The 72,089-nt window shown below is 25.8% G+C and overlaps 1 pseudogene; it reads left to right on the forward strand.

Moving 5' to 3' along the window:
- The first annotated feature begins 38,174 nt into the window (after positions 1-38,174).
- On the forward strand, positions 38,175-53,298 carry LOC146882333 (putative beta-1,4-xylosyltransferase IRX10L; annotated as a pseudogene).
- The last annotated feature ends 18,791 nt before the right edge of the window (positions 53,299-72,089 follow it).

Raw genomic sequence — 72,089 nt, forward strand, 5'->3', positions numbered from 1 at the left:
CAAACAGGTTGGCAGATACTCAAAGGGATTAGTTTCTGAAATTTATAAAATTCAATCTCTAGGTAACAAATTTTCAATTGTTTTTTATTACTTTCTACTATTTGCAATTTAAACAATTCATGTTTTCTACATAAAAATTACTCAAAATTTTATGCGAAACTTGTTGCAAATAGTCAAAGAGGATTATTGGGGTTTTGAAATTTGAAAATTTTCTTCTTGTTGTCACACTTTTTAAATTTTTTCCTAATTTTTAGTATTTACAATTTAAATAATTGATATTTTATAAATAAAAATTGCTAAAAATTTCACAAGTAACGAGTTGGCCAATACTAGGATAGGATTTGTGTTCTTAAATTTGACAAATTCCATCTCTTGGTAAAAAACTTTTAATTCTTTTTATGTACAAAAAGAACTCAAAGTTTCATAACAAAGATGTTGGCGGATACTCAAATGGAATTAGTTTCTGAAATTTATAAAATTCAATCTCTAGGTAACAAATTTTAAATTGTTTTTTACTACTTTCTTCTATTTACAATTTAAATAACTCATGTTTTCTACATAAATATTGCTCAAAGTTTCTTAAGAAACTTGTCGCAAATACTCAAAGGGGATTACTGGTGTTATGAAATTTGAAAAATTTCCTATTTTTCTACCGTTTATTTTAATTCTTTTACTAAGTTTTACTATTTACTAATTAAATAATTGATATTTTATATATAAAAATTGCAAAAAAATTAACAAGAAACAAGTTGGCCAATACCAGGATAGGATTTGTGTTCTTAAATTTGACAAGTTCCATCTCCTGGTAACACTTTTTCAATTCTTTTTACTATATTTAACTATTTACATTTCAAATAATTGAACTTTCATGTACAAAAAGATCTCAAAATTTCATAACAAACATGTTTGTGGATACTCAAATTGGATTAGTTTCTGAAATTTAAAAAATTAAATCTCTAGGCAACAAATTTTCAATTGTTTTTTACTACTTTCTACTATTTACAATTTAAATAACTCATGTTTTCTACATAAATATTGCTCAAAGTTTCTTAAGAAACTTGTCGCAAATACTCAAAGGGGATTACTAGTGTTATGAAATTTGAAATTTTTCTTGTTTTTCTATCGTTTATTTTAATTCTTTTACTAAGTTTTACTATTTACTAATTAGATAATTGATATTTTATATATAAAAATTTCAAAAAATTTACACAAGAAACAAGTTGGCCAATACCAGGATGGGATTTGTGTTCTTAAATTTGACAAGTTCCATCTCCTGGTAACACTTTTTTAATTCTTTTTACTAGTTTTAACTATTTACAATTGAAATAATTGAAATTTTATGTACAAAGATATCTCAAAATTTCATAACAAACAGGTTGACAGATACTCATATGCGATTTGTTTCTGAAATTTAAAAAATTAAATCTCTAGGTAACAATTTTTCAATTTTTTTTACTACTTTCTACCATATACAATTTAAATAATTCATGTTTTCTACATACAAATTGCTCAAATTTTCATGAGAAACTTGTTGCAAATACTCAAAGGGGATTAATGGTGTTACAAAATTTGAAATTTTTCTTATTTTCGTGACAGTTCCTTAATTTTTTACTAATTTTTACTATTTAAGATCTAAATAATCGAAATTTTATATATGAAAATGGGAAAAAAAGCACAAGAATGAAGTTCGCCAATACTAGGATAGGATTTGTGTTCTTAAATTTGACAAGTTCCATCTCCTGTAACACTTTTTCAATTCTTTTTACTATTTTTAACTATTTACATTTCAAATAATTGAACTTTCATGTACAAAAAGATCTCAAAATTTCATAACAAACATGTTGGCGGATACCCAAATTGGATTAGTTTTTGAAATTTAAAAAATTCAATCTCTAGGCAACAAATTTTCAATTTCTTTTACTACTTTCTACTATTTACAATTTAAATAACTCATGTTTTCTACATAAATATTGCTCAAAGTTTCTTAAGAAACTTGTCGCAAATACTCAAAGGGGATTACTGGTGTTATGAAATTTGAAAAATTTCCTATTTTTCTACCGTTTATTTTAATTCTTTTACTAAGTTTTACTATTTACTAATTAAATAATTGATATTTTATATATAAAAATTGCAAAAAAATTAACAAGAAACAAGTTGACCAATACCAGGATAGGATTTGTGTTCTTAAATTTGACAAGTTCCATCTCCTGGTAACACTTTTTCAATTCTTTTTACTATATTTAACTATTTACATTTCAAATAATTGAACTTTCATGTACAAAAAGATCTCAAAATTTCATAACAAACATGTTTGCGGATACTCAAATTGGATTAGTTTCTGAAATTTAAAAAATTAAATCTCTAGGCAACAAATTTTCAATTGTTTTTTACTACTTTCTACTATTTACAATTTAAATAACTCATGTTTTCTACATAAATATTGCTCAAAGTTTCTTAAGAAACTTGTCGCAAATACTCAAAGGGGATTACTGGTGTTATGAAATTTGAAATTTTTCTTGTTTTTCTACCGTTTATTTTAATTCTTTTACTAATTTTTACTCTTTACAATTTAAATAACTGATATTTTATATATAAAAGATGCTAAAAATTTCACAAGTAATGAGTTGGCCAAAACGAGGATAGGATTTGTGTTCTTCAATTTCAAAAATTCCATCTCCTGGTAACACTTTTTTAATTCGTTTTACTATTTTTAACTATTTACAATTCAAGTAATTAAAATTTTATGTACAAAAATATCTCAAAATTTCATAACAAACAGGTTCGCGGATACTCAATTGCAATTTGTTTCTAAATTTAAGAAATTCAATCTCTAGGTAACGATTTTTCAATTGTTTTTTACTACTTTCTACTATTTACAATTTAAATAAATCATGTTTTCTACATAAAAATTGCTCAAAATTTCAGGGGAAACATGTTGCAAATAGTCAAAGAGGATTATTGGTGTTATGAAATTTGAAAATTTTCTTCTTTTTGTCACACTTCTTTAATTTTTTACTAATTTTTACTATTTAAGATCTAAATAATCAAAATTTTATATATGAAAATGGGAAAAAAAATCACAAGAATTAAGTTCGCCAATACTAGGATAGGATTTGTGTTCTTAAATTTGACAAGTTTCATCTCCTGTAACACTTTTTCAATTCTTTTTACTATTTTTAACTATTTACAATCCAAATAATTGAACTTTTATATACAAAAAGATCTCAAAATTTCATAACAAACACGTTGGCAGATACTCAAAGGGATTAGTTTCTGAAATTTATAAAATTCAATCTCTAGGTAACAAATTTTCAATTGTTTTTTATTACTTTCTACTATTTGCAATTTAAACAATTCATGTTTTCTACATAAAAATTACTCAAAATTTTATGAGAAACTTGTTGCAAATAGTCAAAGAGGATTATTGGGGTTTTGAAATTTGAAAATTTTCTTCTTTTTGTCACGCTTTTTAAATTTTTTCCTAATTTTTAGTATTTACAATTTAAATAAATGATATTTTATAAATAAAAATTGCTAAAAATTTCACAAGTAACGAGTTGGCCAATACTAGGATAGGATTTGTGTTCTTAAATTTGACAAATTCCATCTCTTGGTAACAAATTTTTAATTCTTTTTATGTACAAAAAGAACTCAAAGTTTCATAACAAAGACGTTGGCGGATACTCAAATGGAATTAGTTTCTGAAATTTATAAAATTCAATCTCTAGGTAACAAATTTTCAATTGTTTTTTACTACTTTCTTCTATTTACAATTTAAATAATTCATGTTTTCTACATAAAAATTGCTCAAAATTTCTTAAGAAACTTGTCGCAAATACTCAAAGGGGATTACTGGTGTTATGAAATTTGAAATTTTTCTTGTTTTTCTACCGTTTATTTTAATTCTTTTACTAAGTTTTACTATTTACTAATTAGATAATTGATATTTTATATATAAAAATTTCAAAAAATTTACACAAGAAACAAGTTGGCCAATACCAGGATGGGATTTGTGTTCTTAAATTTGACAAGTTCCTTCTCCTGGTAACACTTTTTTAGTTCTTTTTACTAGTTTTAACTATTTACAATTGAAATAATTGAAATTTTGTGTACAAAGATATCTCAAAATTTCATAACAAACAGGTTGACAGATACTCATATGCGATTTGTTTCTGAAATTGAAAAAATTAAATCTCTAGGTAACAATTTTTCAATTTTTTTTACTACTTTCTACCATATACAATTTAAATAATTCATGTTTTCTACATACAAATTGCTCAAATTTTCATGAGAAACTTGTTGCAAATACTGAAAGGGGATTAATGGTGTTACGAAATTTGAAATTTTTCTTTTTTTTGTGACAGTTCCTTAATTTTTTACTAATTTTTACTATTTAAGATCTAAATAATCGAAATTTTATATATGAAAATGGGAAAAAAATCACAAGAATTAAGTTCGCCAATACTAGGATAGGATTTGTGTTCTTAAATTTGACAAGTTCCATCTCCTGTAACACTTTTTCAATTCTTTTTACTATTTTTAACTATTTACAATCCAACTAATTGAACTTTTATATACAAAAAGATCTCAAAATTTCATAACAAACAGGTTGGCAGATACTCAAAGGGATTAGTTTCTGAAATTTATAAAATTCAATCTCTAGGTAACAAATTTTCAATTGTTTTTTATTACTTTCTACTATTTGCAATTTAAACAATTCATGTTTTCTACATAAAAATTACTCAAAATTTTATGAGAAACTTGTTGCAAATAGTCAAAGAGGATTATTGGGGTTTTGAAATTTGAAAATTTTCTTCTTTTTGTCACACTTTTTAAATTTTTTCCTAATTTTTAGTATTTACAATTTAAATAAATGATATTTTATAAATAAAAATTGCTAAAAATTTCACAAGTAACGAGTTGGCCAATACTAGGATAGGATTTGTGTTCTTAAATTTGACAAATTCCATCTCTTGGTAACAAATTTTTAATTCTTTTTATGTACAAAAAGAACTCAAAGTTTCATAACAAAGATGTTGGCGGATACTCAAATGGAATTAGTTTCTGAAATTTATAAAATTCAATCTCTAGGTAACAAATTTTCAATTGTTTTTTACTACTTTCTTCTATTTACAATTTAAATAATTCATGTTTTCTACATAAAAATTGCTCAAAATTTCTTAAGAAACTTGTCGCAAATACTCAAAGGGGATTACTGGTGTTATGAAATTTGAAATTTTTCTTGTTTTTCTACCGTTTATTTTAATTCTTTTACTAAGTTTTACTATTTACTAATTAGATAATTGATATTTTATATATAAAAATTTCAAAAAATTTACACAAGAAACAAGTTGGCCAATACCAGGATGGGATTTGTGTTCTTAAATTTGACAAGTTCCTTCTCCTGGTAACACTTTTTTAGTTCTTTTTACTAGTTTTAACTATTTACAATTGAAATAATTGAAATTTTGTGTACAAAGATATCTCAAAATTTCATAACAAACAGGTTGACAGATACTCATATGCGATTTGTTTCTGAAATTGAAAAAATTAAATCTCTAGGTAACAATTTTTCAATTTTTTTTACTACTTTCTACCATATACAATTTAAATAACTCATGTTTTCTACATACAAATTGCTCAAATTTTCATGAGAAACTTGTTGCAAATACTGAAAGGGGATTAATGGTGTTATGAAATTTGAAATTTTTCTTGTTTTTCTACCGTTTATTTTAATTCTTTTACTAAGTTTTACTATTTACTAATTAGATAATTGATATTTTATATATAAAAATTTCAAAAAATTTACACAAGAAACAAGTTGGCCAATACCAGGATGGGATTTGTGTTCTTAAATTTGACAAGTTCCATCTCCTGGTAACACTTTTTTAATTCTTTTTACTAGTTTTAACTATTTACAATTGAAATAATTGAAATTTTATGTACAAAGATATCTCAAAATTTCATAACAAACAGGTTGACAGATACTCATATGCGATTTGTTTCTGAAATTTAAAAAATTAAATCTCTAGGTAACAATTTTTCAATTTTTTTTACTACTTTCTACCATATACAATTTAAATAATTCATGTTTTCTACATACAAATTGCTCAAATTTTCATGAGAAACTTGTTGCAAATACTCAAAGGGGATTAATGGTGTTACGAAATTTGAAATTTTTCTTGTTTTCGTGACAGTTCCTTAATTTTTTACTAATTTTTACTACTTAAGATCTAAATAATCGAAATTTTATATATGAAAATGGGAAAAAAATCACAAGAATTAAGTTCGCCAATACTAGGATAGGATTTGTGTTCTTAAATTTGACAAGTTCCATCTCCTGTAACACTTTTTCAATTCTTTTTACTATTTTTAACTATTTACATTTCAAATAATTGAACTTTCATGTACAAAAAGATCTCAAAATTTCATAACAAACATGTTGGCGGATACTCAAATTGGATTAGTTTCTGAAATTTATAAAATTCAATCTCTAGGTAACAAATTTTCAATTGTTTTTTACTACTTTCTACTATTTACAATTTAAATAAATCATGTTTTCTACATAAAAATTGCTCAAAATTTCAGGAGAAACATGTTGCAAATAGTCAAAGAGGATTATTGGTGTTATGAAATTTGAAAATTTTCTTCTTTTTGTCACACTTCTTTAATTTTTTACTAATTTTTACTATATACAAATTAAATAATTGATATTTTATATAAAAAAAATGCAAAAAGTTTAACAAGAAACAAGTTAACCAATACTAGGATAGGATTTGTGTTCTTGAATGTAACCAATTCCATCTCCTCGTAACACTTTTTTAATTCTTTTTACTATTTTTCACTATTTACAATTCAAATAATTAAAATTTTATTTTCAAAAATATCTCAAAATTTCATAACAAACACGTTCGCGAATATTTAAATAAAATTTGTTTCTAAATTTAAAAAATTCAATCTCTAGGTAACTATTTTTCAATTGTTTTTTACTACTTTCTACTATTTACAATTTAAATAATTCATTTTTTCTTCATGAACATTGCTCAAAATTTCATAAGAAACTTGTTGCAAATTGTCAAAGGGATTATTGGAGTTATGAAATTTGAAAATTTTCTTCTTTTTGTGACACTTTTTAATTTTTTTACTAATTTTTACTCTTTACAATTTAAATAATTGATATTTTATATATAAAAATTGTTAAAAATTTCACAAGTAACGAGTTGCTCAATACTAGGATAGGATTTGTGTTATTAAATTTGACAAATTCCATCTCCTAGTAACAACTTTTTAATTCTTTTTACTATTTTTAACTATTTACAATTCAAATATTTGACTTATATGTACAAAAAGATCTCAAATTTTCATAACAAACATGTTGGCAGATACTCAAATGGGATTAGTGTCTGAAATTTATAAAATTCAATCTCTAGGTAACAAATTTTCAATTGTTTTTTACTACTTTCTACTATTTACAATTTAAATAATTCATGTTTTCTACATAAAAATTGCTCAAAATTTCATGAGAAACTTGTCGCAAATAGTCAAAGAGGATTTTTGGTGTTATGAAATTTTAAAATTTTCTTCTTTTTGTCACACTTCTTTGATTTTTTACTAATTTTTACTATATACAAATTAAATAATTGATATTTTATATAAATAATTGCAAAAAGTTTAACAAGAAACAAGTTAACCAATACTAGGATAGGATTTGTGCTCATGAATTTGACAAATTCCATCTCCTGGTAACCCTTTTTCAAATTCTTTTTACTATTTTTAACTATTTACAATTCAAGTAATTAAAATTTTATGTACAAAAATATCTCAAAATTTCTGAACAAACAGGTTCGCGGATACTCAATTGCAATTTGTTTCGAAATTTAAAAAATTCAATCTCTAGGTAACAATTTTTTAATTTTTTTTACTACTTTCTACTATTTACAATTTAAATAATTCATGTTTTCTTCATAAAAATTGCTCGAAATTTCAAGAGAAACATGTTGCAAATAGTCAAAGAGGATTATTGTTGTTATGAAATTTGAAAATTTTCTTCTTTTTCACACTTCTTTAATTTTTTACTAATTTTTACTATATACAAATTAAATAATTGATATTTTATATAAAAAAATTGCAAAAAGTTTAACAAGAAACAAGTTAACTAATACTAGGATAGGATTTGTGTTCTTGAATGTAACCAATTCCAACTCCTCGTAACACTTTTTTAATTTTTTTTACTATTTTTCACTATTTACAATTCAAATAATTAAAATTTTATTTTCAAAAATATCTCAAAATTTCATAACAAACACGTTCGCGAATATTTAAATAAAATTTGTTTCTAAATTTAAAAAATTCAATCTCTAGGTAACTATTTTCAATTGTTTTTTACTACTTTCTACTATTTACAATTTAAATAATTCATTTTTTCTTCATAAACATTGCTCAAAATTTCATAAGAAACTTGTTGCAAATTGTCAAAGGGATTATTGGTGTCATGAAATTTGAAAATTTTCTTCTTTTTGTGACACTTTTTTAATTTTTTACTAATTTTTACTCTTTACAATTTAAATAACGGATATTTTATATATAAAAATTGCTAAAAATTTCACAAGTAACGAGTTGGCAATTACTAGGATAGGATTTTTGTTATTAAATTTGACAAATTTCATCTCCTGGTAACAATTTTTTAATTCTTTTTACTATTTTTAAGTATTTACAATTCAAATAATTGAACTTATATGTACAAAAAGATCTCAAATTTTCATAACAAACATGTTGGCAGATACTCAAATGGGATTAGTGTCTGAAATTTATAAAATTCAATCGCTAGGTAACAAATTTTCAATTGTTTTTTACTACTTTCTACTATTTACAATTTAAATAATTTATGTTTTCCACATAAAAATTGCTCAAAATTTCATGAGAAACTTGTTGCAAATAGTCAAAGAGGATTATTGGTGTTATGAAATTTGAAAATTTTCTTCTTTTTGTCACACTTCTTTGATTTTTTACTAATTTTTACTATATACAAATTAAATAATTGATATTTTATATAAATAATTGCAAAAAGTTTAACAAGAAACAAGTTAACCAATACTTGGATAGGATTTGTGTTCTTGAATTTGACAAATTCCATCTCCTGGTAACCCTTTTTCAAATTCTTTTTACTAATTTTAACTCTTTACAATTCAAGTAATTAAAATTTTATGTACAAAAATATCTCAAAATTTCAGAACAAACAGGTTCGCGAATACTCAATCGCAATTTGTTTCGAAATTTAAAAAATTCAATGTCTAGGTAACAATTTTTTAATTTTTTTTACTACTTTCTACTATTTACAATTTAAATAATTCATGTTTTCTTCAAAAAAATTGCTCAAAATTTCATACGAAACTTGTTGCAAATTGTCAAAGGGATTATTGGTGTCATGAAATTTGAAAATTTTCTTCTTTTTGTGACACTTTTTTAATTTTTTACTAATTTTTACTCTTTACAATTTAAATAACGGATATTTTATATATAAAAATTGCTAAAAATTTAACAAGTAACGAGTTGGCAATTACTAAGACAGGATTTTTGTTATTAAATTTGACAAATTTCATCTCCTGGTAACAATTTTTTAATTCTTTTTACTATTTGTAAGTATTTACAATTCAAATAATTGTACTTATATGTACAAAAAGATCTCAAATTTTCATAACAAACATGTTGGTAGATACTCAAATGGGATTAGTGTCTGAAATTTATAAAATTCAATCTCTAGGTAACAAATTTTTAATTGTTTTTTACTACTTTCTACTATTTACAATTTAAATAGTTCATGTTTTCTTCATAAAAATTCCTCAAAATTTCATGAGAAACTTGTTGCAAATAGTCAAAGAGGATTATTGGTGTTATGAAATTTGAAAATTTTCTTCTTTTTGTGACACTTTTTTAATTTTTTACTAATTTTTACTCTTTACAATTTAAATAACTGATATTTTATATATAAAAATTGCTAAAAATTTCACAAGTAACGAGTTGGCAATTACTAGGATAGGATTTTTGTTATTAAATTTGACAAATTTCATCTCCTGGTAACAATTTTTTAATTCTTTTTACTATTTTTAAGTATTTACAATTTAAATAATTGAACTTATATGTACAAAAAGATCTCAAATTTTCATAACAAACATGTTGGCAGATACTCAAATGGGATTAGTGTCTGAAATTTATAAAATTCAATCTCTAGGTAACAAATTTTCAATTATTTTTTACTACTTTCTACTATTTACAATTTAAATAGTTCATGTTTTCTTCATAAAAATTCCTCAAAATTTCATGAGAAACTTGTTGCAAATAGTCAAAGAGGATTATTGGAGTTATGAAATTTGAAAATTTTCTTCTTTTTGTGACACTTTTTTAATTTTTTACTAATTTTTACTCTTTACAATTTAAATAACTGATATTTTATATATAAAAATTGCTAAAAATTTCACAAGTAACGAGTTGGCAATTACAAGGATAGGATTTTTGTTATTAAATTTGACAAATTTCATCTCCTGGTAACAATTTTTTAATTCTTTTTACTATTTTTAAGTATTTACAATTCAAATAATTGAACTTATATGTACAAAAAGATCTCAAATTTTCATAACAAACATGTTGGCAGATACTCAAATGGGATTAGTGTCTGAAATTTATAAATATCAATCTCTAGGTAACAAATTTTCAATTGTTTTTTACTACTTTCTACTATTTACAATTTAAATAATTCATGTTTTCCACATAAAAGTTGCTCAAAATTTCATGAGAAACTTGTTGCAAATAGTCAAAGAGGATTATCGGTGTTATGAAATTTGAAAATTTTCTTCTTTTTGTCACACTTCTTTGATTTTTTACTAATTTTTACTATATACAAATTAAATAATTGATATTTTATATAAATAATTGCAAAAAGTTTAACAAGAAACAAGTCAACCAATACTTGGATAGGATTTGTGTTCTTGAATTTGACAAATTCCATCTCCTGGTAACCCTTTTTCAAATTCTTTTTACTAATTTTAACTATTTACAATTCAAGTAATTAAAATTTTATGTACAAAAATATCTCAAAATTTCAGAACAAACAGGTTCGCGAATACTCAATCGCAATTTGTTTCGAAATTTAAAAAATTCAATCTCTAGGTAACAATTTTTTAATTTTTTTTACTACTTTCTACTATTTACAATTTAAATAATTCATGTTTTCTTCAAAAAAATTGCTCAAAATTTCATACGAAACTTGTTGCAAATTGTCAAAGGGATTATTGGTGTCATGAAATTTGAAAATTTTCTTCTTTTTGTGACACTTTTTTAATTTTTTACTAATTTTTACTCTTTACAATTTAAATAACGGATATTTTATATATAAAAATTGCTAAAAATTTCACAAGTAACGAGTTGGCAATTACTAGGATAGGATTTTTGTTATTAAATTTGACAAATTTCATCTCCTGGTAACAATTTTTTAATTCTTTTTACTATTTTTAAGTATTTACAATTCAAATAATTGTACTTATATGTACAAAAAGATCTCAAATTTTCATAACAAACATATTGGCAGATACTCAAATGGGATTAGTGTCTGAAATTTATAAAATTCAATCTCTAGGTAACAAATTTTTAATTGTTTTTTACTACTTTCTACTATTTACAATTTAAATAGTTCATGTTTTCTTCGTAAAAATTCCTCAAAATTTCATGAGAAACTTGTTGCAAATAGTCAAAGAGGATTATTGGTGTTATGAAATTTCAAAATTTTCTTCTTTTTGTGACACTTTTTTAATTTTTTACTAATTTTTACTATATACAAATTAAATAATTGATATTTTATATAAATAATTGCAAAAAGTTTAACAAGAAACAAGTTAACCAATACTAGGATAGGATTTGTGCTCATGAATTTGACAAATTCCATCTCCTGGTAACCCTTTTTCAAATTCTTTTTACTATTTTTAACTATTTACAATTCAAGTAATTAAAATTTTATGTACAAAAATATCTCAAAATTTCTGAACAAACAGGTTGGCAGATACTCAAATGGGATTAGTGTCTGAAATTTATAAAATTCAATCGCTAGGTAACAAATTTTCAATTGTTTTTTACTACTTTCTACTATTTACAATTTAAATAATTTATGTTTTCCACATAAAAATTGCTCAAAATTTCATGAGAAACTTGTTGCAAATAGTCAAAGAGGATTATTGGTGTTATGAAATTTGAAAATTTTCTTCTTTTTGTGACACTTTTTTAATTTTTTACTAATTTTTACTCTTTACAATTTAAATAACTGATATTTTATATATAAAAATTGCTAAAAATTTCACAAGTAACGAGTTGGCAATTACAAGGATAGGATTTTTGTTATTAAATTTGACAAATTTCATCTCCTGGTAACAATTTTTTAATTCTTTTTACTATTTTTAAGTATTTACAATTCAAATAATTGAACTTATATGTACAAAAAGATCTCAAATTTTCATAACAAACATGTTGGCAGATACTCAAATGGGATTAGTGTCTGAAATTTATAAATATCAATCTCTAGGTAACAAATTTTCAATTGTTTTTTACTACTTTCTACTATTTACAATTTAAATAATTCATGTTTTCCACATAAAAGTTGCTCAAAATTTCATGAGAAACTTGTTGCAAATAGTCAAAGAGGATTATCGGTGTTATGAAATTTGAAAATTTTCTTCTTTTTGTCACACTTCTTTGATTTTTTACTAATTTTTACTATATACAAATTAAATAATTGATATTTTATATAAATAATTGCAAAAAGTTTAACAAGAAACAAGTCAACCAATACTTGGATAGGATTTGTGTTCTTGAATTTGACAAATTCCATCTCCTGGTAACCCTTTTTCAAATTCTTTTTACTAATTTTAACTATTTACAATTCAAGTAATTAAAATTTTATGTACAAAAATATCTCAAAATTTCAGAACAAACAGGTTCGCGAATACTCAATCGCAATTTGTTTCGAAATTTAAAAAATTCAATCTCTAGGTAACAATTTTTTAATTTTTTTTACTACTTTCTACTATTTACAATTTAAATAATTCATGTTTTCTTCAAAAAAATTGCTCAAAATTTCATACGAAACTTGTTGCAAATTGTCAAAGGGATTATTGGTGTCATGAAATTTGAAAATTTTCTTCTTTTTGTGACACTTTTTTAATTTTTTACTAATTTTTACTCTTTACAATTTAAATAACGGATATTTTATATATAAAAATTGCTAAAAATTTCACAAGTAACGAGTTGGCAATTACTAGGATAGGATTTTTGTTATTAAATTTGACAAATTTCATCTCCTGGTAACAATTTTTTAATTCTTTTTACTATTTTTAAGTATTTACAATTCAAATAATTGTACTTATATGTACAAAAAGATCTCAAATTTTCATAACAAACATATTGGCAGATACTCAAATGGGATTAGTGTCTGAAATTTATAAAATTCAATCTCTAGGTAACAAATTTTTAATTGTTTTTTACTACTTTCTACTATTTACAATTTAAATAGTTCATGTTTTCTTCGTAAAAATTCCTCAAAATTTCATGAGAAACTTGTTGCAAATAGTCAAAGAGGATTATTGGTGTTATGAAATTTCAAAATTTTCTTCTTTTTGTGACACTTTTTTAATTTTTTACTAATTTTTACTATATACAAATTAAATAATTGATATTTTATATAAATAATTGCAAAAAGTTTAACAAGAAACAAGTTAACCAATACTAGGATAGGATTTGTGCTCATGAATTTGACAAATTCCATCTCCTGGTAACCCTTTTTCAAATTCTTTTTACTATTTTTAACTATTTACAATTCAAGTAATTAAAATTTTATGTACAAAAATATCTCAAAATTTCTGAACAAACAGGTTGGCAGATACTCAAATGGGATTAGTGTCTGAAATTTATAAAATTCAATCGCTAGGTAACAAATTTTCAATTGTTTTTTACTACTTTCTACTATTTACAATTTAAATAATTTATGTTTTCCACATAAAAATTGCTCAAAATTTCATGAGAAACTTGTTGCAAATAGTCAAAGAGGATTATTGGTGTTATGAAATTTGAAAATTTTCTTCTTTTTGTGACACTTTTTTAATTTTTTACTAATTTTTACTCTTTACAATTTAAATAACTGATATTTTATATATAAAAATTGCTAAAAATTTCACAAGTAACGAGTTGGCAATTACAAGGATAGGATTTTTGTTATTAAATTTGACAAATTTCATCTCCTGGTAACAATTTTTTAATTCTTTTTACTATTTTTAAGTATTTACAATTCAAATAATTGAACTTATATGTACAAAAAGATCTCAAATTTTCATAACAAACATGTTGGCAGATACTCAAATGGGATTAGTGTCTGAAATTTATAAATATCAATCTCTAGGTAACAAATTTTCAATTGTTTTTTACTACTTTCTACTATTTACAATTTAAATAATTCATGTTTTCCACATAAAAGTTGCCCAAAATTTCATGAGAAACTTGTTGCAAATAGTCAAAGAGGATTATCGGTGTTATGAAATTTGAAAATTTTCTTCTTTTTGTCACACTTCTTTGATTTTTTACTAATTTTTACTATATACAAATTAAATAATTGATATTTTATATAAATAATTGCAAAAAGTTTAACAAGAAACAAGTCAACCAATACTTGGATAGGATTTGTGTTCTTGAATTTGACAAATTCCATCTCCTGGTAACCCTTTTTCAAATTCTTTTTACTAATTTTAACTATTTACAATTCAAGTAATTAAAATTTTATGTACAAAAATATCTCAAAATTTCAGAACAAACAGGTTCGCGAATACTCAATCGCAATTTGTTTCGAAATTTAAAAAATTCAATCTCTAGGTAACAATTTTTTAATTTTTTTTACTACTTTCTACTATTTACAATTTAAATAATTCATGTTTTCTTCAAAAAAATTGCTCAAAATTTCATACGAAACTTGTTGCAAATTGTCAAAGGGATTATTGGTGTCATGAAATTTGAAAATTTTCTTCTTTTTGTGACACTTTTTTAATTTTTTACTAATTTTTACTCTTTACAATTTAAATAACGGATATTTTATATATAAAAATTGCTAAAAATTTAACAAGTAATGAGTTGGCAATTACTAGGACAGGATTTTTGTTATTAAATTTGACAAATTTCATCTCCTGGTAACAATTTTTTAATTCTTTTTACTATTTGTAAGTATTTACAATTCAAATAATTGTACTTATATGTACAAAAAGATCTCAAATTTTCATAACAAACATGTTGGTAGATACTCAAATGGGATTAGTGTCTGAAATTTATAAAATTCAATCTCTAGGTAACAAATTTTTAATTGTTTTTTACTACTTTCTACTATTTACAATTTAAATAGTTCATGTTTTCTTCATAAAAATTCCTCAAAATTTCATGAGAAACTTGTTGCAAATAGTCAAAGAGGATTATTGGTGTTATGAAATTTGAAAATTTTCTTCTTTTTGTGACACTTTTTTAATTTTTTACTAATTTTTACTCTTTACAATTTAAATAACGGATATTTTATATATAAAAATTGCTAAAAATTTAACAAGTAATGAGTTGGCAATTACTAGGACAGGATTTTTGTTATTAAATTTGACAAATTTCATCTCCTGGTAACAATTTTTTAATTCTTTTTACTATTTGTAAGTATTTACAATTCAAATAATTGTACTTATATGTACAAAAAGATCTCAAATTTTCATAACAAACATGTTGGTAGATACTCAAATGGGATTAGTGTCTGAAATTTATAAAATTCAATCTCTAGGTAACAAATTTTTAATTGTTTTTTACTACTTTCTACTATTTACAATTTAAATAGTTCATGTTTTCTTCATAAAAATTCCTCAAAATTTCATGAGAAACTTGTTGCAAATAGTCAAAGAGGATTATTGGAGTTATGAAATTTGAAAATTTTCTTCTTTTTGTGACACTTTTTTAATTTTTTACTAATTTTTACTCTTTACAATTTAAATAACTGATATTTTATATATAAAAATTGCTAAAAATTTCACAAGTAACGAGTTGGCAATTACAAGGATAGGACTTTTGTTATTAAATTTGAAAATTTTCTCCTTTTTGTCACACTTCTTTGATTTTTTACTAATTTTTACTATATACAAATTAAATGATTGATATTTTATATAAATAATTGCAAAAAGTTTAACAAGAAACAAGTCAACCAATACTTGGATAGGATTTGTATTCTTGAATTTGACAAATTCCATCTCCTGGTAACCCTTTTTCAAATTCTTTTTACTAATTCTAACTATTTACAATTCAAGTAATTAAAATTTTATGTACAAAAATATCTCAAAATTTCATAACAAACAGGTTCGCGCATACTCAAATGGAATTTGTTTCTAAATTTAAAAAATTCAATCTCTAGGTAACAATTTTTCAATTGTTTTTTACAACTTTCTACTATTTACAATTTAAATAAATCATGTTTTTTTTCATAAAAATTGCTCAAAATGTCAGAAGAAACTTGTTGCAAATTGTCAAACGCATTATTGGTGTTATGAAATTTGAAAATTTTCTTCTTTTTGTGACATTTTTTTTAATTTTTTACTAATGTTTACTCTTTACAATTTAAATAATTGATATTTTATATATAAAAATTGCAAAAGATTTCACAAGTAACGAGTTGGCCAATACTAGGATAGGATTTGTGTTCTCAAATTTGACAAATTCCATCTCCTAGTAACAATTTTTTAATTCTTTTTACTATTTTTAACTATTTACAATTCAAATAATTAAACTTTTATGTACAAAAAGATCTCAAAATTTCATAACAAACAAGTTGGCAGATACTCAAATGGGATTAGTTTCTGAAATTTATAAAATTCAATCTCTAGGTAACAAATTTTCAATGGTTTTTTACTACTTTTTACTATTTACAATTTAAATAATTCAAGTTTTCTACATAAAAATTGCTCAAAATTTCATGAGAAACTTGTTGCAAATAGTGAACGAGGATAATTGGTGTTATGAAATTTGAAAATTTTCTTCTTTTTGTGACACTTCTTTAATTTTTTACTAATTTTTACTATGTACAAATTAAATAATTCATATTTTATATTAAAAAATTGGAAAAAGTTTAACAAGAAACAAGTTAACCAATACTAGGAAAGGATTTGTGTTCTTGAATTTGACAAATTCCATCTCCTGGTAACCCTTTTTTTAATTCTTTTTACTATTTTTAACTATTTACAATTCAAGTAATTAAAATTTTATGTACAAAAATATCTCAAAATTTCATAACAAACAGGTTCGCGGATACTCAAATGGAATTTGTTTCTAAATTTTAAAAATTCAATCTCTAGGTAACAATTTTTCAATTGTTTTTTACTACTTTCTACTATTTACAATTTCAATCAATCATGTTTTTTTGATAAAAATTGCTCAAAATTTGAGAAGAAACTTGTTGCAAATTGTCAAAGGGATTATTGGTGTTCTGAAATTTGAAAATTTTCTTCTTTTTGTGACTCTTTTTTTAATTTTTTACTAATTCTTACTCTTTACAATTTAAATAATTGATATTTTATATATAAAAATTGAAAAAAATTTCACAAGTAACGAGTTGGCCAATACTAGGATAGGATTTGTGTGTTCTTAAATTTGACAAATTTCATCTCCTGGTAACAATTTTTTAATTCTTTTTACTATTTTTAACTATTTGCAATTCAAGTAATTAAAATTTTATGTACAAAAATATCTCAAAATTTCATAACAAACAGGTTCGCGAATACTCAAATGCAATTTGTTTCTAAATTTAAAAAATTCAATCTCTAGGTAACAATTTTTCAATTGTTTTTTACAACTTTCTACTACTTACAATTTAAATAAATCATGTTTTTTTCATAAAAATTGCTCAAAATTTCATAAGAACTTGTTGCAAATTGTCAAAGAAGATTATTGGTGTTACGAAATTTGAAAATTTTCTTTTTTTGTCACACTTCTTTAATTTTTTACTAATTTCTACTATATACAAATTAAATAATTGATATTTTATATAAAATAATTGCAAAAAGTTTAACAAGAAACAAGTTAACCAATACTAGGATAGGATTTGTGTTCTTGAATTTGACAAATTCCATCTCCTGGTAACCCTTTTTTAATTCGTTTTACTATTTTTAACTATTTACAATTCAAGTAATTAAAATTTTATGTACAAAAAAATCTCAAAATTTCATAACAAACAGGCTCGCAGATACTCAAATGCAATTTGTTTCTAAATTTAAAAAATTCAATCTCTAGGTAACAATTTTTCAAGTTTTTTTTACTACTTTCAACTATTTACAATTTTAATAAATCATTTTTTTTCACAAAAATTGCTCAAAATTTGAGAAGAAACTTGTTGCAAATTGTCAAAGGGATTATTGGTGTTATGAAATTTGAAAATTTTCTTCTTTTTGTGACACTTTTTTCATTTTTTAATAATTTTTACTCTTTACAATTTAAATAATTGATATTTTATATATAAAAAATGCAAAAAAATTGACAAGTAACGAGTTGGCCAATACTGGGATAGGATTCGTGTTCTTAAATTTGAAAAATTCCATCTCCTTGTAACAATTTTTTAATTCTTTTTACTATTTTTAACTATTTACAATTCAAATAATTGAACTTATATGTACAAAAAGATCTAAAAATTTCATAACAAACAGGTTGGCAGATACTCAAATGGGATTAGTTTTTGAAATTTATAAAATTCAATCTCTAGTTAACAAATTTTCAATGGTTTTTTACTACTTTCTACCATTTACAATTCAAATAATTCATGTTTTCTACATAAAAATTGCTCAAAATTTCATGAGAAACTTGTTGCAAATAGTCAAAGAGGATTATTGGTGTTATGAAATTTGAAAATTTTCTTCTTTTTGTCACAGTTTTTTAATTTTTTACTAATTTCTACTATATACAAATTAAATAATTGATATTTTATATAAAATAATTGCAAAAAGTTTAACAAGAAACAAGTTAACCAATACTAGGATAGGATTTGTGTTCTTGAATTTGACAAATTCCATCTCCTGGTAACCCTTTTTTAATTCTTTTTACTATTTTTAACTATTTACAATTCAAGTAATTAAAATTTTATGTACAAAAAAATCTCAAAATTTCATAACAAACAGGCTCGCAGATACTCAAATGCAATTTGTTTCTAAATTTAAAAAATTCAATCTCTAGGTAACAATTTTTCAAGTTTTTTTTACTACTTTCAACTATTTACAATTTTAATAAATCATTTTTTTTTCACAAAAATTGCTCAAAATTTGAGAAGAAACTTGTTGCAAATTGTCAAAGGGATTATTGGTGTTATGAAATTTGAAAATTTTCTTCTTTTTGTGACATTTTTTAAATTTTTTAATAATTTTTACTCTTTACAATTTAAATAATTGATATTTTATATATAAAAAATGCAAAAAAATTGACAAGTAACGAGTTGGCCAATACTGGGATAGGATTCGTGTTCTTAAATTTGAAAAATTCCATCTCCTTGTAACAATTTTTTAATTCTTTTTACTATTTTTAACTATTTACAATTCAAATAATTGAACTTATATGTACAAAAAGATCTAAAAATTTCATAACAAACAGGTTGGCAGATACTCAAATGGGATTAGTTTTTGAAATTTATAAAATTCAATCTCTAGTTAACAAATTTTCAATGGTTTTTTACTACTTTCTACCATTTACAATTCAAATAATTCATGTTTTCTACATAAAAATTGCTCAAAATTTCATGAGAAACTTGTTGCAAATAGTCAAAGAGGATTATTGGTGTTATGAAATTTGAAAATTTTCTTCTTTTTGTCACAGTTTTTTAATTTTTTACTAATTTCTACTATATACAAATTAAATAATTGATATTTTATATAAAATAATTGCAAAAAGTTTAACAAGAAACAAGTTAACCAATACTAGGATAGGATTTGTGTTCTTGAATTTGACAAATTCCATCTCCTGGTAACCCTTTTTTAATTCTTTTTACTATTTTTAACTATTTACAATTCAAGTAATTAAAATTTTATGTACAAAAAAATCTCAAAATTTCATAACAAACAGGCTCGCAGATACTCAAATGCAATTTGTTTCTAAATTTAAAAAATTCAATCTCTAGGTAACAATTTTTCAAGTTTTTTTTACTACTTTCAACTATTTACAATTTTAATAAATCATTTTTTTTTCACAAAAATTGCTCAAAATTTGAGAAGAAACTTGTTGCAAATTGTCAAAGGGATTATTGGTGTTATGAAATTTGAAAATTTTCTTCTTTTTGTGACACTTTTTAAATTTTTTAATAATTTTTACTCTTTACAATTTAAATAATTGATATTTTATATATAAAAAATGCAAAAAAATTGACAAGTAACGAGTTGGCCAATACTGGGATAGGATTCGTGTTCTTAAATTTGAAAAATTCCATCTCCTTGTAACAATTTTTTAATTCTTTTTACTATTTTTAACTATTTACAATTCAAATAATTGAACTTATATGTACAAAAAGATCTAAAAATTTCATAACAAACAGGTTGGCAGATACTCAAATGGGATTAGTTTTTGAAATTTATAAAATTCAATCTCTAGTTAACAAATTTTCAATGGTTTTTTACTACTTTCTACCATTTACAATTCAAATAATTCATGTTTTCTACATAAAAATTGCTCAAAATTTCATGAGAAACTTGTTGCAAATAGTCAAAGAGGATTATTGGTGTTATGAAATTTGAAAATTTTCTTCTTTTTGTCACAGTTTTTTAATTTTTTACTAATTTCTACTATATACAAATTAAATAATTGATATTTTATATAAAATAATTGCAAAAAGTTTAACAAGAAACAAGTTAACCAATACTAGGATAGGATTTGTGTTCTTGAATTTGACAAATTCCATCTCCTGGTAACCCTTTTTTAATTCTTTTTACTATTTTTAACTATTTACAATTCAAGTAATTAAAATTTTATGTACAAAAAAATCTCAAAATTTCATAACAAACAGGCTCGCAGATACTCAAATGCAATTTGTTTCTAAATTTAAAAAATTCAATCTCTAGGTAACAATTTTTCAAGTTTTTTTTACTACTTTCAACTATTTACACTTTTAATAAATCATTTTTTTTCACAAAAATTGCTCAAAATTTGAGAAGAAACTTGTTGCAAATTGTCAAAGGGATTATTGGTGTTATGAAATTTGAAAATTTTCAAAGACACTTTTTTAATTTTTTACTAATTTTTAGTCTTTCCAATTTAAATAATTGATATTTTATATATAAAAATTCCAAAAAATTTCACAAGTAACGAGTTGGCCTATACTAGGACAGGATTTTTGTTCTTAAATTTTACAAATTCCATCTCCTGGTAACAATTTTTTAATTCTTTTTACTATTTTTAACTATTTGCAATTCAAATAATTGAACTTATATGTACAAAAAGATCTAAAAATTTCATAACAAACAGGTTGGCAGATACTCAAATGGGATTAGTTTCTGAAATTTATAAAATTCAATCTCTAGGTAACAAATTTTCAATGGTTTTTTACTACTTTCTACTATTTACAATTTAAATAATTTATGTTTTCACATAAAAATTGCTCAAAATTTCATGAGAAACTTGTTGCAAAAAGTCAAAGAGAATTATTGGTGTTATGAAATTTGAAAATTTTCTTCTTTTTGGCACACTTCTTTAATTTTTTTACTGATTTTTACTATATACAAATAAAATAATTGATATTTTATATAAAAAAATTGCAAAAAGTTTAACAAGAAACAAGTTAACCAATACTAGGATAGGATTTGTGTTCTTGAATTTGACAAATTCCATCTCCTAGTACCCCTTTTTAATTCTTTTTACTATTTTTAACTTTTTACAATTCAAGTAATTAAAATTTTATGTACAAAAAGTTCTCAAAATTTCATAACAAACAGGTTCGTGGATACTCAAATTCAATTTGTTTCTAAATTTAAAAAATTCAATTTGTAGGTAAAAAATTTTCAATTGTTTTTTACTACTTTCTACTATTTACAGTTTAAATAAATCATGTTTTTTTCATAAAAATTGCTCAAAATTTCAGAAGAAACTTGTTGCAAATTGTCAAAGGGATTATTGGTGTTATGAAATTTGAAAATTTTCTTCTTTTTTGTGACACTATTTTAATTTTTTACTAATTTTTACTCTTTACAATTTAAGTAATTTATATTTTATGTATAAAAATTGCAAAAATTTCACAAGTAACGAGTTGGCCAATACTAAGATAGGATTTGTGTTCTTAAATTTGACAAATTCCATCTCCTAGTAACAATTTTTTAATTCTTTTTACTATTTTTAACTATTTACAATTCAAATAATTGAACTTATATGTACAAAAAGATCTCAAAATTTCATAACAAACAGGTTGACAGATACTCAAATGGGATTAGTTTATGAAATTTATAAAATTCAATCTCTAGGTAACAAATTTTCAATGGTTTTTTACTACTTTCTACAATTTACAATTTAAATAATTCATGTTTTCTACATAAAAATTGCTTAAAAATTCATGAGAAACTTGTTGCAAATATTCAAACAGGATTATTGGTGTTATGAAATTTGAAAATTTTCTTCTTTTTGTCACACTTCTTTAATTTTTTACTAACTTTTACTATATACAAATTAAATAATTGATATTTCATATAAAAAAAATTGCAAAAAGTTTAACAAGAAACAAGTTAACCAATACTAGGATAGGATTTGTGTTCTTGAATTTGAAAATTCCATCTCTTGGTAACCCTTTTTTAATTCTTTTTACTATTTTTAACTATTTACAACTCAAATAATTGAACTTTTATGTACAAAAAGATCTAAAAATTTCATAACAAACAGGTTGGCAGATACTCAAATGGGATTAGTTTCTGAAATTTAAAAAATTAAATTTCTAGGTAAAAATTTTTCAGTTTATTTTACTACTTTCTACTATTTACAATTTAAATAATTCATGTTTTCTACATACAAATTGGTCAAAGTTTGATAAGAAACTTATTGGAACTAGTCAAAGGGGATTAATGTGTTGGTATCGCGCAGCGGAATGTTTGAGCGTACGGACAAACCCAAGAGGGCGGTGAATTGGTTTTTAAGTAATAAAATTAATACTTTAAAATTTTCCAAAATTTATCAATTAAATCAATAATTAATTTCTTTAAACACAATAATAGATGAAATAAAGAGATAGAGAAGAAGATTGAACACAAGTATTTGTACTGGTTCGGATAAAAAGACCCTACGTCTAGTTATTAATCTCTCAAAAACGAGATTAACTAAATTCCTAACAAGTAACAGATTTACAATCAGATATTAAGAGTGTAAGGAAAGAAAACACCTCTCTTGAATCACACAAGAGATGAACACCTTTCTCTGAATCACACAGAGAACCTTGACCTTAGCTTTCCTAGCAACAGCAGCAGCACTCAATCTCCTAGAACACCTCTCAGTAAAAGTTATCGCTCTACCCACACTAGGTTTTTCAAAGCTTCTATTGAGAACACTCAGAGAACTCTCTTGCAGTCACAACACTAGTACTCTAGCTTCTCAAAAAGCTAAGTGAGAAGTAACTCTGAGGTTCCTTTAAATAGGGGTTCCAGAAATTAGGTCAAAAAGTTGAACAGTCGTACCCAACTAACCAGTTATCACTAGTGATAATCGATTATTCCAGTGTGGTTTATGAAAAACAAATTTTTTGAGCAGATAATCGATTATCAGAGGTGATAATCGATTATTCCAATGCTTGCTTGAAAAGGAATTGGTTCAGCTCAGGATAATCAATTATTCTAAGTGATAATCGATTATCACTTTGATTTTTCGAGAAATACCAGAATTTTCTTTGTACAATACTGATTCTAACTAATCTAATTACATTTTACAAGATAGCTTTAAACATAACAACACATGGTCTTCATATTGACTTCCAGATGGCTTTCAGTCTTCTTTTATCATCATCAAAATCTTGCTTCAGCATTTAGACTTGTATTGCTTTTGCCAACAATCTCCCCTTTTTTGATGATGATCAAAACAATATGTTTAAAGTATCTGCAATCAAAATATCTTACAAGTAGATTTGTTAGTAGCACTGTTTGGTTTAAACGTTTAAACTTTTTCTCCCCCTGTTTTGATCATATGAAAAAAGTTTTAATGAGGAAGCTCCCCCTCAATTAAGCAATGGTAAAGAATAACAAGACAAATATACTTTTATTGAAAAAAAATAATAAAACTGGAAAACATATTACAATTGCAAAAAAATAGACTATGATGTAGACTTTTAAAAGTCTTGACTCATGTCATCATCTTCCTCATATTTATCAAATTTATGTTCTAAGTTAGAGATCCTAGAATCTAATCCTCTAATTAAGCCAGTGACTTCTTCATGTCTATGAGTGGAGAGAAGAAAGAATTCTTCAAGTCTCTGGTTGACATTTAAAATGTGATCCTCTAAAGAAGAAGATGAGCCACCAACACCACTGGATGATCCAATATTTGTGTCAACAGGATGAATAGGAGCAGTGGGAGGATTTTCTTCTTCTTCATTGTCCGAGGAAGGCATATCATCCTTGTGAATGTAGGTATTCCCAAAAGGAATAAACTTCATCTGCTTCAAGGAGTTTTCCACAATTTTGTTGGCTGTAGTTGTCTTATGAGACTGTTCATCAGAGACATTTACCCCTTTATACTCACAAATACGAGAGATGAGCAACGAATACGGGAGAGGATATTGAGGCAATCTCTTGGCTTTGAGCATGGTGTCAAGAATGATGCTTGGCCAATAGATAGGAATGTGGTTGAGCATGGCATAGATGATCATAAGATCTGCTTCACTGCACTGTGCGTGGTTTGTACCACGTGGCCATAGAATCCAAATAATGAGATAGTGAAGTAGACGCTCATCGATTTTGAGAGGTCCGACTAGCAATTGACGGCCTATTTCTTGATCTGGGCATCGCATAAAGGATCTATATGCAAAAATTTTGTTGAACCCTTCAATGCCAGCCGTGAGGATTGGGGATGTGCCATCATGAATGGGAAATTGTGCAACATTTTCCCAAATATCATCATCTAGAATAATGTTGACACCTTTCACCTTTGTGAACCCAACTCCATCTCTGAATTTTTAATTGAAGTAGAAGGCTCGTACCAAATCAGGGTAGTAGATGCCTTGCATCTCTGTGAAGAATTTCACACCTTGTTCACCCAGAAAATTTTGAATTGTGAAATGGCGATTTACAAACCATTGAGACTGGATGAATTTTGCAGTGATGAGGGGTTTGTCTTTCCACAATGTGATGAATTCAGATCTTCTTTCTTCATTCGAAATCCATCCTTCAATGGAAGTTATTCGAGGTGCAGTTGAGGGTTGAGAGGCACGAGATGCAGTCCTTCTGCGTGTAGGAATCTTTCTACGAGAGGATTCAGCCATGGTTGAGGTAAAGGAGAGGGAAGTTTTTGTGAGTTTTTTAGAAAATGAGAAAATGAGAAAACTTTGAGTGTTGATGGAGAGAAAAGAGTGTTCTGGTGAGAAAAATGGCTCATATTTATAGAGAAGAGTCTCCAACGGCCATATACACACGATTTGATGCAAATCTAGCCGTTGCAACGGCTAGTTTTTAAAATTATTTGGTCCAACAACGTGTAATAATCGATTATCCTAAGATGATAATCGATTATTGGTTCATGTTCTGGGCAAAATATGAATCCTGACGAGCTGATAATCGATTATCCTAAGTGATAATCGATTATTCCAATGAGTTTTTGATTTTTGGCTCAAAATTAAGGATAATCGATTATTGTCCCAAATAATCGATTATTACAGAACATTTTTGAATTTTAAGGCTGAGAAGTTTAAGGATAATCGATTTTGTCTCCAGATAATCGATTATTCCAGAATGTTTTGGGAATTTTTAAGAGTGTCTGATAATCGATTATTGACACTTATAATCGATTATTGACGCTATTTTTCGGATTTTTTAAGGATTTTAAGTTTTTGACAATTTAAGAGATCTCTAATATGCCTAAGTCTCTTCTTAGTTCATAAAATCTATCTTTAGCTAAAGGTTTGGTAAAGATATCAGCTAATTGATGCTTTGTATCTACGTATTTTATCTCACAATTTCCTTTATTAATGTGATCTCTTAGGAAATGATGCCTTATTTCAATGTGCTTTGTCCTAGAGTGCATTATGGGATTTTTGGTTAAATTAATAGCACTGGTATTATCACATTTCAAAGGTATGTGATTTAGAAAGATATTATAATCTTCTAGTTGTTGTTTCATCCAAAGAATTTGAGCACAACAGTTTCCAGCTGCTATGTATTCAGCCTCTGTAGTTGACAAAGCCACACAAGGTTGTTTCTTCGAGTGCCAAGAGACTAATGAACTACCTAGGAGGTGATAGGTACCACTGGTACTTTTTCTATCTATTTTACCGCCACCATAATCAGCATCTGAATAGCCTATCAAATTAGGAGATGCTCCTGAAGGATACCAAAGTCCAAAACATGCAGTTCCTTTAAAGTATTTTAAAATTCTTTTTACTGCTGTAAGATGTGATTCTTTTGGATTGGCTTGAAATCGAGCACACACACATACAGAATGCATAATATCAGGCCTACTTGCAGTAAGATACAACAAAGAACCTATCATGCCTCTAAACATAGTTTGATTTACCTCTATTCCTGATTCATCTTTGTCTAAGTAGCAGGAGGTTCCCATAGGAGTACGTGCTTCCTTAGCAGTATCCATTCCAAATTTCTTAAGTACTTCTTTACAGTACTTAGATTGAGAAATGAAAGTTCCATTTTCCATTTGCTTAATTTGAAGACCCAAAAAGAATGTCAATTCTCCCATCATTGACATTGTAAACTCTCCCTGCATTATGCTTGCAAAGCCTTTACATAGTGAACTATCAGTAGACCCAAATATTATGTCATCTACATAAATCTGAACTAGCAAAATATTCTCATTTACTAATAAACAGAGTTAAATCAATTTTACCTCTTTCAAAATCATTTTCTAGCAAAAATGTACTTAATCGTTCATACCAAGATCTAGGTGCTTGTTTTAATCCATACAATGCTTTTTTTAATTTATAAATGTGATTAGGAAACTTATAGTCTTCAAAGCCAGGTGGTTGTTCAACATACACATTTTCTTTTATAAATCCATTTAAAAAAGCACTTTTGACATCCATCTGATATAATTTAAATTTCATGAGAGAAGCATAGGCAAGAAGTAAACGTATAGCTTCTAACCTGGCAACTGGAGCATAAGTCTCATCATAGTCTATACCTTCTTCTTGTCTGTATCCCTTTGCTACAAGTCTGGCTTTGTTTTTAGTGATGTTTCCATCCTCATCCAGCTTGTTTCTGAACACCTATTTTGTTCCTATGACTTGGTGTGAATCATCCCTAGGAATGAGTTCCCAAACTTCATTCCTTTCAAATTGATTCAGCTCTTCTTGCATTGCTATGCACCATTGATCATCTTGAAGAGCTTTGTCTACACTTTTGGGTTCTATCTGTGAAACAAAGGCAACAGTCATACAAAAATTTGACATATTTCTAGTAACTACTCCCTTTGATATATCTCCAATGACATTTTCTAGAGATAATCCTCTAGGTGATTTCCAGCTTTTGGCAAGATCTTCAGGTTCAGTCAGTGGATTTTCATTTAGATATATCTCATCAAGGGCTTCTTTGAAATATTCTTCATCACCTGCATTTGTTTTATTTGACTCAAGAGGGTTCTCCTCAAGGTCCACAATTTCCTCAAAAACAACATGCACAGATTCTTCCATATTCAAGGTTCTTCTATTAAAAATCCTATAGGCTTTACTAGTTAATGAATATCCTAAGAAAATAGCTTCATCAGCTTTAGAATCAAATTTACCCAAATTTTATTTTTCGTTATTTAGAACAAAGCATTTGCATCCAAATATTTTTAAATGTGCTACATTAGGCTTTCTTCCTTTAAACAATTCATAGGGGGTAACTTTTAAAATTGGTCTAATGAGCATTCTATTTAATACATAACAAGCTATGCTCACAACATCAATGATGAGTCATTATTTTCTTCCATTTCACTAGCCTTTGTGTACCCATTAGACAGTTGATTAGTGCTTAATTGTTCATCATTAGAGTGCTTTTCATCTGTTGGGCTTTATTGGGCCACTGTTCCGAATTTGGACTAATTTCACATTATTTGGCCTAATTTTTGTTTTTAATTATTTTTAGGTATTTGGGTGAAGCAATTTTGGAGCTTGGACATTAATATTTAGTTGAAGAAACTTTCCACATCATTGCCACATCATTTCCATGTCATTTCCACGTCAGCAAAGTCAATGGGTCAACATTTGAGGCCCAGAGTGGCATTTTTGTAATTCTGCGGCTCATAATGGCAGTTTTGTAATTCTGAGTGGCAGGGGGTGATATGACCACGAATTAGGTCTGCATGGGAGAGTCCAGCCGCTCCATCATCTTCAACCTCTCTTCAAAACCTCCATTTTCGTTCTCCAAGCTTCCATGGACGCCCACCTTGCGGTTTTTCACGTTTTTGGCTCATTTTTACCGTTTTATGCATATTTGACAGCACCTATTGAGGGTTTTACGTTTTGAATTCGTTTTCTTGCTTGGGCAGTTCGTTTTGTGGGTTTTATTGACTTGGAACAGTACCCATTCATGGAGTTTTCGCATTTATATATGATAACACCGTTTTGCATTCCATTTAAGCTTTGAAATCTCTATTTTTGCTCTTAAATTGCGTTTTCAGATTTGATAAGTTAGGGTTCTTGGTTCTGATTTTTGTGATTTCAGTTTTGAAGTGTTTAATTACTCATTTCCATGTCTAGCTAAATTCGTGTATTGACTCCTTGATGAAAAATGCAATGAAGCTTTGAGGTTGTGCTTGTTTTGTGAAATCTGCCATGTTTTTGTTCTGAATTCGTGGAATGCGTGTGGTGAATCTGTCAATGCTTAATTTACAGAGTAATTGCATGTGTTTTGTTTAAGATACGTTCATGCTTAATGTATGTAGCTTGGCTGTCACGAATTTAAGGATGTGTGCATTGCTTAATTGCATAATGAAGCTAGATTGTAATTTTCGCTTAGTGAATTATTATCTAGTGGATTGAGACAAGGCAGGGTTGGTGTTAATTTGGTGGCCTATGATGAGTGAAATTGCGTTTGAATCAGGGATGTCAATACGGTTATAGTCACTGTAGCATTTAAATTAATCTATTGATTAGCATTCCGAATCTGTCTGCCAACCCCCCCCCCCCCCTTGTGTTTTATTGTTGTGTTCATCTGGAAAATTCGCTTTGAATGAAAATATTGGTCGTTGGGAGACGACTTGGTTCACTTTCATGTACTGCATTTAATATGTTTTAATTTGGTGGAGTACGACCTCTATCAATCAGCCCAAAAATATTTAGGCACATCATATTCGTTCAACATTGTGCGAGCTAATTCTTCTAAAGATCTATTTTTCCTTTCTACAACTCCATTTTGTTGAGGAGTTCTAGGTGCAGAAAAATTATGCATAATTCTGTTTTCTTCACAAAAGTTTTCAAATAATTCATTTTGAGATTCTCCACCATGATCACTTCTTAAAACTTTAATTTTCAAATCTTTTTCATTTTGAACTGCTTTTGCAAACTTTTTAAAAGCTTTAAATGCCTCACTTTTTAGTGTGAGAAAGAAAGTCCATGTATATCGTGAGTAATCATCAACAATAACAAAAGCATAATAATTTCCTCCAAAGCTTTTTGTCCTTGAAGGACCAAACAAATCCATATGCAAAAGTTCTAAAGGTTTTGATGTAGAAATCACATTTTTTGAATGAAATGAAGATTTTACTTGTTTTCCTTTTTGACATGCATCACATAGTTTATCTTTTTCAAACTTTATTTTAGGCAATCCAATTACTAATTCTTTAGAAATCAGTTTGTTTAATTGTTGCATGTTAATATAAGCAGCTCGTTTATGCCAATAACCAGGGATTTTCTTCTTTAACAACCAAACAAGTTATATCACTAGATGATGCATTATCAAGATCAATCAAGTAAATATTATTGTGTCTCATACCTTTTAAAACTATGATTATGAGCATGCTTGGTCTTATTTGGGTTTTTCTTGATTTTAAACTTTTCATAGTTTTTATTTTCTAAAGCATCTTCAAGATGTTTTTCCAAAATACATATATCAAACATGTAACTTTTACATGAAGCACATTCATCAGTTTCTTTATTTTCTAAATTTGAAATTTTGTTTTTCGAAAATTCTTCTTCTTCAAGAGATTTTTCGAATTTACTTTGTAAATCTTTAAAATCAGATTTTAACTTTTTATGAGCAGTATCTAATTTACTAGATTTAATAAGTAATTGTTGAAAAGCATCATACAAATCATCATAGTCATTTTCATAGTAAGTAGAATTTACCTCACTGTTAGAATCATCATGATTAGCCATCAAACATAGATTTGCTTCTTCAGTTTCAGAATCACTAGAATTTGATGAGCTTGAGGCATTGTCTTCCCAAGCAATGTATGCTTTCTTTTTGAAGAATTTTCTACCCTTCTTTTCTTCACTTTTCTTTGAATTTGGGCAGTCAGCTTTGATGTGTCCAGAAACTCCACATCCGTAGCATTTGAAATTTGAGGATGATCCTTGATTATCCTTCTTGTTGCTCTTGAATTAATTTTTACCTTTGGCCTTCATGAATTTTGTAAATTTCTTAATCATAAGACTAAGATTTTCATCGTCATCCGAATCTTCTTCTTCCTTTTGCCTTTTGCCTTTAATCACCTCGGTTTTAAAGGCTATGTTCTTCTTTCTTCCAATATCTTCTTCATCATTTAATCTGCCTAGTTCAAGTTCATGTTCTCTCAGCTTTCCAAACAGAGCCGCCATTGTCATTGTCGCAAGGTTTTGTGACTCTGTGATGGCACCTTCGGCTGCCAAGTCCTGTTCAAGGATTTAAGAACTTTTATATTTAATTCATCAATGTCAAAAGTTTTACCTAGACTTGTGAGATGATTGACGATATGTGTGAATCGTTTCTGCACATCGTATATAGTTTCTCCTTGCTACACCCGAAACATTTCGTATTCTTGGATCAAGGAGTTCTTGCGTGCTCTTTTCACATCGTCTGTTCCTTCATGGTTTACACGCAATATTTCCCACATTTCTTGTGCACTGGTGCATACTGAGATCCTGTAAAACTCATCTAGGGTTAAAGCAGATGAAATTATATTTTAGCTTTTACATCATATTGGGCTCGTCTATTTTCGTCTGCTGTCCATTGCGAAAATGGCTTTGGTTCCTGCACATCATTTACAATATTAACAGGAACAAATGGACCATTTAAAAAAGCATCCCAAATACCTCTATCAACAGATTCCAGAAAAATTTGCATTCTAACTTTCCAGAAAGGATAATTTTCACCAGTAAATAGAGGACGTCTGTTGATAGACGCACCCTCAGCAAAGCTTTGATTTTGTCCAACCATTTTCGAAAATTTTGAATAACTATCAAAGCAAGCTCTGATACCAATTGTTGGTATCGTGCAGCGGAATGTTTGAGCGTGCGGACAAAACCAAGAGGGGGGTGAATTGGTTTTTAAGTACTAAAATTAATACTTTAAAATTTTTCCAAAATTTATCAATTAAATCAATAATTAATTTCTTTAAACACAATAATAGATGAAATAAAGAGATAGAGAAGAAGATTGAACACAAGTATTTATACTGGTTGGGATCAAAAGACCCTACGTCCAGTTGTTAATCTCTCAAAAACGAGATTAACTAAATCACTAACAAGTAACAGATTTACAATCAGATATTAAGAGTGTAAGGAAAGAAAACACCTCTCTTGAATCACACAAGAGATGAACACCTTTCTCTGAATCACACAAAGACCCTTGACCTTAGCTTTCCTAGCAACAACAGCAGCACTCAATCTCCTAGAACACCTCTCAGTAAAAGTTATCGCTCTACCCACACTAGGTTTTTCAAAGCTTCTATTGAGAACACTCAGAGAACTCTCTTGCAGTCACAACACTAGTACTCTAGCTTCTCAAAAAGCTAAGTGAGAAGTAACTCTGAGGTTCCTTTAAATAGGGGTTCCAGAAATTAGGTCAAAAACTTTCTACTATTTACAATTTAAATAATTCATGTTTTCTACATACAAATTGGTCAAAGTTTGATAAGAAACTTGTTGCAAATACTCAAAGGGGATTAATGGTGTTACGAAATTTAAAAATTTTCTTCTTTTTCTGACCCTTGTTTAATTTTTTACTAATTTTTACTATTTACAATTTAAATAATTTATATTTTATATATAAAAATTGCAAAAAATTTTACGAGAAACGAGTTGGCCAATACTAGGATAGAATTTGTGTTCTTAAATTTGACAAATTCCATCTCCTGGTAAGACTTTTTTCATTCTTTTTACTATTTTTAACTATTTGCAATTCAAATAATTGAAATTGAATGTACCAAAAAATCTCAATATTTCATAACAAACAGGTTGGCGAATTCTCAAATGTGATTAGTTTCTGAAATTTAAAAAATAAATTTCTAGGTAAAAATTTTTCAATTTATTTTACTACTTTCTACTATTTACAATTTAAATAATTCATGTTTTCTACATACAAATTGGTCAAAGTTTGATAAGAAACTTGTTGCAAATAGTCAAAGGGGATTAATGGTGTTACGAAATTTGAAAATTTTTTTGTTTTTGTGACACTTGTTTAATTTTTTACTAATTTTTACTATTTATAATTTAAATAATTGATATTTTTTATATAAAAATATCAAAAATTTAACAAGAAACAAGTTGGCCAATACCAGGATAAGATTTGTGTTCTTAAATTTGACAAGTTCCACCTCCTGTAAAACTTTTTCTAATTCTTTTTACTATGTTTAACTATTTACAATTCAAATAATTGCAATTTTATGTACAAAAAGAACTCAAAATTTCGTAACAACCATGTTGGCGGATACTCAAATGGGATTCGTTTCTGAAATTTAAAAAATTCAATCTCTAGGTAACCATTTTCAATTGTTTTTTACTATTTTCTATTATTTACGATTTAAATAATTCATGTTTTCTACATAAAAATTGCTCAAAATTTCATGAGAAACTTGTTCCAAATAGTCAACGAGGATTATTGGTGTAATGAAATTTGAATATTTTCTTCCTTTTGTGACACTTCTTTAATTTTGTACTAATTTTTACTATTTACAAATTAAATAATTGATATTTTATATAAAAACATTGCAAAAAATTTAACAAGAAACAAGTTAACCAATACTAGGATAGGATTTGTGTTCTTGAATTTGACAAATTTCATCTCCTGGTAACCCTTTTTTAATTCTTTTTACTATTTTTATCTATTTACAATTCAAGTAATTCAAATTTTATGTACAAAAATATCTCAAAACTTCATAACAAACAGGTTCGCGGATACTCAAACACAATTTGTTTCTAAATTTAAAAAATTCAATCTCTAGGTAACAATTTTTCAATTGATTTTTACTACTTTCTACAATTTACAATTTAAATAAATCATATTTTTTTCATAAAAATTGCTCAAAATTTCAGAAGAAACTTGGTGCAAATTGTCAAAGGCATTATTGGTGTTATGAAATTTGAAAATTTTCTTCTTTTTGTGACACTTTTGTAATTTTTTACTAATTTTTACTCTTTACAATTTAAATAATTGATATTTTATATATAAAAATTGAAAAAAATTTCACAAGTAACGAGTTGGCGAATACAAGAATAGCATTTTTGTTCTTAAATTTGACAAATTCCATCTCCTGGTAACAATTTTTTAATTCTTTTTACTATTTTTCACTATTTACAATTCAAATAGTTGAACTTATATGTACAAAAAGATCTCAAAATTTCATAACAAACAGGTTGACAGATACTCAAATGGGATTAGTTTCTGAAATTTATAAAATTCAATCTCTAAGTAACAAATTTTCAATGGTTTTTTACTACTTTCTACTATTTACAATTTAAATAATTCATGTTTTCTACATAAAAATTTCTCAAAATCTCATGAGAAATTTGTTGTAAATAGTCAAAGAGGATTATTGGTGTTACGAAATTTGAAAATTTTCTTCTTTTTGTTGTACTTCTTTAAGAGGTTTTTACTAATTTTTACTATATACAAATTAAATAATCTATATTTTATATATAAAAATTGCAAAAAATTTTACGAGAAATGACTTGGTCAATACTAGGACAGGATTTGTGTTCTTAAATTTGACAAATTTCATCTCCTGGTAAGACTTTTTTAATTCTTTTTACTATTTTTAACTATTTACAATTCAAGTAATTAAAATTTTATGTACAAAAATATCTCAAAATTTCAGAACAAACAGGTTCGCGGATACTCAATTGCAATTTGTTTCTAAATTTAAAAAATTCAATCTCTAGGTAACAGTTTTTTAATTCCTTTTAGTACTTTCTACTATTTACAATTTAAATAATTCATGTTTACTTCATAAAAATTGCTCAAAATTTTAGAGGAAACATGTTGCAAATTGTCAAAAGGATTATTAGTGTCATGAAATTTGAAAATTTTCTTCTTTTTGTGACACTTTTTTAATTTTTTACTAATTTTTACCTTTTACAATTTAAATAACTGATATTTTATATATAAAAATTGCTAAAATTTTCACAAGTAACGAGTTGGCAATTACTAGGATAGGATTTTTGTTATTAAATTTGACAAATTCCATCTCCTGGTAACAATTTTTTAATTCTTTTTACCATTTTTAACTATTTACAATTCAAATAATTGAACTTATATGTACAAAAAGATCTCAAATTTTCATAACAAACATGTTGGTAGATACTCAAATGGGATTAGTGTCTGAAATTTATAAAATTCAATCTCTAGGTAACAAATTTTCAATTGTTTTTTACTACTTTCTACTATTTACAATTTAAATAATTCATGTTTTCCACATAAAAATTGCTCAAAATTTCATGAGAAACTTGTTGCAAATAGTGCAAGAGGATTATTGGTGTTATGAAAATTTAAAATTTTCTTCTTTTTGTTACACTTCTTTATTTTTTTATTAATTTTTACCATATACAAATTAAATAATTGATATTTTATATAAAAAAATTGCAAAAAGTTTAACAAGAAACAAATTAACCAATACTAGGATAAGATTTGTGTTCTTGAATTTGACAAATTCGATCTCCTGGTAACCCTTTTTTTAATTCTTTTTACTATTTTTAACTATTTACAATTCAAGTAATTAAACTTTTATGTACAAAAAGTTCTCAAAATTTCATAACAAAGAAGTTCGTGGATACTCAAATGCAATTTGTTTCTAAATTTAAAAAATTCAATCTCTAGGTAACAATTTTTCAATTGTTTTTTACTACTTTGTACTATTTACAATTTAAATAAATCATGTTTTTTTCATAAAAATTGCTCAAAATTTCAGAAGAAACTTGTTGCAAATTGTCAAAGGGATTATTGGTGTTATGAAATTTGAAAATTTTCTTCTTTTTGTGAAACTTTTTTAATTTTTTACAAATTTTAACTCTTTACAATTTAAATAAATGATATTTTATATATAAAAATTGCTAAAAATTTTGCAAGTAACGAGTTGGCCAATACTAGGATAGGATTTGTGTTCTTAAATTTGACAAATTCCATCTCCTAGTAACAATTTTTTAATTCTTTTTACTATTTTTAACTATTTACAATTCAAATAGTTGAACTTATATGTACAAAAAGATGTCAAAATTTCATAACAAACAGGTTGGCAAATACTCAAATGGGATTAGTTTCTGAAATTTATAAAATTCAATCTCTAGGTAACAAATTTTCAATGGTTTTATACTACTTTCTACTATTTACAATTTAAATAATTCATGTTTTGTACATAAAAATTGCTCAAAATTTCATGAGAAACTTGTTGCAGATAGTCAAAGAGGATTATTGGTGTTATGATATTTGAAAATTTTCTTCTTTTTGTCACACTTTTTGCATAACAAACAGGTTCGTAATACTCAAATGCAATTTGTTTCTAAATTTAAAAAATTCAATCTCTAGGTAACAATTTTTCAATTGCTTTTTACTACTTTCTACTATTTACAATTTAAATAAATCATGTTTTTTTCATAAAAATTGCTCAAAATTTAAGAAGAAACTTGTTGCAAATTGTCAAAGGGCTTATTGGTGTTATGAAATTTGAAAATTTTCTTCTTTTTGTGACACTTTTTTAAATTTTTACTAATTTTAACTCTTTACAATTTAATTAATTGATATTTTATATATAAAAATTGCTAAAAATTTTGCAAGTAACGAGTTGGCCAATACTAGGATAGGATTTGTGTTCTTAAATTTGACAAATTCCATCTCCTGGTAACCTTTTTTTAATTCTTTTTACTATTTTTAACTATTTACAATTCAAATAATTGATGTTTTATGTACAAAAAGATCTCAAAATTTCATAACAAACAGGTTCGTGGATACTCAAATTCAATTTGTTTCTCACTTTAAGAAATTCAATCTCTAGGTAACAATTTTTCAATTATTATTTACTACTTTCTACTATTTACAATTTAAATAAATCATGTTTTTTTCATAAAAATTGCCCAAAATTTCAGAAGAAACTTGTTGCAAATTGTCAAAGGGATTATTGGTGTTATGAAATTTGAAAATTTTCTTCTTTTTGTGACACTTTTGTAATTTTTTACTAATTTTTACTCTTTACAATTTAAATAATTGATATTTTATATATAAAAATTGCAAAAAATTTCACAAGTAACGAGTTGGCCAATACAAAAATAACATTTTTGTTCTTAAATTTGACAAATCCCATCTCCTGGTAACAATTTTTTAATTACTTTTACTATTTTTAACTATTTACAATTCAAATAATTGAACTTTTATGTACTGAAAAGATCTCAAAATTCCATAACAAACAGGTTGGCAGATACTCAAATGGGATTAGTTTCTGAAATTTATAAAATTCAATCTCTAGGTAACAAATTTTTCAATTGTTTTTTAATACTTTCTAGTATTGACAATTTAAATAATTCATGTTTTCTACATAAAAATTGCTCAAAATTTCATGAGAAACTTGTTGCAAATAGTCAAAGAGGATTGTTGGTGTTATCTATCTACTTAAAAACTAAGAAAACAAACTACTAGGGATATTACCCTAAAACCCCTATCTGATTAGCTGACACGTGTCCAATAATTAAGTTTTTTCGTCATTTTGGTGCCCTTTAAGAAGGGTTGAAGCAGCTGAAGACGTAATTACATTTTTGTCCCCGTTTTCTGCTCCGTAGTGTATTTGGGTTTGGTTATTTCGTAATTTTGCAAAGTTTTAAATGCATCTGACCGAGACTTTTGAAATGCTTTTTAAATAGCACGAATATTGTACATGATTTGATTGGATTTCTTTTCGAAGTCAGAAAATAGGGAAGGATTCTTACCGAAGACTCAGGCGGATTAAAATTTTTGAAATGGCTTTCTGAAATTTGAGATTAAACCAGAAACGTTACCTCCTTCCTCTCCCACTGAACTTCCTTAAACCCTAGCAAACCATTTTCTGATTCGGGAAACCAAAACACCTTTTGCTTTCGTATGTCAGTTTTTCTCCTTCATTTTCCATGCTTTATCAAATTTCTTTGCTTTCTATTAATTCTTCAAATCCTCACAAATCTCTGTTAAATTTTATTTGCTTTCTGTTACTCTATCAAACCCTTAGGAAATTTTATAAATTTATTTGCTTTATGTGATTCCATCAAATTACAATCTCTGTTTGAAGTTTTTAATTATTTTGGTGTATCAGTTCTTTGGCATAGGACGTGGTGGCTGGCATAGAAGTTGCATGGAAGTTGCATTAGTGAGTTTCCATTTTTGTCTTATGGGTTCTAAAGTTTCAATTTTTTCATTATTCTTATTATCATTTTGTCTTTATTCAACTTGCCGTTTGGTTTGATCAATGTTTCCCATTTTTTTATGGTTTCGCAGTATTTTCGTCTTTCCTGCTCACTTCATCTTCTTCCTAATAACATTTCTTTTGGATTATTCATGCTTATGGTTGACGAGTTGGGTAAGTTTTGTGGTTATTTGTAGATTCAGGTTAGTGTGATGTATATATAAAGGTCAGCCTTGCAACTCATTTGTTCCTGTTCCTTTTCAGATTTGCAGCAAATGGGCAAGAAAAAGTTAATGCCTTTCCTCTTCGTACCTTTCTTCCACTTTCCATTTCTTTTTTAGTTTCAGTTTCTAATAACTGTTCTCACATGTACAGGTCTGATTCAAAGTCCAACCTCAGCTTCGAGAAGAACCTCCAATTTTATTCCAATATGTTCCCGAATTAATTTCTAAATGTTTTTTCTACTTTGTTTTAACAATACAGCAAAAATATTTAATAAGTTTATTGAGAAAATTAAATAAAATGTTAAGTATTGTTCTATATGTTTGCTTGTGTTTGACTGTGAAGTTTTATTGAGGGTGGTGGTACTACATGTCAATTTCTGCTCTATGTTTCAACCCTTATGATCAACCACTGTAGATCTGAAGAGTTTCTCATCCCAGTAAAGGTCAGCCTTACAAAATCAATTGATGTTAAAGGTGAAAACTTTAGTTAAATGAAATGGGAATTTCTCTTTGTGCACATTTATTTGAATTTTAATTATGTATTACTTGGATATTAGATAAAATTTGTTCTGTAGGATGGCCTTTAAGACATTCTGAATCTGCACTTGAATTTAAATTTTTGTTTTCTGTATTAAATACTTAATTGATGTCCTTTGTTTTCATATTTTTTTGTTTTACCGTGGTTAAGTTTTTTTTTTTTTTTGTGATTTTTTGGGGTTTCAAGTTGCTAATTTTTATGTTTTTGGTTTGATTTTTTGAAATTTAGTTGGAGAACCCCAGTGGAAAGATTATGGAGTTGCAGTTCAATATTGTGAGAAAGTTAGAGGTTATCGGGATGGTAAATAGGAAGTACAATCACTTCCTTTGTCCAAAGATCCCTATTATTACTTCTTCCTTCCATTTCCCTCGAAAAGTTGTCCACTTTCAATTATTCCTTTGCCAATTTCTCTTATTTTTTTCATTCAACTATCTTCTGCGGGTTTTAATTTTGAAGTGTTTCTTTTGGCAATTTCTACATATCGTTTTTCATTGTCTTTGTCAATTGTTTTTTTGTTTTTAAAGAGAAATTCTTATTTTGTGATTTCTCAAAAGTTGTTATGGCTTTACATTCCAAATTGTTAAATGGGTGGATTGGGATCAATGTTGGATCTATTGATATCTACTGTTGTTTTATTAAATTATTGTCATCGTGATTGTGTGGTTTAGTTAAATATTTATTTTGTGGCTAATATTAGTTTATGAAGGATTATCCAATGCGCTCTATGAATTATGGATTGTCGATTCGGAATCCAAGAAGAAATGAATGCTCAATCAAGTGCTACTGTCCATTTTTTCTCATATATTATCCAATGTTATTGTTGTAGTCAAAATTGCAGGTCCTGAACTTTTGAATGCTTTCTGTCTTAGACTTTGATTCATGATTTTTATATTTCCTTTGAATTAAACTTTTTGTACTGTGATACTTGTATTTACAGCAAGGGATCTAAGTCTGAGGCTTTGATGAATTGTGTTGGTTGTTAAGGAATTGTTTTGAAGGTTTCTATAATAACATGGAGCAAGTAATGTAACTCTTCTTTTATGGTTCTCTTAAATGTGTTATGGTTTTGTTTTTTTATTCATGTTTAAATGCGATAGGAACTTGGAGCCAGTAGTGTAACTCCTTTTATTATAGATAATGACACAAATGCTAACAATTCATACATGTTGTTTCAGGCTTCACCAAAACTCAGGGAAGATAAAGTCAGGCAGTGTGTTCATACAAGATTGGGAGGAGAATATCCACCTTTCACAATTTACTTTATTTTTCCTTTTTCTTGCTAAATGTCCTTGAAAATATTATATTGCTTATATCTTTGAAACGATATGTATATGAATTGGAAAACTATGCAATGTAACTCAGTAGAGGTAGCATTATAATTCTATATTTTGTTTAGGTAGTAAATTCTAGATATGCAAAAGACCAAAATTTGAATCTAAAATGTTGTATACCTTTAAGTGGAGATTTTTTGGATGTATTCATTAGTTTTAGTTTAGCAATTTGAAGACAATATTTGTATGTTGTTTATGATCTCAATTTCAGTACATATAAAGGTATTAATTAAGGCTGAGAAAATTTGACAAATTTTAGTGTAGGAATCGTACCTATATTTTTTCCTAAGAATATTAAAAGGAACTACATATACTAGGACAATAAAAGATCAATTTTAAAAAAGAAAAATATTCATGGATAACATGATACTTAGTTTCAGATGGTTGTTGTTGCTGCAACTTGTGTTCAATACGAAGTTGATTACAGACCAAACATGAGTGTTGTAGTCAAAGCTATTCAACCTTTGTTGGGTACTTGATATATTCAAACTTCTGATCACACAATTATAATTTCAGTTATTCTCCAATATGGAAAAGAATTATAGTGATGTTGTAAAACTTTATGTATTATGTGTACATAAGTGGAATCATATGTGGTTTAACAAAAAGAGAGAAAGATAAAATAGGAGGACTAAGGAGGATGACAAATTCTGATTGCATTTTTACTGTACAAAAAGAGAATATGGAACTACGTATAGCTTTTTATAGCAATTTAAATCATACTGAAGAAAAAAAATAAGTGTAATAGTATCACAATTATTTATTTAAACAATAATCAAATTTATATAACTTAAAATTAAATCTTTAATCTCACAAAAAATATCATTGTTTCTCTTAAAATAATTTAAGATAAATATACAAAATAAAATGTTGTTATAAATAAAAGATTCAATTTAGTAATGATTTGTACACAAATCGAAAATGATTTATACAATCAATGATGATATTATTTGTCTTTAAATATTTTTTATTAATTACTAATTAATCTCATTAATTGTTTTTAACTTTTTAACTATGAAAGGATTGTTTTTTTGTTTCATACATTTTGAAATCTTTTCAATTTATACATTTAAAATTAATAATTATATGATTCATTTTTAGAAATTTTTTATTAATTAGATGATTTTATTAATTATTTTAAATTCTTTTAATTATGGATGAAGTTTTGGATTGATAATCGATAATATTATTATAATTATTATTAATTTTGTTATTATTATTTGAATCAATAAATATATATTTTAAATTATTATTTCATTTATTATTCAACAAGTTTTGAATTAATATTTATTAAAAATATTTATTACATTTTATTACTTTCTGTTACAAAAGTCAATTTTAATATTAATTTATTTTTTTAATTAGAGTGGAGACACATTGTTTTAATCGTAGTGATTATATTTGATTTTAAAAAAAATCAATAATTAATTCACATCCTTTCCTTAATTTGTAATATATTTATCAGTACCTATGATGCACAGATAAGATACGTGTATCGGATACGACACGTATTCGATACGTCGGTACGTTTATTTATAACATAATAGGATACAATACGTGATAGATACGTAATATATGAATATTGAAAATTTCACAATAATTCATACAAACATAATAAATATACGATTGTTAATGTGTAAATCCAAATTTCCTAATTAGAGACCAATTATTTTGGTAGCCAAAACCTGATAGCTTATTTTAGTGACAAATTTAAAAAACCAATTCATAATTGAAACAATTTTAATTATCAATTAGAAACCAATTATAATTTTTTGGAATTATTTTTTGCTATCAAATTGGTCACTATATAATGACTAATTATTTTTTGTTACTAAAATTGGTCATTATTCAGAAGTTTTATTGTAGGGTAATACGATTTTATAAATTAAATACTTCATTGATAATTATTGTTAAAGTATTCTAAAGTATCAGATACGATACGTGTCCGACACGAATACGTGATCAAAGTTGAAGTATCGATGCATCATAAATCACTACTATTGTTTATATTATACTTTTATTCAATAATTATATTTTATTTTAATTTCATTAATTATTTTATATTTTTTTAAATTCCTCTTTACATAATTATTTATCATTTTAAATTTTCTATATTTGTTAATTTTTCTAACACCAATTATGTTACAAACGTCTGATTAATTTTTCAACAACTTAACAAATAATTATAAAAAGTGAACAATCAACCTACTTAATTCTCTTGCACAATAACTAAATATCTTATACTAATATATATATATATATATATATATATATATATATATATATATATATATATATATATATATATATATATATATATATATATATATATATAACAAATCTAAAACATACCTACCATAAGTTTATATTATAATAATCGGTTAAAATTTGTATGTTTAACTATTAAATCTAAAGTTTACATTTATATTATTAAATAAGATTCATGTTACCATAATTTAACGATCTATGTCTCACAACAAAATAACATAGTTATTCTTAAAATAATATAGATAAATATATAAAATAATATTACTTTAGATAATATTTTAATAAAGAGGTTTATAAAGAAACTTTCTTTAGAGGTAATGATTCACACCTAAATAAATGAAAAATTTAATTTAGTAATGACTTAAATAGTATGTACAAATTCGAATGGATTTATGCTATCAAGAATTATATGATTTGTTTCTAAAAATTTTTCATTAATTGACCAATTAATTTCATTCATTGTTTTTAATGTTTTAATTATGAATGGATTTTTTTTTTATTCCATATATTTTGAAATCTGTTAAACTTATACATTTGTAACTAATAATTATATGATTAGTTTCAAAATATTTATTATCAATTAATTGATTTCATTAATTGTTTTAAATTTATTTAATTATAAATGGAGTTTTAATTGGTAATTACTAATACTATCGTAATTATTAGTATTTTTGTTATTATTATTTGAATCAATAAATAAAATATTTATTATTATTATTATTTTATTATTATAGTTTTGTACATATTCCTAATGCATTCATTCTATAAATCACATGTACATATGCATTTCACATTACTCTAACTTTTTTAATATATGTTACTTTTGTTTATCATATTTCAAGTTTAACTGTTTTTGTAATTTTATATGGCTATTTTTTTAAATATTGTTTTAAGTTGTTTGTATCTATGCGTGTTTCTATTGATAAATTTTAAGCTCAACTTCAACTTTGTTTTCTGTTTGTATTTATTTTATACAGATTTGTAACCCACAACCTACGTACATCTTACATTAACAATGACTGTGTGTAGACATTTTATTTATATGGTTCAAGTTTTAATTATACAAGAATATTGTTTTACTTCACTTAACTAATGTTACATTACTACTATTAATATTAATATGATTTGATTTAATAAAAAATTAGTATTATTAGGAATAATGTTACTATTATTTCATTAATCATTATTATTATTTTGTACGAGATCCATAATATATTCTATGTTTACATCTTATTTTTACAATCAATAATTATATGATTTTTTCTAATTTTTTTAATATTTGACCAATTAATTTTATTAATTGCTTTTAGTTTTCTAATTATGAATGGATCTCTCACTTTTGTTTAAAATATTTTAAATTTAACTTATTTTTTATAATTTTATATGGCTAATTATTTTTAAATATTGTTTAAAGTTATTTTTATTTACGAGTGTTACTTTAAGATCAACCTCGACTTTACTTTGTTAGGGATCCATAATATAAAATATATACATTTTACTTTAACAACAAAAGTGAATATGCATCTCATTTTAATACAACATATGTAATGTATAACTCAAAAATTTAATTATAAATTTTAATCATACAATAATATTTTTTTCTTCATGTAACTAATAATATATTACTATTATTAGTATTAATGAATATTTATTATTGTTATTAGTATTGATATTATTCTACTACTACTATCACTATTATTATTAATATTGATATTACTTTGTATTATTATTATTATTATTATTATTATTATTATTATTATTATTTCTACACTATTATCATTATTATATTATTATTGTTGTTATTATTATGTTTACATTTTAGTTTAGCAATGGATATATACTCTATGTGTTTCTATCGATAAATTTTAAGCTCAATTTCAATTGTTTTATATTTATGTTTTATGAGATCTATAATGCACAATATCCTTACATTATTATTATTATTATTATTATTTTATTATCAGTATTGATATAACACACGATATATCAATATTAATATTATTATTAGGATTGGTATTGAAATTATTATTAGTGTAAAATATTATTATTATTTTTTATTTAATTTATTACAAAAAATACATGTGATTAATTATTTAATTATTTCATAATAATATTATTATTATTTTGTACGGATTCATAAACTACAATATGTTTATACTATTACATTGATGTCAACCACAATATACATATACTGTTTTATTATTATTATTATTATTATTATTATTATTATTATTATTATTATTAGTATGGTATAACACACAATATATTAGTGTTATTATTATAAGTATTGGTATTCAAATCAGAATGAGTGTAAAATAATATTTTTTATTTTTAGTTAATTCGTAACAAAAAAATACGAGTGATTAATAATTTAATCTTTTCGAATTATTATTATTATTATTATTTGTAATATTATTAATATTATTAGGATTAACAAATATTTAATATTATTTTAATGTTATTGTGATTCTATTATTATTATTATTATTATTATTATTATTGGTGTTGTTCTTTTTGTAAAGGATTCATAATACATAATATAATATATAATATGTCTATATTTGATTTTAAAAATGACATGCATATATAAAAAATCAAAAAATCAAGAATTCAATTCACATTGTCTTCCCTAATTTGTAATATATTTATCATTGATATTATAATTTTATTCAATAATTATCTTTTATTTTAATACTTTTATTTGATTATTAGTGTTATTTTTACTACTATTTGTTATTATAAATGTAATCAATTTTTATATTCTATTTCTTTATTTATTGATTTATTAATGTTAATATTTTATTATTAATTAGAAGTTGAATTTATATTTATTGAAAATTAGAAATATTTATTACACTTGTATTATTTTTATTTAAAATGTTAGTATAAAATAACATTATTATTTTTAATTATTTTGTTGCAAAAGATACCTGTGAATAATTAAAACTTATTTTTTTAGGATTAAAACAAGGTTACAAATTTTGGTATTCTTTAGTGCACAATTTTCTTGATATAGTCATGAAGTTCTTTTTGTTTTCCTAGGGTGAAACTTTCTCTTAGAACACAAATAAATCTACCAAAGAGTTTTTTCCCTCTTTAAACATCCTTTTCCATCTATTACTTTCAATATTTGTAATTTTACACTCAAAATATTAAAAAAAAAACAATTCCTCACATTTGCAACTATATTTAAACTTTTAATTAATATATCCGTCCAAAGATTATAATAACCAATAATCATATAACATTTTAATATATAAATAACATAATCAAAATAATCATAACTGTAACCAATTTATTTATTAGTAAGTAATCGAAAAACATAATATTTTCTTATTCAACTAATCAAATATTTATGATTATTTCTAAACAATTTTAAAACAATCCACTAAAAAATATAATATAAATTTATTTATATTAAAAAAATATCTAAATTTGTATGTAACCAAATTTGAATTACTCCATTCAAAAATATAACTACAAAAGCTAAAGTAATATTCATCTATACTAATTCTAATAATATTTAACTACAATATTTATTATTATTATTATTTGTATAAACAATAATATTGTACAATGATATATATGAAAAAAATGATTATTTACAAAAAATAATTAATATTTTTTACTTTACAAATACAAAATTAAAAGAAAAAAAAAACACATCACCCGTGCGTACGCACGGGTATAACACTAGTGCAATTTGAAAATTTTCTTCTTTTTGTCACAGTTCTTTAAGAGGTTTTTACTAATTTTTACTATATACAAATTAAATAATTGATATTTTATATAAAAAAATTGCAAAAAGTTTAATAAGAAACAAGTTAACCAATACTAGGATAGGATTTGTGTTCTTAAATTTGACAAATTCCATCTCCTGGTAACCCTTTTTTAATTCTTTTTACTATTTTTAACTATTTACAATTCAAATAATTGATCTTTTATGTACAGAAAGTTCTCAAAATTTCATAACAAACAGGTTCGTGGATACTAAAATGCAATTTGTTTCTAAATTTAAAAAATTCAATCTCTAGGTAACAATTTTTCAATTGTTTTTTACTACTTTCTACTATTTACAATTTAAATAAATCATGTTTTTTCATAAAAATTGCTCAAAATTTCATAAGAAAGTTGTTGCAAATTGTCAAAGGGATTATTGGTGTTATGAAATTTGAAAATTTTCTTCTTTTCGTGACACTTTTTTAATTTTTTACTAATTTTAACTCTTTACAATTTAAATAATTGATATTTTATATATAAAAATTGCTAAAAATTTCGCAAGTAACGAGTTGGCCAATACTAGGATAGGATTTGTGTTCTTAAATTTGACAAATTCCATCTCCAGGTAACCCTTTTTTAGTTCTTTTTACTATTTTTAACTATTTACAATTCAAATAATTGAACTTTTATGTACAAAAAGATCTCAAAATTCCATAACAAACATGTTGGCAGATACTCAAATGGGATTAGTTTCTGAAATTTATAAAATTCAATTTCTAGGTAACAAATTTCCCATTGTTTTTTACTACTTTCTACTATTTACAATTTAAATAAATCATGTTTTTTTCAAAAAAATTGCTCAAAATTTCAGAAGAAACTTGTTGCAAATTGTCAAAGGGATTATTGGTGTTATGAAATTTGAAAATTTTCTTCTCTTTGTGACACTTTTTTAATTTTTTACTAATTTTAACTCTTTACAATTTAAATAATTGATATTTTATATATAAAAATTGCTAAAAATTTCTCAAGTAACGAGTTGGCCAATACTAGGATAGGATTTGTGTTCTTAAATTTGACAAATTCCATCACCTGGTAGCAATTTTTTAATTCTTTTTACTATTTTTAACTATCTACAATTCAAATAAATGAACTTATATGTACAAAAAGATGTCAAAATTTCATAACAAACAGGTTGGCAGATACTCAAATGGGATTAGTTTCTGAAATTTATAAAATTCAATCTCTAGGTAACAAATTTTCAATGGTTTTTTACTACGTTCTACTATTTACAATTTAAATAATTCATGTTTTCTACATAAATATTGCTCAAAATTTCATGAGAAACTTGTTGCAAATAGTCAAAGAGGATTATTGGTGTTATGAAATTTTAAAATTTTCTTCTTTTCGTCACACTTCTTTAATTTTTTAATAATTTTTACTATATAGAAATTAAATAATTGATATTTTATATATTAAAATTGCAAAAAATTTCACAACTAACAAGTTGGCCATTACTAGGATAGGATTTGTGTTCTTAAATTTGACAAATTCCATCTCCTGGTAACCCTTTTTTAATTCTTTTTACTATGTTTAATTATTTACAATTCAAATAATTGAACTTTTATGTACAAAAAGATCTCAAAATTTCATAACAAACAGGTTCGTGATACTCAAATGCAATTTGTTTCTAAATTTAAAAAATTCAATCTCTAGATAGCAATTTTTCAATTGCTTTTTACTACTTTCTACTATTTACAATTTAAATAAATCATGTTTTTTTCATAAAAATTGCTCAAAATTTAAGAAGAAACTTGTTGCAAATTGTCAAAGGGATTATTGGTGTTATGAAATTTGAAAATTTTCTTCTTTTTGTGACACTTTTTTAATTTTTTACTAATTTTAACTCTTTACAATTTAAATAATTGATATTTTATATATAAATATTGCTAAAAATTTCGCAAGTAACGAGTTGGCCAATACTAGGATAGGATTTGTGTTCTTAAATTTGACAAATTCCATCTCCTGGTAACCCTTTTTTAATTCTTTTTACTATTTTTAACTATTTACAATTCAAATAATTGTTCTTTTATGTACAAAAAGTTCTCAAAATTTCACAACAAACAGGTTCGTGGATACTCAAATTCAATTTGTTTCTCACTTTAAGAAATTCAATCTCTAGGTAACAATTTTTCAATTATTTTTTACTACTTTCTACTATTTACAATTTAAATAAATCATGTTTTTTTCATAAAAATTGCTCAAAATTTCAGAAGAAACTTGTTGCAAATTGTGAAAGGGATTATTGATGTTATGAAATTTGAAAATTTTCTTCTTTTTGTGACACTTTTGTAATTTTTTACTAATTTTTACTCTTTACAATTTAAATAATTGATATTTTATATATTAAAATTGAAAAAAATTTCACAAGTAACGAGTTGGCCAATACAAGAATAACATTTTTGTTCTTAAATTTGACAAATCCCATAACAAACAGGTTGACAGATACTCAAATGGGATTAGTTTCTGAAACAATTGATGTTATGAAATTTGACAAATCCCATAACAAACAGGTTGACAAATTGTCAAAGGAATTATCTACTATATATCTAAGAAATTCTTAGTGTGGGTAAATTACTGAAATAGACATTTTAATTTATTGACACATGGTTAAAATTGAGGGTATTTTTGTCTTTTTGATGTTGTTGTGTTTTCGCGGTTCGAACGTCTTTTTTAAATATTGATTGACGTTGTCAGACAGCAGCATCATTCTTCTCCAAAGCAATCAGCTTACTCGAGGTTAGCTTTTTTTCTTCTTCTTCAATCCTTCTTCTTTCTTCTTCTTCATATCAAGTTAGGTTTTCGTTTTGTTTTTAATTTCCAGTTTGTTGTTGTTGAATGTTGACGGTAGGGTTTTCTTCTCCCAAGCAATCAACTTTGTTGAGGTAATTCTTTTTTCTTCTTTCATTTTCCTTCTTCTTCTTCTTCTGTTTTTCTTCTTCTTCTTCTTCTTCAATCCTTCTTCTTCCTTCTTCCTCATACCAACTTAAGTTTTTTTTTTCTATTTATTTTTGTTGAAGGTTGACAGAAGTTTTGATTGGTGTAGGTAATTTTTTTTTCTATTTCTTAATTTATTCTTTTTTCTTCAAGGATCTTTTTTCTTTCTTCTTCTTACTCTGTTATTTTTTTTTACTTTGTGAAAGATTTAATTTTTGCAAGGCAATCGGTAGGATCTTCTTCTCCAAGGCAATCAACTTCGTCGAGGTAATTTCTTTTTTTCTTCTTCCGTATTCCTTCTTCTTCAATCCTTCTTCTTTCTTTTTCCTCATACCAACTTAAGTTTTTTTTTTATTCTGTTTGTTGTTGTTGTGTTTGTTGTTGTTGTTATTCTGTTTTTTTTTTTACTTCGTGAAAGATTTAATTTTTGCAATGTGTTTCGTTTTGAAGAAAACACTGATGTTTTTATTTTTAGAAGGTATTTTTAACAAAATCTTGAACATGTTTTGTTGTTGTTGAAGGTGTTGTTGTATTTATTTTTTTTATACTTGATACATCTATTATTGTGGGTTGAAGAAAAGGTTCAAGTTTTCGTTTTTAGAAAGTATTTTTGAACAAATAGAATGACTGAGGATGATGATGTTATTGTTGGTGGTCTTCTTTTCTTTTCTTTTTTTCGTCTATTTGTGGTTTGTTGTTGAGATTTGTTTGTTGTTCTTCATTGTGCTATTTTTTTTACTTCTTTTGTGGTCCTTCTTCTTTATAAAAGGTTATGTTTCTGTAAGTTTTTTCTGTTAAATATGTTGTAGCAGTGGGTTAGTATTTATTGAAAGCTATGTTCAGATTTCTCTGTTATTTTTTATGGTGTTATTTATTTTTCTTTTAATTCTTATGTGTTCCTTCTTCTTTTTTTCATGAAAGGTTTATTTTTTTTTTTAGGTTTTTTGTGATGAAGATGGTGTCCTCTGGATTAGTACGTTTTAATAGTTGGTTAAAGTCAGTAGCTTGAGTTTTCTTTCTCCTCCTTCATGGTCTTCTTCTACTTTTGTTTTCTACTTCTTCTTTTTTCATTGTTTTGAAGAAAAGCCTAAACCTTTTGTTTTTTCATTGTCTTGAAGAAAAACCTAAACCTTTTGTTTTCATGAAGTATATTTACTATTTTTTGTTTTTAATATCATTATTGTGTGTTTAGTTGCTTTTTCGATGTCTATGGTTGTAGATTGAATAAAGGGTAAGATTTTTTGTAATGTGTATGGTTGTGGATTGAAGAAAAAGTATGACTGAAATGAAGATGTCTATGTTTCTGTCTTGATTTTTGTACATGTTTTTCTTGATGGTGTTGTTCTCTATGCTTCATGTCTCCCAATTCTGTCTTTACCATTTTACAATTTTACAACTATATCATATCTTGGTTTGGGTTTTATGTATTTTGCTTTCAAATGTTTGATCTTTGCAGAAAACCTTTTTTTTATGTCTCTTCAAGAAAAGGCGTTTCATTTATCTGTGTGCTTATTTTTTCTTTTTCTGTAGCTGTTTGAAATGCTGGGGAGATGGTGTTTGTTGTTAAAATAGCACATAGAAGGTACATGTTACGATTTATTGTTTCATTTGATGAATGTACTTTTCTTTCTATTTATTTAATTTATTAACTTTTTAGTTGCTTCTTGGTTGTTCTTCTTTTCTTCTTTCTGTTTGATGGATCTGATATTTCAAGTACTCATTATAGGACGGGGTCATCTAATGCAACAAATGGGGTAGCTATACCATCTAAGAAAAAGGTATTGTATTGTATTCGGTGAAGAGTGAAATAGTCATTATATTTGCACAAACATTTTTCAGGAAGATGAGGGATATTGCATATGATTTATATTATCAATTCTGTCTTCGTAATGTATGACTTAAAATATCCATTATGTATCTTTATAATGTACTGCTTATTTTATTATCATTAGTACGGTGAGGGATATTGCAAATGAGTTTGAGCCCTGCTCAAAGCTCGAGGACCTAAATTTGGATGTTAGAAAGAAGTTCAAGGAGACAGAGGAAATAATTCTCGCTGACAATTTTTTTCAGAGGTATAACACTGGTCCTTACTTTTTTAGTTTTTGAAATGTAGTATGGAAACTTTTTGTAAAATTGGTAGACAAGGCTTCAATTTTTTTTTTCGTGCTTGGAGAGAGCAGGAAAACTTTCTTCTACTTGCTGCCAAAATTTGTGCTAAACATTTATTTTTATTAATATTTACTTCAATAAAATATATTGGAATCAAAAAATACCACTTGAAGTAGAAAGGCCTCTTGGATATTGTTGTCTGCATTTGTGGCAAAAAGCTTACTTTTTAGATTACGTGGCTAGAACATTTCCTCATTTCAATGCATGTGTAACTCTTAAGGAAGGATTTGTTTGGGTTTGGGGTTTGGGGTTTGGGAAGGAGATCAAATAAGAGAAGAGAGGTATAAATAAAGATCAATGGGCAATTATGCAGTATACTTGAAACTAAAAGTGTTGTGTTTTAAATGAGAATATTTCAAAACTGTGAATATTTACTATTTAATGAATATCCTACACCAATAATAAGAAATAAATAAAATGTGAAGCAGGTTAACGATGTCTATTTAAATCTTAGATAATTGCTATAGGGAGAGAATATTTAGCATGGTAAACCATAGTGGATTTCATCCAGAAATGGGATTAAAATAAAAGGGTTGGCCATAAAATGCAACTAACTATTTTCTTTGAATAAATAAGCTGGAAATATGTGGTAGTTGAATGTGAGGCTTTTCAATTGATTTGGTCATATTTTCTCATGTTTTATGTGTATTGGATTAAAATAGTTTGAAACCACATAGTTTAATGAAACTTATAAACTAAGCTCTTATTCAGTATCTAGATTTATGCTGCTTCATATGTGCAATTATACACGGTCAGAGTTTTATTTGTACTTTCTCAATTAATTATATTAAACAATTATATTTCTAGAGATATATTGAAATCTAATACACTTTTTAAATTTGTGAGGTTATAAGCATGTTGTGGTTAAACCAACTGCAGGTAGTGTTGATGATGTATTGGAAGATAATCCCGTGGTGAGATTGAAGGTTTTTGTATATGAACTTCCAAGTAAGTATAATAAGAAAATTCTGCAAAAAGATCCAAGATGCCTCAACCATATGTTTGCAACTAAAATCTTTAATCACCGGTTTCTCTTATCTGGCCCTGTTGAAACTTTAATCTAGAAGAGGTTTTATACCCCTGTATACAATGACCACAAATGATAAAAAGTGCCATAAAGCTTATTTCTTCCAACTGACCTTATTGAAGGCTCACATAGGGGGCACATCACTTCTTTGTGGTTCCTCAAAATTTTGGGGCATGTTTTCATTACGAGGTACAAATTTTGTGCATTATTTTCAACATTCAGTATTTATACCACTTTTATTATATATTTATATTAATTTGTATATGGAAGAGAAGGCAATTGAAAGAGGGGATTCTTTAACTGCTAAAGCGTGCTACATTGGTTCAAACCTTTGGACAGAGGAATCACATATGCCCGAAAGAGGGCTCAAATACCATTTCTCCATACTTTTCACCAAGAAAATCCACACCCACCTAATTCCTAATAAGACTCCTAGGTCATTTTTGTGTATTTTCGATGACTTTTATGATGTTGGCAATGACTCTGAAGGTGGTTATTATGCAAGGTAGGCCTTATTACAAGTTTAAACAAGAATGTCTGAGTGTGTAGCCTTTTATTTCTTCTATATCATAGCTGCATAAGAAATCTGATTTACATTTTCTTATAAAAGATGCAATGACTAGGGACTTTGATTCATATAACTATTGTAATTTGGACTAACTATAAACGGGCCATGTTGTGTAATCTTGCAGAGGTGCAAGAGTAGCAGTGTGGGAGAACTTTTAAGGACAATCCTCTATTTGATGTCTCCACTAAGCATCCAACCACGTACTTTAAGGACATGCAGTAGCTGTGTTTTGCGTATACCCACTTGGATGGACCCGTTGGAGCCTAAGATTGGTAGAGGCTATGATATTTAGTTGCATACCTGTTATTATTGTAGATGACATTGTTTTGCAATTTGCTGATGCAATCCCATGAGAAAAGATAGAAGTATTTGTTGCTGAGGAGGAGGTTCCAAAGTTGAATACCATACTCACATCTATCTTACTAGAAGCCATATTTTAGATAGGAGTATTTGTTGGTGTTACCGTTTTCTTTTTTATTTTAGATAATAGTTTATTTTTATTTCAATATTAATAATATATATATATATATATATATATAATAATTTATTATTTTATATTTATTTTGATGTCACTATTTAATATTTAAATGACCACAATTAAAATTAGTTATTGAGATTTTATCCGCATAAGAATATTTAATTCAACTGCATGTTATCCTTATTATGTGAAGTTGAATTTTCCATTAAGTGTTAGGAAAAGTCTTCTACAGTTACAGATAAACATTGGTAGAAAAACTTATTTTGAAGATAGAGATGTCCATAGATAAAGACGTGGTGCAACTTATTGCATTATCAAGTATTTGATGGAGTGTAAGAATCTTCAACAAATCTTTTTTTTCAAATATTTCGTATTAAAGTTTAGTAAAACAGTTTTATGATTTAAATGTACTACGTTTTATATTTATATTTTTATTGTCCAACTTTGAGATATTTTAAATTTTATAATTAATTATTAAAATATGTACTTTTGGCTTCTAATAAATGGAATCATACAACAGAATCTGGTACTGGATATATACTATGTAAGATATTATAAATTATGCATTTAATAGATAAAGCGTGATAATATAATATTTTGTTAAATTTTATTATAATATTTTATTAACTATACAGATTAGTGTTTTTCATAAAAATAAAACAGCCATAAATATATTACTTATTAAAATAACATAACGTAATTCTCTTTTAACCCGCGTAAACACAACGTTAATGTGTTTGTGTAAATAAATATGAAATTATATTAGTAGGTGATAATATTATAATATTATTAAGTTAATAAATAACCTAAAATTATATTTATTAAAAATAAAATGAAATATATCAAAACAGATGAAAGAATAACCATTAATAAATAAAGAAGTGGAGAAGAAGCAGAAATAGCTGATTTTATAAAATATTTGTAAAAATAATAGTCAATTTTTAAAAATTTAATAAATTATTATATTTAAAGGGTAAAATTAGTATTTTTAAAGGTGGACACAAAAAGGAGAATCCCCTTTATATATTGTTATAGATTATTAGTCTTAGCACTATTTGTATTAGAATATTATTTCAATTAATCATAGTAATAGTATTATTATTAATATTTGTAGTTTTAGTAAAGTTAATATTATTAATATTTTTATTATTATTGTTATTGATATTATTATTATTATTATTATAATAATAATTATTATTATTACTATTATTATTATTATTATTATTATTATTATTAAACAAATGCTTCTTCAATGTTTTAAATTGTTTATAGGTTTATATCTATAAATATGCTTCTTTTGAAAAATTTAAACATCAATTTTATGTTATATCGTATAATATGCCTACATTTTAAATTAACAACAATCCATATAATACCTTTCATTTTAATATAATTTATAATTTAGAAATTTAATTATAAATTTTAATTTTATTTAATATATTATATAAAAAGTACTCATAATTAATTACTTATCTTTTTCTCATATCATTAAAATTTATATATAAAAATTACTCATAATTATTTATTTGAATATAAGAATATTACATTAATATTAATATAAATTAAGATAAAAAATAAAAAAATTCAAATACAATAAAAGTGTTCCAACTATGTCAGTTCAAGAGGCGTGGATTGAAATAAAGTATCTATATCTGAAAAATTTTGTCAGGATTATCCCATTATGTGTTCTTTTATTTCCAAAATTTATAGTTGGGTGAATAATTAATCATTAAATAAGAATAATATTTAAATAATTAAACCAATAACAATAATAATTATTCAAATCACTAATTTATATATATTAACAATAAAATCTGTTTTAAATATTAAAAATATAAAAAAAAACATGATTAAGTTATTTCAAATATATTTTAAATAACTTTGAAATCTAAAAAGAAAATCCAAAACAAAAAAAATTAACACCTATTTTTTACTCTTTAATCTTGACTAAAACTCTAAACTTATTATTACAAACAATGTTTTGTAATTAAACTTCTAAAAAACATCATACTGACATTTCTTAATCTAAACAAAATAACAATCTATGTCATCACAAATTGATTATTCCAAATTACTCAAAAACACATAACATATAACACATAATACATAACAATAATTAATTATACATAAATATATAATTATATCATTGTTAGATGAATTTATCGTTTGAATATATCTAAATTGACAATTATAACATCTATAACTTTTAAATTAAATTATTGATTTATTGATAATAATATCAAAATCTGTTTTCTAAACAAAAATTTTAAAAACCAAAAACACGACCCGTGCGTACGCTCAGGTCTCATGCTAGTTGGTATTATGAAATTTGAAAATTTTCTTCTTTTTGTGAAACTTTTTTAATTTTTTACTAATTTTAACTCTTTACAATTTAAATAATTGATATTTTATATATAAAAATTGCTAAAAATTTCGCAAGTAACGAGTTGGCCAATACTAGGATAGGATTTGTGTTCTTAAATTTGACAAATTCCATCTCCGGGTAACAATTTTTTAATTCTTTTTACTATTTTTAACTATTTACAATTCAAATAGTTGAACTTATATGTAAAAAAAGATCTCAAAATTTCATAACAAACAGGTTGGCAGATACTCAAATGGGATTAGTTTCTAAAATTTATAAAATTCAATCTCTAGGTAACAAATTTTCAATGGTTTTTTACTACTTTCTACTATTTACATTTTAAATAATTCATGTTTTGTACAAAAAAATTGCTCAAAATTTCATGAGAAACTTGTTGCAAATAGTCAAAGAGGATTCTTGGTGTTATGATATTTGAAAATTTTCTTCTTTTTGTCACACTTCTTTAATTTTTTACTAATTTTTACTATATACAGATTAAATAATTGATATTTTATATATAAAAATTGCAAAAAATTTCACAAGTAACGAGTTGGCCAATACTATGATAGGATTTGTGTTCTTAAATTTGACAAATTCCATCTCCTGGTAACCCTTTTTTAATTCTTTTTACTATTTTTAACTATTTACAATTCAAATAATTGATGTTTTATGTACAAAAAGTCTCAAAATTTCATAACAAACAGGTTCGTGGATACTCAAATGAAATTTGTTTCTAAATTTAAAAAATTCAATCTCTAGGTAAAGATTTTTCAATTGTTTTTTACTACTTTCTACTATTTACAATTTAAATAATTCATGTTTTCTTAATAAATATTGCTCAAAATTTCAGAAGAAACTTGTTGCAAATTGTTAAAGAGATTATTGGTGTTATGAAATTTGAAAATTTTCTTCATTTTGTGACACTTTTTTAATTTTTCACTAATTTTAACTCTTTACAATTTAAATAATTGATATTTTATATATAAAAATTGCTAAAAATTTCGCAAGAAACGAGTTGGCCAATACTAGGATAGGATTTGTGTTCTTTTGACAAATTTCATCTCCTGGTAACCCTTTTTTAATTCTTTATACTATTTTGAACTATTTACAATTCAAATAATTGATCTTTTATGTACAAAAAGTTCTCAAATGTTCATAACAAACAGGTTCGTGGATACTCAAATGCAATTTGTTTCTAAATTTAAAAAATTCAATCTCTAGGTAACAATTTTTCAATTATTTTTTACTATTTTCTACTATTTAAAATTTAAATAAATCATATTTTTTTCATAAAAATTGCTCAAAATTTCAGAAGAAACTTGTTGCAAATTGTCAAAGGGATTATTGGTGTTATGAAATTTGAAAATTTTCTTCTTTTTGTGACACTTTTTTAATTTTTTACTAATTTTTACTCTTTACAATTTAAATAATTGATATTTTATTTATAAAAATTGCAAAAAATTTCGCAAGTAACGAGTTGGCCAATACTAGGATAGGATTTGTGTTCTTAAACTTGACAAATTCCATCTCCTGGTAACAATTTTTTAATTCTTTTTACTATTTTTAACTATTTACAATTCAAATAATTGAACTTATATGTACAAAAAGATCTCAAAATTTCATCACAAACAGATTGGCAGATACTCAAATGGGATTAGTTTCTAAAATTGATAAAATTCAATCTCTAGGTAACAAATTCTGAATTGTTTTTTACTACTTTCTACTCTTTACAATTTAAATAATTCATGTTTTCTACATAAAAAATGCTCAAAATTTCATGAGAAACTTGTTGCAAATAGTCAAAGAGGATTATTGGTGTTATGAAATTTGAAAATTTTCTTCTTTTTGTCACACATCTTTAATTTTTTACTAATTTCCACTATATACAAATTAAATAATTGATATTTTATATAAAAAAATTGCAAAAAGTTTAAGAAGAAACAAGTTAACCAATACTAGGATAGGATTATTGTTCTTGAGTTTCGCAAATTCCTTCTCCTGGTAACCCTTCTTTAATTCTTTTTACTATTTTTAACTATTTACAATTCAAGTAATTAAAATTTTATGTACAAAAATATCTCAAAATTTCATAACAAACAGGTTTGCGGATACTCAAATGCAATTTGTTTCTAAATTTAAAAAATTCAATCTCTAGGTAACAATTTTTCAATTGTTTTTTACTACTTTCTACTATTTACAATTTAAATAAATCATGTTTTTTTCATAAAGATTGATCAAAATTTCAGAAGAAACTTGTTGCAAATTGTCAAAGGGATTGTTGGTGTTATAGAATTTGAAAATTTTCTTCTTTTTGTGACACTTTTTTTAATTTTTTATTAATTTTTACTCTTTACAATTTAAATAATTGATATTTTATATGTAAAAATTGCAAAAAATTTCACAAGTAACGAGTTGGCCAATACTAGGATAGGATTTGTGTTCTTAAATTTGACAAATTCCATCTCCTGGTAAATATTTTTTAATTCCTTTTACTATTTTTAACTATTTACAATTCAAATAATTGAACTTTTATGTACAAAAAGATCTCAAAATTTCATAACAAACAGGTTGGCAGATACTCAAATCGGATTAGTTTCTGAAATTTATAAAACTCAATCTCTAGGTAACAAATTTTCAATGGTTTGTTACTACTTTCTACTATTTACAATTTAAATAATTCATGTTTTCCACATAAAAATTGCTCAAAATTTCATGAGAAACTTGTTGCAAATAGTCAAAGAGGATTATTGGTGTTATGAAATTTGAAAATTTTCTTCTTTTTGTCACACTTCTTTCATTTTCGACTAATTTTTACTATATACAAATTAAATAATTGATATTTTATATAAAAAAATTGCAAAAAGTTTAACAAGAAACAAGTTAACCAATACTAGGATAGGATTTGTGTTCTTTAATTTGACAAATTCCATCTCCTGGTAACCCTTTTTTAATTCTTTTTACTATTTTTAACAATTTACAATTCAAGTAATTAAAATTTTATGTACAAAAATATCTCAAAATTTCATAACAAACAAGTTCGCGGATACTCAAATGCAATTTATTTCTACATTTAAAAAATTCAATCTCTAGGTAACAATTTTTCAATTGTTTTTTACTACTTTGTACTATTTACAATTTAAATAAATACTGTTTTTTTTCATAAAATTGCTCAAAATTTCAGAAGAAACTTGTTGCAAGTTGTCAAAGGGATTATTGGTGTTATGAAATTTGAAAATTTTCTTCTTTTTGTGACACTTTGATGAAGGTGTGATCACCTCCTTAGAAGCTCCCTCAAGAAGGATCACTAGAAGCATGTCTAGAGGGCAGTCTTCTATTCCATCACCTTTATCTTTGTTTTGCATTACTTTAGTTTGAATTTCCTAAGTTGGTTTCTAGTTGACTTATTTTGGTTGATTTGTTGACTTTGATCCAAAGTTGACCTTTGACCAAGATTAGATTAACTTAAACCAACATGCTAATCCTTGTTTGTCTTGTTTTGTAGGTAATTAAGAGAAAGTAGAGCATGGCTAGGTGGCACTTGGTGATTGGAGCACTTGGATGAAGTGGAAGAGAGAGGAAAGCAAAAAGCAAAAAGCAAAAGCAAAAGTAGACATGTACCTTGTCTCCTTTTGCCTTTGTGGTTTATGCCTTAGAAGGTCACTTGGTCTCCTTCCTCTTTTGGCCTAGAATCCTCATGGGAATGCCTCCACCAATCATCTCCCTTCACTTGGCCAAGACTCACTCTCACATTAGGTTTAGGGTTTGCTAGTTAATCTTTTTTCATGTTTTTGTATTTGCTAAAGGACCCTATGAACTCCTATTTAAAGGGTGCTCCTTGTCTTGTAAAAGGGTTGATCATTTTGTTTCTAAACTATTGTGTTTCAACCTTTAAATTTTCATGAGCTCTCATTCCTAGAAGTGAACTCACCTTTGCCTTATCTTGCTTGCAAGTGGCGGCACCGTCACTCATCTCTAGGGCTTGGTTGGCTTAGATCCCCCCCTATGAGTGGCGTGCTTCTTCCATGCTTCATCTTCTATGCTTTCCATTTTTAATGTTTCTTCTTTCATTTTGGTTCTTTAAGTGTTGGTAATGTCGTGTGAGTTTAAGCTTGAATCCAACTCTCTTCTTCCTTTTATGAGCTTGAGAAATGAACCTTCACATCTAGATAGCTTGCTATCTTAATGTCCAGTGGGAATTTTCAAAAAGCTTTCTTAAACAACTTCACCATATTCATAACTCTAAAAGAAAACAAGATAATCCTTCATCATTTGGTATCTAGAGCTTTGGTTGTCCTTGAATATGATGGTTTCATGTTCTAACCTTGTCTTGTGTAGCTATATTTGAATGGTCCACATAAAAACAGTGCTGGCAGCAACGTGTGCGTTTTTGAAAAAAATACTGCAGCTAGCTCAGTGCTCCAAAAGTAACGTTCTTTATATCAAAAGAAAGCTCTGTGAGTCTAGTTTCCAACAAAAAACGAATTAACGCATTTGGAGTTCTGTGGAGAGAGTTATGATCAAATGAGTGAACAAAGGTCAGAGCTGCCGAAAATACGAAAAACAACGTTTTCAGGTTATGTTGTGGCACTTTTGGCTTCGGTTTTGTGATTCTTTTGCTCCTAAATGTGGTTGGATAACTTGTCTTTTAATGCTTAGTCTTTGAGCCTCAAATCCATGAGTTTAAATGCATGATAGCTATATGTTTGTGTCTTTGTGTATGTCATGTTGATTCTTTAAATGTGTCTAACTTTTGCTTGAGTCTCTTGTCATATGCTTCTTTGAATTTTCTTGTTCTTGTTTCTAAGTTTTTGAACTATTGCATGAGATCTATGCCTTGTGTTGTTGTATGCTCCTTGAAATTGATTTTGACCTAATTTTAAGGAACTAAGTGTTTAAGACACTCTAAAACATCCTTCTCATCATTTTAAGTACCTAGTTTTGAAAAGAAAAAGTGTTTTCAAGACCAAAAACAGTTTCGCCGAGAGCTTTTACAATGCTTGGTGAATCCATTTGGCAATTTTTACTAGGTGTTATGCTACCAAATTTTATACTTGGATTTTTAGTGATATTGGCAAATTAGTTCCATGTTTTGACTTGGTTATGATCTTTCATGGTGTATGCATGATTTGAGGTATAATCTTGGCTTGTTCAAATGCTTTCCATAGAGTCCTTAAAAGTGCTTTTCATTGTTTTAGTCTTGTTAAAAGTTTTGTCTCAAACTTTTCTTCTTTAGAGTTTAGCTTTCCTTGTTTTTATGCTTGTCACTAGGTATTCTTTGTTTTGTCTTAGTAGTTTTCTTTTCTTGAAACTCTTGGGATGTTGTGGCCGAATCACTTGTATTGCATTTGAAAGGTTTTGAACAAGTTTTGAAAAGTGTTTGCTTCACTCCTTTGGTGGATTTTGAGTGCTAGCCTTGCCTTGTTACTTTGGGAGAGTGATCTAAACACTTGGGTTACATTTTGGGTTGGATTTGGTCTCAGCTTTCATGTTGTCTAACCTCTAATCCATTTATTTTGTCTCCGATTTGAGTGTTTTTGTTGTAAGAATCATGGCAAGTTCATCAAATGCACCTACACTAAACAAAAACAATACATTGATGAGATTGCTTCGGGATTTGGAGTTGTCTAGGAAGGAGGCCTTTGAACAATTGAGAAAAGACAAGGAGCAAAGTGACCTAAGAATCCAAGAGCACATTCAAAGGCTTGAAGCTTGGGAGAAAGAAAGAGAGCCTAGGAAAAGAGGGCATTTTAGGTGCAACCCATCACAAGAGAAGCAAACTCTATAGATTCCTAAGTTCTATGGTCGAAGTGATCCCAAAATCTTCCTTGATTGGGAAGCTAAAGTTGATCAAATATTCAATGAAAATCATGTAAAAGATCAAGCATAAGTTGATCTAGTAGTTTTAGGATTTTTGGAGTATGCCAATACTTGGTGGCATAAAGTTTGTAAGAATTATGACCAAGGGCCACCCGCGGCTTCTTGGATGGACATTAAATCTCTTATGCGCGCTATATTTGTTCCTCCCTCCTATAGGAAGGAACTTCTTTTGAAGCTCCAAAGGCTTCACCAAGGTTCTATGAGTGTGAGTGAGTACTTTAAAGAATTAGAGTCTCAAATGCGTAGGGTTGAAATAAAAGAAACTAACAAAGAGAAAATAAAAAGATTTGTGAGTGGTCTTAGGAGAGACATACAAGACCAAGTAGAGTTGTATGAGTACTCCACTCTTGAAAATGTTTTCACACTTGCCCTTGGGATTGAAATTCAATTGAAAAGAAAAAGAAGGGCAAGGAAGAGTTACTCACCCAACCACTACTTTAGTCACTCATGGAAGGGAAAGGATAAAAAGAAACATGATAAGTTCCCTTCTAACTCTCATCAAGAACCACCAAGTAAAAGTAAGTCACCAAGTGATCACATTCACCATTCCACTTCTCAAAGATCAAGTTCCATTAAATGTTTGGGTTATAATCACATTGCTTTAAATTATTCAACTAAAAGGACCATGATCTTAAAGAAGAGTAATGATGTTGAAAGTGAACACTCATCTCCCCATTCTCTTTCAAAAGAATCTTCTTCCTCTAGTAAAACTAAAATTTTTGAGAAAGACCCTATGTTATTAAGGCGCGTGATAGGTCAAGATCAAAGTGAGCTTAAGCCAACTCAAAGAGAAAAAAATTTTCAATCTAGATGCAAAATTAACAAATGGGTTTGCTCTCTAATTATTGATGGAGGAAGTAGTACCAATGTAGCTAGCACAAGGTTGGTGGAAAAGCTTTGCTTAGAGACCATTCCCCATGCTAAGTCCTACAAGCTTGCTTGGATAAGTAAAGAGGGAGAAATAGATGTCAATAAACAAGTCCTAATTAACTTCTCTATAGGAAGCTACAAAGATGAGGTGCTATGTGATGTTGTTCCCATGGAAGTCACACATATCTTACTAGGTAGGCCATGGCAATTTGATAAACAAACTTTACATGATGGCCATACCAACCAATACATTTTCTTCATAAATAGGAAAAAGACCACTTTACTACCTCTATCACCTCAAGAAGTTAATAAGGATAGAAATATAATAAGAAAAGATAAAGAAGAAAAAGAAAATGGGCAAGCTTTCACCAAGGTGTTACTTGCCTACAAAAAAATTCTTCCAAAGCAAGATGTACATCACCCTTCCTTCTCTTCCCAAGCCAAAAAGGAAGGCCCAAAGTACAAGCAAGAGAGGAAGAATAGTCTAGAAAATAAAGATGGCCTAACCAAAGCTAGGGGTAATACCCTTAGAAAGGATGGAACAAGAGCTCATAAAAGGGAGGCGCAAATCCTCCCCCAAATCAAGTCAAGCTCCATCTACAAAGGCTTAAAGAATTTGTGGTCAAATTCTCTCAAAGGAGGGGAGGATGATGAAGGATTGACCCCAACCAAGGATGGAGGCAAATGCTTAAGAAGACTAAGCATGTTTAGAAAGGAAGTTCACTAATCCTTCATCCCTTTCATTTGTCTTTGCTATTTTTGATTCCCTAAGTTGACTTAGTTGAATCAACTTTAGTTGACTTGTTGACCTTTGACTAGGTTTGACTTGTTCACTATAGTTGACTTGACTTAAGCCAACATGTTAATCTATGTTTATTTGCTTTGTAGGTTAATTAGGAGTAAGAAAGCAATGCTAGGTGGCGCATGATGATTGGGGAGCATAAATGATGTGGAGGAGAGAGTAAAGCAAAGGCATAAAGCATAAAGTAAAAGGCATAAAATAAGTGTACCTATGTACCTTTGGTCTCCTTTGTTTTTAGCACACTTTGGCCACATTTTGGAGACATATGAGACACATTCTTTGTCTCCTTTTGGGCTAGAACGAACTTAGCCTTGCACACACCATAGTTAGCTCTTTTGTCTCTCATTTTTTGTAACCTTATTTGACCTAGTTTCTAGAAGCTAGGGTTAGGTTTTTGTAGAGACATCCTTGTGTATCTTTTATTTTCTTAGAGGCCCCTAAACTCTTCTATATAAGGGGTGCTCCTAGACATGTAAAAGGGTTGAACATTTTGAAGTAAAAACACTCTTGTGTCTCAACCATTTGTGAGAGTTTCCTCCCTTGGGAGTGAATACTTTTAAGCCTTATCTTGCATAGCAAGTGGCAGCACACATCCACTCATCTTCAAGGTTGCCATGGCTTCTAGCCTAGCCTTGTAGTGGCGTGCTTCTCACATTTTTTACCATTTCTTTTCTTTCCATTTTATGTTTTCTTCTTCCTTTAATTTTTCTTGGTTTTCTATGGTTTATGTGTTTTCCATTTCCTTTTTGTTTTGAATCAATCCATCATCTTCTTTTCTTGAGCTTTGTGAAAGGAACCTTCACATCTAGATAGCTTGCTATCTTAATGTCCAGTTGGAATTTCACTTAGATTTCTTAATCAACTCACACCATATTCAATCATCTTAAAAAGGAACAAGATAATCCTTCATCACACTTTTTTAGTTTTTTACTAATTTTAACTCTTTACAATTTAAATAATTGATATTTTATATATAAAAATTGCAAAAAGTTTCACAAGTAACGAGTTGGCCAAGACTAGGATAGGATTTGTGTTCTTAAATCTGACAAATTTAATCTCCTGGTAACAATTTTGTAATTCTTTTTACTATTTTTAACTATTTACAATTCAAATAATTGAACTTATATGTACAAAAAGATCTCAAATTTCAAAACAAACAGGTTCGCGGATACTAAAATGAAATTCGTTTCTAAATTTAAAAAATTCAATCTCTCGGTAACAATTTTTCAATTGTTTTTTACTACTTTCTACTATTTACAATTTAAATAAATCATGTTTTTTTCATAAAAATTGCCCAAAATTTCATAAGAAACTTGTTGCAAATTGTAAAAGGGATTCTTGGTGTTATGAAATTTGAAAATTTTCTTCTTTTTGTGACACTTTTTTAATTTTTTACTAATTTTAACTTTTTACAATTTAAATAATCGATATTTTATATATAAAAATTGCAAAAAATTTCCCAAGTAATGAGTTGGCCAATACTAGGATAGGATTTGTGTTCCTAAGTTTGAAAAATTCCATCTCCTGGTAACAATTTTTTAATTCCTTTTACTATTTTTAACTGTTTACAATTCAAATAATTGAACTTTTATGTACAAAAAGATCTCAAAATTTCATAACAAACAAGTTGGCAGATACTCAAATGGGATTAGTTTCTGAAATTTATAAAATTCAGTCTCTAGGTAACAAATTTTCAATGGTTTTTTACTACTTTCTACTATTTACAATTTAAATAATTCATGTTTTCTACATAAAAATTGCTCAAAATTTCATGAGAAACTTGTTGCAAATAGTCAAAGAGGATTATTGGTGTTATGAAATTTGAAAATTTTCTTCTTTTTGTCACACTTATTTAATTGTTTCCTAATTTTTACTATATACAAATTAAATAATTGATATTTTATATAAAAAAATTGCAAAAAGTTTAACAAGAAACAAGTTAACCAATATTAGGACAGGACTTCTGTTATTGAATTTGACAAATTCCATCTCCTGGTAACCCTTTTTTAATCCTTTTTACTATTTTTAACTATTTACAATTCAAGTTATTAAAATTTTATGTACAAAAATATCTCAAAATTTCATAACAAACAGGTTCGCGGATAATCAAATGCAATTTGTTTCTAAATTATAAAAATTCAATCTCTAGGTAAATATTTTTCAATTGTTTTTTACTACTTTCTACTATTTACAATTTAAATAAATCATGTTTTTTTCATAAAAATTGCTCAAAATTTCAGAAGAAACTTGTTGCAAATTGTCAAAGGGAATATTGGTGTTATCAAATTTGAAAATTTTCTTCTTTTTGTGACACTTATTTAATTGTTTACTAATTTTTACTCTTTACAATTTAAATAATTGATATTTTATATATAAAAATTGCTAAAAATTTCGCAAGTAACGAGTTGGCCAATACTAGGATAGGATTTGTGTTCTTAAATTTGACAAATTCCATCTCCTGGTAACCCTTTTTTAATTCTTTTTACTATTTTTAACTATTTACAATTCAAATAATTGATCTTTTATGTACAAAAAGTTCTCAAAATTTCATAACAAACAGGTTTGTGGATACTCAAATGCAATTTGTTTCTAAATTTAAAACATTCAATCTCTAGGTAACAATTTTTCAATTGTTTTTTACTACTTTCTACTATTTACAATTTAAATAAATCATGTTTTTTTCAAAAAAATTGCTCAAAATTTCAGAAGAAACTTGTTGCAAATTGTCAAAGGGATTATTGGTGTTATGAAATTTGAAAATTTTCTTCTTTTTGTCACACTTCTTTAATTTTTTACTAATTTTTACTATTTACAAATTAAATAATTGATATTTTATATAAAAAAACTGCAAAACATTTAACAAGAAACAAGTTGCCAAATACTGGGATTGGATTTGTGTTCTTAAATTTGACAAATTTCATCTCCTATTTTTTAATTCTTTTTACTACTTTTTGACTATTTACAATTCAAATAATTGAAATTGAATGTACCAAAAATTCTCAATATTTCATAACAAACAGGTTGGCGAATACTCAAATGGGATTAGTTTCTGAAATTTAAAAAATTAAATTTCTAGGTAAAAATTTTTCAATTTATTTTATACTTTTCTACACACAGATTGGTCAAAGTTTCATAAGAAACTTGTTGCAAATTGTCAAAGGGATTATTGGTGTTATAAATTTTGAAATTTTCTTCTTTTTGTGATACTTTTTTAATTTGTTACTAATTTTAACTATTTACAATTTAAATAATTGATATTTTATATATAAAAATTGCAAAAAAATTCACAAGTAACGAGTTGGCCAACACTAGGATAAGATTTGTGTTCTTAAATTTGACAAATTCCAATTCCTGGTAACAATTTTTTAATTCTTTTTACTATTTTTAACTATATACAATTCAAATAATTGAACTTTTATGTACAAAAAGATCTCAAAATTTCATAACAAACAGATTGACAGATACTCAAATGGAATTAAATTTTTGAAATTTATAAAATTCAATCTCTAGGTAACAAATTTTCAATGGGTTTTTACTACTTTCTATTATTTACAATTTAAATAATTCATGTTTTCTACATAAAAATTGCTAAAAATTTCATGAGAAACATGTTGCAAATAGTCAAAGAGGATTATTGGTGTTATGAAATTTCAAAATTTTCTTCTTTTTGTGAAACTTTTTTAATTTTTTACTAATTTATACTCTTTACAATTTAAATAATTTATATTTTATATATAAAAATTGCAAAAAATTTCACAAGTAACGAGTTGGCCAATACTACGATAGGATTTGTGTTCTTAAATTTGACAAATTCGATCTCCTGATAACAATTTTTTAATTCTTTTTACTATTTTTAACTATTTACAATTCAAATAATTGAACTTATATGTACAAAAAGATCTCAAAATTTCATAACAAACAGGTTGGCAGATACTCAAATGGGATTAGTTTCTGAAATTTATAAAATTCAATCTCTAGGTAACAAATTTTCAATGGTTTTTTACTACGTTCTAGTATTTACAATTTAAATAATTCATGTTTTCTACATAAAAATTGCTCAAAATTTCATGAGAAACTTGTTGCAAATAGTCAAAGAGGATTATTGGTGTTATGAAATTTTAAAATTTTCTTCTTTTTGTCACACTTCTTTAATTTTTTATTAATTTTTACTATATACAAATTAAATAATTGATATTTTATATGAAAAAATTGCAAAAAGTTTAAAAAGAAATAATTTAACAAATACTAGGATAGGATTTGTGTTCTTGAATTTGACAAATTCCATCTCCTGGTAACCCTTTTTTAATTCTTTTTACTATTTGTAACTATTTATAATTCAAGTAATTAAAATTTCATGTACAAAAATATCTCAAAATTTCATTACAAACAGGTTCGTGGATACTCAAATGCAATTTGTTTCTAAATTTATAAAATTCAATCTCTAGGTAACAATTTTTCAATTGTTTTTTACTACTTTCTACTATTTACAATTTAAATAAATCATGTTTTTTTCATAAAAATTGCTCAAAATTTCAGAAGAAACTTGTTGCAAATTGTCAAAGGAATTATTGGTGTTATGAAAATTGAAAATTGTCTTCTTTTTGTGACACTTTTTTAATTTTTTACTAATTTTTACTCTTTACAATTTAAATAATTTATATTTTATATATAAATATTGTAAAAAATTTCACAAGTAACGAGTTGGTCAATACTAGGATAGGATTTGTTTTATTAAATTTGACAAATTCCATCTCCTCGTAACAATTTTTTAATTCTTTTTACTATTTTTAAATATTTACAATTCAAATAATTGAACTTATATGTACAAAAAGAGCTCAAAATTTCATAACAAACAGGTTGGCAGATAATCAAATGGAATTAAATTTCTGAAATTTATAAAATTCAACCTCTAGGTAACAAATTTTCAATGGGTTTCAACTACTTTCTACTATTTTCAATTTAAATAATTCATGTTTTCTACATAAAAATTGCTAAAAATTTCATGAGAAACTTGTTGCAAATAGTCAAAGAGGATTATTGGTGTTATGAAACTTTAAAATTTTCTTCTTTTTGTCACATTTCTTTGATTTTTTACTAATTTTTACTATATGCAAATTAAATAATTGGTATTTTATATAAAAAAATTGCAAAAAGTTTAACAAGAAACAAGTTAACTAAAACTAGGATAGGATTTGTGTTCTTGAATTTGACAAATTCCATCTGCTAGTAACCCTTTTTTAATTCTTTTTACTATTTTTAATTATTTCCAATTTAAATAATTAAACTTTTATGTACAAAAAGATCTCAAAATTTCATAACAAACAAGTTGGCAGATACTGAAATGGGATTATTTTCTGAAATTTATAAAATTCAATCTCTAGGTAACAAATTTTCAATTGTTTTTTACTACTTTCTACTATTTACAATTTAAATAATTCATCTTTTCTACATAAAAATAGCTCCAAATTTCATGAGAAACTTGAATTTGACAAATTCCATCTCCTGGTAACCCTTTTTTAATTCTTTTTACTATTTTTAACTATTTACAATTCAAGTAATTAAAATTTTATGTACAAAAATATCTCAAAATTTAATAAAAAACAGGTTGGTAAATACTCAAATGCAATTTGTTTCTAAATTTAAAAAATTCAATCTCTAGGTAACAATTTTTCAATTGTTTTTTACTACTTTCACCTATTTACTATTTAAATAAATCATGTTTTTTTTTATAAAAATTGCTCAAAATTTTAGAAGAAACTAGTTGCACATCTTGAAAGGGATTATTGGTTTTATGAAATTTGAAAATTTTCTTCTTTTTGTGACACTTCTTTACTTTTTTACTAATTTTTACTCTTTACAATTTAAATAATTGATATTTTTTATAAAAAACTTGCAAAAAATTTAACAGGACACAAGTTGGCCAATACCAGGATAGGATTTGTGTTCTTAAATTTGACAAGTTCTATCTCCTGTAACACTTTTTTAACTCTCTTTACTATTTTTAACTATATACAATTCAAATAATTGAGATTTTATGTACAAAAAGAACTAAAAATTTCATAATAAACATGTTGGCGGATACTCAAATGGGATTAGTTTCTGAAATTTAACAAATTCAATCTCTAGGTATCAAATTTTAGATTGTTTTTTTATACTTTCTACTATTTACAACTTAAATAATTCAGGTTTTCTACATACAAATTGCTCAAAATTTCATGAGAAACTTGTTCCAAATACTTAAAGGGGATTAATGGTGTTACTAAATTTGAAAATTTTCTTGCTTTTGTGACAGTTACTTAATTTTTTTACTAATTTTTACTATTTGAGATCTAAATAATCGAAATTTTAAATATAAAAATAGGAAAAAGATTCACAAGAAAGAAGTTGGCCAATACTAGTATAGGATTTGTGTTCTTAAATTTGACAAATTTCACCTCCTGCTAAAACTTTTTTAATTTTTTACTATTTTTAACTATTTACAATTCAAATAATTCAACTTTTATATACAAAAAGATCTCAAAATTTCATAACAAACAGTTTGGCGGATACTCAAATGGGATTAGTTTCTGAAATTTCAAAACTTCAATCTCTAGGTAATAATTTTTCAATTGTTTTTTACTACTTTCTACTATTTACAATTTAAATAATTCATGTTTTCTACATAAAAATTCCTCAAAATTTCATAAGAAACTCGTTGCAAATTGTCAAAGGGATTATTGGTGTTATGACATTTGAGAATTTTGTTCTTTTTATGACACTTCTTTACTTTTTTACTAATTTTTACTCTTTACAATTTAAATAATTGATATTTTTTTTACAAAACTTGCAAAAAATTTAACAAGAAACAAGTTGGCCAATACCAGGATAGGATTTGTGTTCTTAAATTTGACAAGTTCTATCTCCTGTAACACTTTTTTAATTCTTTTTACTATTTTTAACTATATACAATTCAAATAATTGAGATTTTATATACAAAAAGAACTCAAAATTTCATAATAAACATGTTGGCGGATACTCAAATGGGATTAGTTTCTGAAATTTAACAAATTCAATCTCTAGGTAACAAATTTTCAATTGTTTTTTTATACTTTCTACTATTTACAACTTAAATAATTCAGGTTTTCTACATACAAATTGCTCAAAATTTCATGAGAAAGTTGTTATACTTAAAGGGGATTAATGGTGTTACGAAATTTGAAAATTTTCTTGCTTCTGTGACAGTTACTTAATTTTTTTAGTAATTTTTACCATTTGCTATCTAAATAATCGAAATTTTAAATATAAAAATAGGAAAAAAATTCAAAAGAAAGAAGTTGGCCAATACTAGTATAGGATTTGTTTTCTTAAATTTGACAAATTTCACCTCCTGCTAAAACTTTATAATTTTTTACTATTTTTAACTATTTACAATTCAAATAATTCAACTTTTATGTACAAAAAGATCTCAAAATTTCATAACAAACAGTTTGGCGGATACTCAAATTGGATTAGTTTCTGAAAATTCAAAACTTCAATCTCTAGGTAATAATTTTTCAATTGTTTTTTACTACTTTCTACTATTTACAATTTAAATAATTCATGTTTTCTACATAAAAATTCCTCAAAATTTCATAAGAAACTCGTTGCAAATTGTCAAAGGGATTATTGGTGTTATGACATTTGAAAATTTTGTTCTTTTTATGACACTTCTTTACTTTTTTACTAATTTGTACTCTTTATAATTTAAATAATTGATATTTTTTTTACAAAACTTGCAAAAAATTTAACAAGAAACAAGTTGGCCAATACCAGGATAGGATTTGTGTTCTTAAATTTGACAATTTCTATCTCCTGTAACACTTTTTTAATTCTTTTTACTATTTTTAACTATATACAATTCAAATAATTGAGATTTTATGTACAAAAAGAACTCAAAATTTCATAATAAACATGTTGGCGGATACTCAAATGGGATTAGCTTCTGAAATTTAACAAATTCAATCTCTAGGTATCAAATTTTCAATTGTTTTTTTATACTTTCTACTATTTACAACTTCAATAATTCAGGTTTTCTACATACAAATTGCTCAAAATTTCATGAGAAACTTGTTCCAAATACTTAAAGGGGATTAATGGTGTTACTAAATTTGAAAATTTTCTTGCTTTTGTGACAGTTACTTAATTTTTTTAGTACTTTTTACTATTTGAGATCTAAATAATCGAAATTTTAAATATAAAAATAGGAAAAAGATTCACAAGAAAGAAGTTGGCCAATACTAGTATAGGATTTGTGTTCTTAAATTTGACAAATTTCACCTCCTGCTAAAACTTTTTTAATTTTTTACTATTTTTAACTATTTACAATTCAAATAATTCAACTTTTATATACAAAAAGATCTCAAAATTTCATAACAAACAGTTTGGCGGATACTCAAATGGGATTAGTTTTTGAAATTTCAAAACTTCAATCTCTAGGTAATAATTTTTCAATTTTTTTTTACTACTTTCTACTATTTACAATTTAAATAATTCATGTTTTCTACATAAAAATTCCTCAAAATTTCATAAGAAACTCGTTGCAAATTGTCAAAGGGATTATTGGTGTTATGACATTTGAAAATTTTGTTCTTTTTATGACACTTCTTTACTTTTTTACAAATTTTTACTCTTTACAATTTAAATAATTGATATTTTTTATACAAAACTTGCAAAAAATTTAACAAGAAACAAGTTGGCCAATACCAGGATAGGATTTGTGTTCTTAAATTTGACAAGTTCTATCTCCTGTAACACTTTTTTAATTCTCTTTACTATTTTTAACTATATACAATTCAAATAATTGAGATTTTAAGTACAAAAA

Source organism: Vigna unguiculata, chromosome 10 (genome assembly GCF_037176805.1).
Source record: "Vigna unguiculata cultivar grain cowpea cultivar isolate G323 ecotype 2 chromosome 10, ASM3717680v1, whole genome shotgun sequence".
NCBI lineage: Eukaryota > Viridiplantae > Streptophyta > Magnoliopsida > Fabales > Fabaceae > Vigna > Vigna unguiculata.